The sequence below is a fragment of the Ambystoma mexicanum genome, chromosome 3p, assembly GCF_040938575.1.
Source record: "Ambystoma mexicanum isolate Mex_15411 chromosome 3p, UKY_AmexF1_1, whole genome shotgun sequence".
NCBI lineage: Eukaryota > Metazoa > Chordata > Amphibia > Caudata > Ambystomatidae > Ambystoma > Ambystoma mexicanum.
The window spans coordinates 858313477-858385565 of NC_090925.1; the positions used below are offsets into that span (position 1 = coordinate 858313477).

At 46.8% G+C, this 72089-nt stretch overlaps 1 long non-coding RNA gene across 1 annotated transcript; it reads right to left on the reverse strand.

The window, feature by feature from the left end:
* Nucleotides 1-13612: 13612 nt before the first annotated feature.
* Nucleotides 13613-42666, reverse strand: LOC138581006 (uncharacterized). Its single transcript, XR_011304402.1, has 2 exons — nt 42491-42666; nt 13613-14955 (listed from the first exon to the last, which is right to left on the reverse strand). It is a non-coding gene; the product is annotated as an uncharacterized lncRNA (long non-coding RNA).
* Between the last annotated feature and the right edge of the window lie 29423 nt (nt 42667-72089).

Sequence of the window (72089 nt, forward strand, 5' to 3'; positions counted from 1 at the left end):
TATAATTCTTGCTGAATATAATACAGCCTGACTATAAAGATATATATTTTTTTATCTCACACTCCTGTGTCTGACCATATGTGTTAGAAACAAATATATGTACAATGTATATAACGCAGTTTAAACAACTGTATTGGATTAATCCAAACATTTGAAAGTGTGCAGGGGACGGGAGGGTTCCCAAGTTGAATCCTCTTTCTGTTTAACATTTCAGGATAGATCTTATCCTCCAAGGGAACGTAGTCGGGACGCCGAGAGAGGGCATCGGCAATCAAGTTTTGCGATCCAGGAACATGTGAAATTTGAAATTGATATTGAGCAAAGAAGTAGGCCCATCGAGCTTGTCTACTGTTCCTGCACTCCATGGATTGTAGGACCTGAAGATTTCAGTGATCAGTACGGACTTGAACTGGATATTTAGCACCCAGGAGTAAATGTCTCCATTCAGTGAAGGCATGACGAATAGCCAATAACTCCTTCTCCAGAACTGAGTAGTGAGTCTCGCTGGTGGTCAGGGTCCGTGAGAGATAAGCAATGGGATGTTCCAACTTATCATCGGATTCTTGTTTTAAAACTGCTCCTATGGCGTAATTGGAGGCATCAGTTTCCACTAGAAAAGGACGATTTATGTCAGGTTGGGCCAGGATGGGAGCCTGAGTGAATTCTTCTTTCAAGCGTTGGAATGCCTTGTCTTGTGGTATAGACCAGTTAAATGGAACGTCTTTCTTCAGGAGATTAACAATGGGTTGAACAATCTCGGAAAAGGTGGGAATAAATTTCCGGTAGAAGTTGGCAAGCCCCAGGAAGGATTGGATTTGCTTAACAGATGTTGGGGCGGGCCAAGCCAGTTTGGCCTTCACCTTTGAAAGGTCCATACTAATTCCTTCTGAACTGAGGACAAATCCCAGATAGTGAACTGTTGTAACATGAAACAAACATTTTTCTGGTTTGGCTAAGAGTTGATTTTCACGGTGATGTTGAAGTACTGCTTTTACATGTTCTTCATGTTTCAAGGAGTCCTTGGAGAAGATCAATATGTCATCCAAGTAGACGATAACATTGAGAAATAACATGTCAGAGAACACCCTATCCATAAAACGCTGGAAGACTGCGGGAGCATTAGTCAGACCAAAGGGCATGACTAGGTATTCAAAGTGACCAAAGGGTGTTCTAAAGGCTGTTTTCCATTCGTCTCCTTCCCGGATACGGATCAAATGGTAAGCACCTCGGAGATCCAGTTTCGTGAATATCACTGCACCTCTCACAGCTTCAAGGATATCCGAGATAAGGGGTAGTGGGTATCTGTCTTTCAGGGTGTATTGATTTAGGCCCCGATAGTCCGGGCAAGGTCTGAGCTCTTTGGTATCCTTTTTTGGAACGAAGAACAATGAAGCACCAGCTGGTGATTTTGAAGGTCTTATGGTGCCGTTCTCAAGATTAGTTTCTAGGTATTCCCAGAGGGCTCTCTTTTCGGGTTCTGAAAGGATAGACATTCTGCCAAAGGGAATCACTGCTGAGGGTTCAGTATCTATGGCACAGTCTTCGGGTCTATGTGGAGGTAAGGCTTGAACAATGGCAGTAGAGAATACATCAGCATACCCGTGATAGATCTCTGGAACTTGTACAATATTGGAAACCATGAGTGGTGTCTCTGGACACCTTGGTAGACTTATAGGAGCTGTGACTGAGGTATCCAGGTTTAAACAATGGTTCATACAGAACTCTGAGCCCAGGAATAAGGATCCGGCCGTCCAGTTAATATATGGATTGTGCTTTTGTAACCAGGGCATGCCCAGAACCAAGGGGTAATGGGCTGATTTTATAATGTCAAACACAATCCTTTCTTGATGATGATTTATGGAAAGATGGATCTCCCTTGTTTGCAGACTTATGGGTCCTGAGGAAAGAGGTCTTCTGTCAATTGCTTCTACTGGCTGTGAAAAACTTCTTGCTTCATATGGAATGTTATGACTTCTGACACAATCTTGATCAATGAAGACTCCCATTGCTCCGCAATCCACCAAGGCCAGTATGGTGTAGACCTTGTCCTTGAATGGCGATATAAAGGCCTGTAATATCACCAATTTGTTTTGCCCAGGAGAGTTCAAGGATGGAATTGATGTGGAGCAAACATCGTTCTCCCGAAACCTTGCTCCATTTAGGATCGGGAGCTGGCGTTTCCCGAGCGTCGGGGAGGAGCCAGAGGACACTCTTTAACTAAATGTTTATCAGAGGCACAATACATGCATAAACCTGTGTGTATCCTTCTTAACCTTTCCTGCGGGGAAATTGGTCCACGAAAGGCTCCAAGTTGCATGGGTTCAGAATCAGTGCTCGGATTCTTGGCAGATTCGGTCCTTGTAGTATTCTCTGGGGAGTTTCTTTGAATTGAGACTTTATTCTTTTTCTTTTCGGCCTTTCTTTCTTGGATTCTGAAGTCTATTTGCATAGACAAGTCCAGGAGGGCCTGGAATGAACTAGGACGTGCCACTCTGGCTAATTCGTCCTTAATCTCTTCATTTAGACCTCTGCGGAACAAGGTAAAACTGGCTTCCAGGGGCCAGTCCGCCTCTTTGGCTAGCTGTTTGAATCTGGAAACATAAGTCAACATGTCTTGGGATCCTTGTTGGAAGCCAAGTAGCTTCTCTTGAGCACCGTGGACCAGCTCTGGACGTTCGAACATGGTCTTGAGTTCCGCGATGAACCCTTCATAATCATCCAGGAGAGCATCCCCTGAATTGAGTAAAGGAGTGGCCCATGTAAGGGCATTACCGGAAAGATGCGATATTATGAAGCCCACCTTAGCCCTAGGAGTTGAGAAATAGTAGAGCTTGAAGGTAAAATGTACCAAACAAGAATCCAGGAATCCACGTAAGGTCTTTGTTGAACCGTCATATTTATCAACCACTCCTCCCAATAATACACTGTCCTTGTTCGCGGAGTCACGTGACAAGAGAAGCTGTCTTAGCGCCGCATTCTCGGCTTTTAAATTCTGCATCTCTGTGGAAAGTTCTTGATTCCGCACATCAGGTCCTGAATAGCATACTCCATGGTAGAATCCGTATTGATCGTTTGGCGTCTCAAACTGTCGTAAATCTCCCCCCGTCTCACCTGTGATCGGGATCTCCCTTGTTCGGCCGCAGGACTCTTCCTGTGGATGGTTCGGGTCTTGAATAGGCTCGCCCGAGCCTCGTCAGGTTGCAGGATGCGTTCAGAGTTCCGGGAAGTTTGTGGTTCCAGGGTATCCAGGATTAGCGATGAACGAGTAAGTAGGGGGGGGAAATCCAGGAACAGGATAAAAGGCAAGGAAGGAAGTAAGAGGATCAAAGGAAACCAAAGTAGAGAGTAAGCACATGTCGGGTCACTACTGAAGATAGCGTTGAGACGCGCGGACCCGCAGGGGCGTGACCAATTTATAGTATGTGCCACGACGTGAAAGCTAGTGCACAGCACAGAGCTTGCAACGGCCATGTTGGGAGGAACAAGGAGTACAAGCCCTTCGTTATAATGACCATGAGGTCCAGAAGGGGCAATTTCGCCGGGTCATGACACTCATGGTGTTCAAGATCAAATTGTGGCTGTCGGAATCTGAACCAATAGAGGTATTGGCGATGTTGGATTGCGGAGCTGCAGGCAACTTCCTTGACGTTGAATGTGCTTGAGAACAACAAATCCCAGAACGACTCAAACCAAGGCCAATTCCTGTCGAAGGAGTGGATGGCCATCCTCTTTCTTTGGTCCCATTACTAAGGAATGCATTCTCTTAAGGATGCAATAGGGAAGACTTTAGGAACTCGTAGTTTTTGACTTCATTAGAGAGGTACACTTCCCAGTGGTTATTGGCATTCCATGGTTGAGGAAACACAACCCTCTCATTGATTGGGTATCCAACAGAGTAAGCTTCAACTCTTCCTACTGCCAAACCCACTGTATGGAAGAATCCTGTTGTAGGAATCAGTGGGAGGAATCATCGATACCCAGTAAGAAGAAGATTGTCTCCTCAGTTCCCATTCAGTATCAGGACTACACAGAGGTGTTCGAAGACATATTACCAAGATACTTACCACAGCACCGGGCAGAAGATTGTGCCATCGACTTGATCCCAGAAGCCCCAGTGCCTTATGGTCACATGTACCCTTTATCTTTGCCCGAAAGGAAAGCATTGAGAGAGTACCTAGATGCCAATTTACAGAACGGGCTTATCCAAGACTCTAGATCCTCATGTGGTGCATCCTTATTTTTCATCGCCAAGAAGGATTCCTCTGAATTGAGACCCTGTATCGACTACCGAGGTCTCAATCAGATCACCATTAAAGACAGGTATCCCATACCCTTGATCAGAGACATATTAGAGGCAGTACAAGGATCAAGAATTTTCACCAAACTAGACCTCCGAGGAGCCTACCATCTCTTGGATTCGCAAGGGCGATGAGTGGAAGATGGCTTTTAGAACACCCTTAGGACTTTTTGAATATAGGGTGATGCCGTTTGGGCTGGTCAACGCCCCAGACGTTTTTCAAAGGTTTATGGACAAGATATTTTCAGATCTACTATTTATTTCTGTAGTGGTATATTTGGATGACATCCTGGTCTTCTCTCACACACTACACGAACATCATAGACAAGTTAGAGAGGTATTACACAGGCTCCAGATAAACCAACTCCTAGTGAAACCCGAAAGGTGTACTTTTGAAGCTGAGTCTGTGTCGTACCTGGGTTTCTTCCTCTCCAAAGAGGGACTACAGATGGACCCCAGCAAGATCCAGGCAGTACTCAAATGGAAGGAACCACAACACATTAAAGACATGCAGAAATTCCTTGGATTAGCACATTTTTACAGACAATTCATCCCAACTTTCTCCATGCTGGTCCAACCCATCACAGCTCTTCTAAAGAAGGGGGTAGTATTTGCCTTTAATAAAGAACAGAAGGAAGCCTTTCATCAATTGAAGGAACGGTTTACATCTGCCCCAGTTCTTGTGCAACCACATCAGGACAAACCATTCATCCTCGAAAATTATGCCTCGGCAGGAGCGGTTGGGGCTGTTCTCCTGCAGAAGGCTGAAGACAGTTTGGAACATCCAAGACCCTGACAAGCAGTGAACAAAACTACTACGTCCTTGAAAAGGAACTGTTGGCCATTAAACTGGCTTGTCAGGAATGGCGACACCTCCTACAAGGAGCTAAACATAGCTTCCTTATACGTACAGACCACAGAAACCTCCGAGTACTGCAACAAATGGAGTGCACCAATGCTCGTCATGCCAGATGGGCATATTTGTTTTTGCAATTTGATTTCTGCATAACCTACATTCCTGGTACAGAAAACCAGGTTGCAGATGCCTTATCCAGATGTCAAGGTGAAGAGGCCGGCAAATATCAAGGTCATGACCTTGTGTTACCAGGGCTGCGAACCATTGCCACAGTAGCACCATTTTTACTGGATTTACTGGAGCAGTATGAGCAGAAAACTATGATTTCCGACTCAGTCTCATTGGGTAAAGACAGACTTTATTATCATAAGACCGCCCTATACATTACCTCTAAGATACTGCAAGATCAGATCCTCAATTGGCGTCACGATACGCCCTTGGCGGGACATCCTGGTAGAAGAAAGACACAGGAATTGATCTGCCGCAGATTCTGGTGGCCCACCATATCGCAGGATGTCAAGAACTATGTCTCCACTTGTCTGATCTGTGCCTGTAATAAATATGCCACAGGTAAGCCCTGCCCCTTGGTCTTCTTCATCAACCGTTGCTCCCTTGGCGCCCTTGGGAGCAGATTTCTACAGACTTCATTGTAGACTTGCCACTTTCGCATGGAATGAACACTGTAATGGTAACAGTGGATTCATTCAGTAATAGGGGCGCACTTCTCTGCTCTGTCGCATCTTCCTTCTGCCCCGGAGACAGCTGCCGTCTTTTTACGGGATATCATCCGTTTACATGGGCTACCCAGGACAATCATATCAGACAGAGGATCACAGTTTACCTCTAAATTCTGGTCAACTTTATGTCAACAGTTAGGGATCAACCGAGCCCTGTAATCGGGATACCATCCACAGAGTAATCACCAGACCGAAAGACTCAATGCCAGTCTTGAACAGTACCTTCGATATTTTTGTAGCAACAAGCAGGAAGAATGGGCCTCCTATCTCCCGCAGGCAGAATTTGCGTACAATAACTAAGAAGTGGGCAGATCGTTCCAGAAGAGCAGATCCAGCCTGGAAGTCTGGGCAATTGGTGTGGCTATAAACAGAATTTCTACCTAAATGGGTTCATGCAGGCAAGTTTACCCCTCGCTTTATGGGACCTTTCCCCATAGAATCCAAAATGAATCCTATAGCGTTTAAACTCACCCTGCCGCAAAGTCTGAGACGGATCCATCCAGTCTTCCATGCATCCTTATTGAAAGAACACAAGGAAGACCAATATCAACGAAATTCCCAAAGCCTAAGGCCCCTTGATCCTCCCTTACAAGAAGAGTATGAAGTTGCTTATCTCGTGGACTCTCGTTACAGAAGAGGAAGGGTGCAATATTTGGTACATTGGAAGGGATATTCTGCTGAAGAAAGGACATGGGAACCCAAGTGTCATATACACGCCCCCCGACTGATGAGAAGATCCAATCTTCTACACCCGGGGAAACCTGGGGGACCCCCAAGGGGAAGGGGGTATACTGTCAGGATTCATCGTCCGTGGAAGCTGTGGAATGCCTGGCGCATACAGAACTCCAAGGAATAGACTCCCCGGTCTAGTCCTCATCCAACATGGCGGCTGAGACTATAAAGGATAACCACACCCACGTTTCATGTCGTTGTATCTGTTGTTCGTGGTTATCTACTTCAGCGCTTCGATACTTCTCACGATACGCCTCACATTCTGCAGCCCTTTTGATTTCCCTGATCCTTCTAATTCCGGCCTTCCCGGTTGTTCCTTCTCACGACTTTCTATAGCTTGCTTTCCTGTTCTTCATACCTCTGGTTTCCTGTTCTTTTCTTTGCGTGACTCACTTCTGTCCTACTATCCTTTCCGCCTAATCTTCCCTTCTCAGTGCGGTCTCCTGCTACTCTGATCTTTCTCTAGCTCTCAACCTCCGCCCGCACCGTTCATTCGGTAGGTAGCATTCCTACTTTACTTTTCTTTCACACATCCTTTACTTACCAGTCACTCGCGGTGTTGCTCCTTCATCTCCGGTAAGTGAACTCCTCTTGTGGCGGCTTCCCGCATCTTCGCTGACTATATTTCACTTGCGGTGTTACTCCTTCATCTCCGGTAAGTGAACTCCTCTTGTGGCGGCTTTCCGCACCTCTGATGGCTATAATTCTTTCCTCTTCCAACTGCATTCTGGGATCTCTAGTTTCAGAGACCTCAACCCAGTACTCCTCATCTCCCTAGATGTCTGTTATCGGTACAGGGAAGTACTCTTCTGTCCTCTAACTCCATTCAGATAGTCTCATCATACAGACCGTTTCAAACAGAGAATCCATTTCCTCATCATCGGTTCTTGGTCCAGCTCATCCTCCAGTTCAGGACTCCTATAGACTTTATTGGTAACTGCAACTCATATTATCAAACCACAGGAGCAACAAATCGAGGAACCCACCTCTGACACTTCTTCCAGGGTTTTGTTATTGCCCAGAGGCTTTTTCCCTGTTCTTGGAGCCTAGCTCCCCGGGGTTCCCCTTAGACAGGTTCCTGTCCCTGTCAAGGTGGCCTCTGGGGAAGCTAGGCGCTACTTACACGACAAGAATAAGAAGAAGTCCAAGGAAGGTGTGCCCACCGAACTCAAGAAATCAAGGAAGAAGACTCTAACCGAGTCCAAGGACAGTTCGTCTGAAGGGCCAGGTGAGGAAGAGGGTAGTAAATTACTGCAATTGCCTGACAGTATTCTTCTCATCCTAATTGGTTGTCCAGGCGTTCAAAATTTTGAAAAGAAATTCCTTAATCTTCCCCTTCAAGATATGGCTGAAGTACGCCCTGTGGTAGTAATGGCCTGGTTTGTAATTCAATTAACTTTGTCAAATTTTCTTGGAGCCTATTTACTACCTGTATCTGATGGGCTGCTAATAGGGCAATGACGTTGGCTAAGACGGCCATTTCTTCTGGTGGGGTAAGGTTCCTTCTGTAGTATCTGAATTTGCAAAGAAACAGCTCTCAAATTCATCGGATAGGGTTTCAAAATCCTAGGAATCTTCCGAGTCTGAGTCTGTCGCAGAAGTAGGTTGGCGAAAATGTGTATTTAACCCTGAGGGTCCTGCGATGGATAAAGACTGGGTCCCAAAAAAAGAAGGCTTGGAAGGAGGTGGACTCAGAGCACTACGTCTGATAAAGGAAAACACAGGTCGAACTTTGAGGATTATTCGGTCCCAAGGCTGTATGTTATAATGGGAGAGAGGAAGTGTATCTAATAACACTTGTGTTTTACAGAATAGGTCTTGTTGACTAGGTGGAATACACAACTGAAAAAACAGCACCGCTTTCAGTGTGGATACGCGATCAGAATCTAGGAGAACAACTATTTTATTTTCCCCTTCCGGTGGTACTACGATTATTAGAATGGGTTTCAATTTTTATCTGTTGAATCACATCCCACGCCTGACGCCTTATGTAAGGAACTCATGGTGGCAACAGTAAAGACAGACCCAAGTGATCATAGTTCAAGGGTGTTCATTAAACTGTATATGCGGGTTGGAAAAATGCCTAATCTGAGCCTATATCTAAGATGGGAGCAAGCTACGACCATCAAATAATAATAATAAGGTTTTCCTAGTGGCATCTTGTCAAATAAAAGGGCCTATACTAAAAAAAAACTATTCCCAATCCTTACGCTAAACACAAACAAAGGGTGTCGGATAGGGTTCACAAGAAAGAAAGAAGTGTTCACAAATAATAAGTCAGGATGCGGCAGTCGGGTCTCCCTTCCACATGTTTTGAACGCAGGACAAGATAGGACTCTGGAGCACAGCACACGATCGAGCTTTCCCAGCATGAGCTAACAGTTCCATTCTCAGCTTGTCAGGGCCTTCAGTGGTTAAGTCTCTTTTCTACAAAAAAAGTCTCTTGCCTGAGGACCGGATGTCCTCAATAGAAATAATAAACAAATGTTACTTTCAGCTTGCACGTTGGGTGATGCCTTTTCACACTTGGATCCCCCTCGTTCGGGCTCAGATCTACAAGAAGTTTTCAATCAATATCAGGCCACTCTGTAATCAAGCTTCTCTCTTCCAAGGGTCTGATAAGCTCTCAAAATATTTATACAAAAAGTCAACACTGGTTCCAAAGTTCTTCTTTGATTGTCTTTACTTGCGTTCGGGTTATAGTTCTTCACCCCTGGGTTCCCCCTCGCTCGGGCTCAGATCCCTCTCGATTGTTAGCCTCCCTCAGCCGGGTTCACTATGGCTTTTAACACAATCTTCATCTTTAACATTCATAAACCTTAATGTCTTTTTAAACAGTTCACTGTGGACATCCCTCTGCCGGGTTCATGCTTGTCAACACACTGTTAATCGGGACTTCAGACTTCGCCCCTGGTCGGCATCACTCGTCGGGTTCACTCTTGCCAACTGTATGATGCAGGATTCGGTCCCCTTAGTTTTCACAATCATCTGTCGGTCAAAGGCTTTCGACTGTACAGAGGATTTTACTAGACCCCTGTATGACCACTTTGACCCCCTTCTCGCCTTTCTCCCAAGGCCTTCTGGTTATAGTAGTTCAACAACAGGGTAATCGTCCAGAGTTTCTCAAGTGGCACCCACATGGTGCTTGAATCTGCTATGCTGGCTTTCCCCTTTCGTATCAATAGTTCTTTGTACTTGCTTTAATCAGCCGATTGCTACTTACGTTCAACACAGTTTGGTTTTTTATCAGCTCTCCCCTCGACTCACCGGCTGTGATGAACTGCTTGGCTTTCTTGTCTGTGGAGTCAAGGCCTGTACCATTGGGCCACGCGTCTCTTTGGCTGTCAGCGGGGGAGGTGCCCGTGTACCGGTGGCATCAGCTGCAACACACGATGGCTATTGTTCGCGCTCTTATGATTCCTTCTCTGGAGGTTTCAAGGGCATCTGTCGATATGGGAAAGGTCACCTCTCTCCTTGGTATCCTCTTGATTTGCGCCATCTTTCTCCTCCTCTTGAATTGCTGTGCGGAGTTAGCTCTCTCACTGTGCGGTCTGCCTTTCTCGTATTTTGCGTTTGTGCACCACCTTTTATCCCTCTGGGGAAGGGAAAGGGTTGTCAGGTGTGTGTGATTCAGGTTAATTGCCTGACTTTGCCTGACCCTGGCATTGGGACATGTCAGGTAAATGACCTTGGTGTTTGTCCATCATCTCTCACGGTGTGTGAAAGTGTTCATGTCGGAAAGGGGGATAGAGTGTTCCTACGCGATAGGATTGGAAAAAGGTATAACAATAAGGGGGATACCGCATCTCACCCGTCGGTGCCCCACTTCCATTCCGCAAGGACCCCCCATCCAGGTGATCCTCCCTCACTAGTCCACCCGCCGGAACTGGATCCAATAGCGATGGCCGTGTCCTGGCCACCTAGATGACAAATCCCTGGGGATTAATAAGTGAGACACCTTCAGGTTTCTCACAATGTCCAAATTTCCCACATGCAAAGCACTGTACTCCGAAACGTGGAGTAATTCCCCTGTATCCCATTCCCCTTCCACGTGTGTAGTATCCTCTCCCATTCTGATACTTTCACATGTACCTATTTCCTTCTCCTGCCTGCATAACCCCTGGCTGCTGCATGTTTATGAATGCGGGTTACTGCTGCATCTGTACCGTTCCCCATTGCTGGGTGGGTAACACCTGAGTATAACCTCCTGGCTGCATTACCGTGGCCACTTGAAGCTGCCCTTGCTGAGCTTGTGGAACGACAACTGGCCCTGTGGGTACTGCTCCCTCCATGTGTATTTTTGCCCGTTTTTTATAGGCCAATTTGTTTTTCGCTTTGGTCGCATTATCAACTGTTTCCTTATCCTTCTCCTGCCTTTTTTTCAATAGTGTACAATTGACGCCTGTATCTCAGGCCACCCCTTTTCCTCAATTCCCACTATCTTTTGTAAAGAGACCTGCACATCCGCGGGTAGCCCCCTCACTAAGATGTGGTAAAACAAAGATATTTTTTTGTCCCATGACTGCTTATTTTCCTGTGTCCACATTCCCTGTATGGATCGTATGTATTCCGCATTATCCTCGGCAGGTTGCATTTTGCAAGCCAAGATGGACCCCATATCTAATGTGTCTGGATACAGCTCCCTTAGAGCTTTAAGGATGTTCCATCATGTATATTAGAGCTTAATTTTACCCCGGCATATCTGGCCTGTTGTCATACGTTATCACTTCTTCCCCCGACCAAGACTGCCAAAAAAACATTTTTGTCTCCTATGGCCAATGGGATTGCTGCTGTCTCTTTCTCAAAAACATAAATCCACTTGCTTGCCTCTGCCATGGTCTCGGGAGGATAGCTCAGTGGCAACGTGCTCGCCTTGGAAGCAAGACGGCACGGAGCAACACAGGTTCGATCCCCGGGTCCGCACTTAGAAACATCTGGGTAATAAGCGTGTTATAAATAACCTATCATTAATGAAGGTAAACTGTAAACTAAGTTGTCCCTGTCCATTGTCTTCTATGGTATGTAGTGAACCTAGCCCCTTGCTTTCTGTAAAAGGGGCATGGGCGTGCTCTGCGTTTATTGCCACGTTGTGCTCTCTTGGCTACTGCTATTCTAGTTTTCCTGCTCTGGAGCCTATTTCCCCAGTCAGCCAGTGATTCTTCTCTTTCGTCCTCTTCCCTCTCATCTCTTCTCCTTTCCCTTTTCCTGTCTGTCAGACTGTGTGTCTCTATGTCATCATTCCCAAGATTGCTGTCACTGCTGTCTTCTCAGTCTGATATAGTGGGCCCTTCGTCTGCCGTGTCAGTTCCACTATGCTGTGTCCTGTCTCCACTTGTCTATTTTAAACTTTATGCGTCCTGCTGTCCACCCCTGTTCGTTGACTCCCTTCTCGTATTCCTTTCCTTTTTCCTCCATTTCCCTTTCCATTGCTTTTTCTGCCTCCTTGAACACACTGTCAAGTTGTTGCTGCGCACTCTTTTTTATGTCATTTAAATATTTCCTCTTCCCTTTCTCGTCCTTCCCGATAATGCTCATAACACCCTCTTCTTTCTTTTTATCTGTTCCTTCCTTGTCCTGAGACACTCGTTTAGGATTTTTATACAATGCAGCTGGTTTTAATAATGGGTATATTGTATAGGGTGTGGCGGTGCACTTCCCTTCTCCTCCTCCTCTTTCCCTTTCTCTGTTTCCTGCACCTTTTCTTCGTACAATTTCCAAAGCCCCAGAATGCCCTGTCTCTTTTTAAGTTTTGTTCCTTTGTATGTAGCTGCCAAACAGGAATACATACTCTCTATAATGTCTTTATCAAATCCCCCCTCTCCAGCCATTCTTTATAACACTTCCCCACTGTGTTGTGCACCCACTCGAAATGGTACTTTGCTATTTTATCGCGGTATTCAGGCAATCTCTTACAAATGTGATTGAACGGAGCACCAATCCAGATGACATTGTCTCTGCCTTATTCCTTTGTATTTTAAATATTCTCCTCTTTCCTTCCCTTCCTTCTACTTATTATTTTAATCCCTTAAACTCTCACTCTTTTGTCAAACGGTACCACTCACTCAATTTTTATACTCATCACTTTGCTCCATCGCCCTAGTTTCCATTGCTCTGGCCTCCTCCACAGGCCTGCACTTTCACACCTTGCACTCAGTGCTTGCACACAATGGCCTTCTCCACAGGCCCGCCTTGTTATATCATATTAGTACAGAAATGGCCTTCTCCTCAGCCCTACCACCTTAACAACAAAGCCAGATATTAGTATGTTTGCTCAACTGTACCAACAACTTGCGCTACGTTGCTTTGCGCCATTTACAAGTTCATTTGGCTCTGGCTCTTCCGCCTTTTCCACAGCCACATAGAACGAACACCATGATCACTCTCCACGATACTAAAACAAAACTGATGCTACTCACAAACAGGTGCGTGCATATGCCCCAAATAAACTCTTCCCCAAGAAAAGAAAATGCAGCTATACCAATTGCCTGCACTACGCGCAACTCTTGTCTAACAAGGTCCGCCACTTACTACGCAACCCTCTGCTCTAGTGCAGATGTGCCACCGTCAATATGCTCCCTATCGGAACGGCAGACCTAATATCTAATACTACTACAACTGAGGGTGCATCGTATACACCATAAAAAGAGTCCCTCATGCCCCTAGCTCTTTCATGCAGGGGTACGCTCACGTGTCCTTTTAGGAGATTCTTCACTTCTTTCGACCTCAGAGTCGCCCTGCAATTTTGGTCAGAGTCAAGGCAGCGCCGGCCATGCAGACCTTTGGGAAGTGGCGTCCACGAACCTCTCTTAGCTCGAGCTCTTTGTATTGGCTAACGGACGCTGTTCCGCACGCCTCCGGGAGTACGGCTGGAATTCTCATGCCTCGGTCGTACAGAGACATCTTGCTGGGGCCTCCAAAAATGTATTGGGGGTCGCCTTGCAGAACTCACCAACAAATTACAAAAGTAGTAAAAAAAAGGAGTGTACGCCATTGCAAGAAGTAAGTTTGCAGTTTTATTCAGGGCCCCAGACGCAGATGGAACAGCAAATTCAAATAGATCGCGGAACAGAAATGCACGAAAAGGCACTGTCAAAGAAACGCCCCATAATTAGAAACTTTTATACAAAGCAAAATAATTAGCATTTGCAATCATGCGACACAAAAAAATCTCCCTTCACAAAAGGGATTGGACTTCACACTTCCTCATAGAAAAACATATATTGCAATAAACTATTGGGTCCACAAACCTTCCCACACAGCCCTCAATGATACCTTGTGATGTCGCAATCCACCCTAATTCCCACAGGAAAAATAATTAAGTCATTAAAACATTTGAGGCGACCAGTGGAACTTTAATAATCTGCCCTGGTTGCCTCATTGTGATTCTCATGAGAACGGCTGCCCACCATGATACCACCAGAGCCCTGAACCACAGACATATTGCTGCACAAATTTTGCATATCGGGGGACACTCTAACCCTTTTCCCATTGAAAACATTCTATGGGGAGATTTGAAACTGCTGTGGTTGTTGCCGGCTCCATTAGAAAATCCCATTTCATAAATGATTTTGAATTATAAAATGGTCATGTATTCATTATTCGCTGGCGGAACCTGTGAGCTCTAATCTCGAAAAATAACAACCATTGTGTACTTGTCTTAACACTGGCCTAGGATCGCAGACTCTGCACTACTTTACCAGCTGCAACAGCCTTTGCTATGGGCAAAATGCTTGCACACGTTTAAAGCAGAAGTAAGCTTTTAGGGCCTATTTACCACATTTCATTCTACCAATAAGCATGATTATACTTACCTGTACCCCAGCATTTGTGGATTCATTTTATTAAGCCTTTAATTTCACAAATGATATGATATGATAGGTTATTTATAATGCGCTTAATACCCAGAAGTTTCTAAACGCGGACTCAGGGATCGAACCTGTGTTGCTCTGTGTCGCGTTGCTTCCAAGGCGAGCACGTTGCCCCTGTGCTATCCTCCCGAGAATAAGAAAGAGCCCCCTGCCCTTTTAAAGTGCTACTCTCACAGCTGATAAGTGCATTCCTTCATACTGCGCTGAAGTTGCATTTTCATTACACTGCCCTCAGCCAGCACCTCTGACCTTGCCTCCTTTGCAGGTGGGTCAATTCGGAGACCCATGCACCTGTGTCCAGATGATGAATCAACACAGCGGTCCTTCTGTGTGGGGAGATGTGGTCCCCCCAGTCCTCCTCCTCCCAGTCCTCCTAGGTGGGTATGCTCTGGACAGGCAGGTGTTGTTCTCCCTCCTCTATGCTGTTGGAGCGTTCCGCAGGGGGCCCTTCCTCTGCATTCATAGCTGGGATGTGAAAAGAAAAGGAGACATGTCAGTCTATCACATGCTAATGATGCATGCAAATTAGTAACATTACTGTTGAGGCATGTTGCTATGTATTGGCATGCATCTGGCCCTCACTCATCTCACTCACTGTTGCACCATCAACCCACTGTTGTCGTCCATGTATGATTGACCCCGATGGACGTGCTAATGCTGCCATTGGCGATGAGTGGTGCATGTGAAGGCAATGCTAGTATGTGTCAGATATTTGTGTTGGTATGGTGGCAGCCCCATGAGTTTTTGCTTGGCTATGCATGTGGAAGAAGGTACGTTGCATGTGGTTGTCCTGTGTCCATGTGGTTTGATTTTGAATGGTTATTGAGCATGTTGGGCGTGGGTCCTGTGTGGCATGGAGGGATTGGTGGTGGGGCTCATGTCGGGGTCGTGTGGGATTTGTCCATTGTTCACAGTGCCGAGGTGGCACATATGGCGTCGTTGAATGGTCACTTTGGGTGTATGTGAGACGTCCATGTGACTGAGCTGTGTGTGGTTTTGTGGAGTAAGTGATGCATGTACTAGTGTTATCTTCCGTGAGGGATGACGAGCTGTGTGTGGAATGTGAATGTTGGTTCTGTGGGCATCTGCATCCAGGTCTGCATGTGGCCTTTGTGTTGTGGCATGCCCTTCGCTGCGTTGGACGTTGTGGTGCACTTGCAATGGGTATGTTCATGGCCTGTGAATGTTCATGTTGTGTTCCCTTGGAGACAGTTGCAATCATTGTTCAAGTGTTCCGTGGGTGGCCGAGACAGAGATGTGAGTGGCTGTGTAAAGGTGATGTACTTACCACAGAGGTCTGTGCCTGGCACTGTGGCTTGTAAGCCAGTGCACACCTCCTCTGGAATCAGGTCCAGTGCCTTCTCTTCCCTGGGCGTCAGTCACAACCCAGGTCTTGGTTGTTCTTCTCCGAGAGCTTGGGTGACCTTTATATAATAATATATTTTTATCTTGTTACCTTAATGTTATGATTTCTTGTGTTTGTAGTCTTAAGTTTTTTTTGGTTTAACCTTGACTCTTTTGTAAAATAAAGTTTTCAAATAGGTTCATGTTTTTTAAGGTTGTGTAATTGTTTGTAAAAATGGTTTAAAGTACTATTTCACTGTATTCCTTTTTTAATTGAAATATATACATTTGAATGTTTGTTGCAGTTGTGTTATTTTGATGTAGTTGTGTAAAACTCAAAATGTTTACATTTGCAAAAGATTTCATATCTTTTTTGTGATGGCCGTCACATCACCCCCTAAAACCGTCCCTTACCACCAATTTTAATAAGAACCATTGAAAGGAGTCCAATTGAAAATACCAAATTAACATTTTTAAAATTCCAATTATAGTTTATCTATGTATAACTAGCAAAAGTACCCATTCTAAGAACGGGTTCTGTAGACAGACATGATAACACTCTCCGTTGAATATCAATGATCCTGTAGGCTGCTGTTCCGATTCACTTATCACTTCATGTTTTTTGCACCCTGAAGTAAACTGCACTGAGAATGGGCTGTGTGGCTGGCTGACATACCCCTGAGCAGATTTTGAGGATGTGGGGTGGAGAAGAATCCTGCGGTTTCCTCACCAAAACCCTGTCTAAAGTCTCCTCCCGGGTGGCCAGGAGAGGGCAGACGCTTCCTGATCTGAACCCTGGAGGTGGGGTACTGTAGGAGGATAACCTGGGTGGTGACAGGGCCCAGGGTAGTGAGAAGAATCTGTGGGATAAGACACAGTATATGTCCTTTAAAAGGGATACTCTTACCACCATGCCAGAAGAGGTTATGGCCTATTGTCATTTTAATATTTCTCAACCTTCGGTTATAACTAAGATTGTAAAACCTGAGATTGTAACATCCATACAAAGAACTCATCTTTTCTATCCCTAACAACAAACATCCTCCTGAATACCAAAGGTATACTTCAGGAATATTGGAAACGTTGCCTTCTCTACACCTTCTTCCTCTAATGAGGTAAAAATCGACAATCCCTCTTTTGAAAATACTAAGGGAATTAAATCTACCCTCAAGTCTGCTGATTCTGTAAAAGTAGAAAAACTAAACTTCACTAAAGTAAACTACATGTTTCAGAATCCCATGGGGACTGAGGCATAGAAGAGAGTCGAAGAGGCATGTAGAAGTGAAGGTCAGGCAAACAGACTATGCCAGGGTCAGGCAATTGACAATAACAGACTGTACCTGACATTAATTGTCCCACCTAAGAAGCATCAAAGGTTGCAACAGGAGGGGGAAGCAGAATGGAGCTGGAGCAGGACACTGGTAGTAGTAGCAGAAGGAGAAGAGCTCGAGGCTGGCAGTTCATGATGAAGTCCGTTTACTTAAGGGACGCAAGGGCAAGAGGAAAGCAGATTTCACCTGCAAGTCCTGAGAGAGTCCTGTGTTCATAAAACCTGCTTTGTCGTGGCTGCAATGAGATAGACGTGCCAAGTATGAAAGTCTTCCCAGGTGAGACCAGTGGCTAGGACTGCAAAGCTGTGACCATGCTGAAAACTGAGGCCCATGTACAGAAGCAAGCCGAGGGACAGATGAGTGCAGGAGACTCTCCGTGGTTAAGGCCGGACCAAAGACACCTATGCTGCCGAGGGGTGTGGCTCTCAAGTAGTAGCAGAATCAAAAGAAGTCTGGAAGTGGAAGCAGCCTGTAAGCGTAGTGTTCTCAGAGCCGGTGAGTGAAGCTCTGTGTGTAGGTTCACTTAAAAAAAACCTTGCTGTTAACTGTTACCAGCTCTATAATAACTTGCTTAAGAGTGGAAGCGAGTAGAAGTTGTTTGTCACTGTGAAGAGTACTGAGAGCATCTGTTGCAAGTCGGAGTGCTTGCTTATAACAGAAAGTTGTCGGTTTCCATTGTTGAACTGTTTAAACGTTACAGGAGTGGTTGAGTGTCTCCAATTAAGAAGGGGGATGCTTTCCAAATCACTCAGAAACCTAAAGCTGTCTTTCACAAAGTGTTACAAGGTATATTCCATCAAAGAGAGGTAGCGTGTGAACAGCTGCGATTCCCGACTGGAGCCAGAGTATAACTCTGTGTTAATAAAGGGAAATACAATTCTTTGTGGGTCTTTAAAGCTAAAGAACCTCTTCAAAGAGTGGTTGTGCATACCTAAATCTGTTTCTATTTTGAAGATTGATCCTAGTAACATCCAAAACAAATCTTCTATAAATGTAGAAGTTGTTGAACTGAAAAAAGAGCAAGCATTGCCCAAGCCAGTAGGCAAATCCTTTCTATAGTGAAACCAGCCCTGTTCCGATCTATTCACCACATTCTAAGGTTGTTAAAGTTGTTGAAGGTCCAGTGCCCTCTGATACAAATGTGACATTGCTATCCAAAGCTGGAAGTGTGGCAATACATCTTCAGGATAGCTACTTGAACCATGAAGGTTTGAATGAAGCTGGGCAAGGGAGCTGGGTACTGCTGAGACTGTTGAAATTGAAAGAGGAGCAGTATGGAAGCAGAAGCAGGTTATATTGGCAGCAATAAGACAAACAGAAGAGGCAAAGAGGCTACCCTTTTCTTATGACCTAGGAATGTGCCCTGCCTACCTGTCGAAGTCGAAGAGTCTTGTCTTTAAAACACCTTACAATTCTAAAGTATCAAGTTAAAGTAGTGCTGTTAGAACTGAGGTTGTGTATAATTTGGTCAGAGCATCTTACCCTGAAGTTAGTTGAAGTAGTAGGCATACTGTGGAACAAATGAGCCAGAGTTCACGGTAACAGTACTAGAAGGGGGTTGTCAAGAGGAAAGCAACACCCTAAGAAGAAACATCCTGACAGTTATACCAAAAACATTGCAGAGGTCAGAAATACAAAGGAAGTTGTTGAAGCAGAAGCTGTTTCTTTATTCTTTGAACTGTGGCAAACCAATCCTGCAAGGATGTAATCCAGGATTACCCTTGGTGCTGTTTTCCTGGCTGGAATCGGAAGGGGAACATTTCAACAGAAAGCTGCAGAACTGTTACCCGTGGATTTTTGCTTGGTGAACATTTATTTCATTTGGAATTTACAAGAAATGGTTCAAGCCTTTAATTTTCTTTTTGAACATTTGGGAGAAATTGACTTTCGACAATCCTGGGGAAGGGATTTACCCAGGACAGGTGAAGATTATCCAAATCACTGGTTGTTGGTTATTCTTTTATTCATATTTTTTTGTTTAGTGTGAGGGACAGTTTTGTTGATTCTAGGAGAAACCCCTTAGACCTTAGTCTAGGAGGGAAGTCCCTGTTAGAGTAGACTAAGTGAGGATTCATTTTCACTGTTTACCTTTAATAACAAGTTTTATTTGGACAAAAACACAAGCAGTTGTCTGCCTCGCATTAATGACCTCTCACACATGGTGCCAGCAGTGGGATCAGAATCAGCTGATACAAACTGGGAATCCACAATGTATTTAGTAGATTCAGATCAAACTGAGGCAGATTCAGAGAGAAGTCGGTCTGAGCATATTCCTCCGAATCGTGCCACTTGTACTTCCCATTAAAACCCTGATTATAAACCTCGCTTATAAGGGAGGAAAGGAGTTCTCAATCCTTTTCCATCAAAGGAGTCGGGAAAATTAGAGAAGTCTGCTGCAATCAATGGCTAATTTTTCAAAGTCTCAAGCCAGGCTATTTTACCAAAAAGACAATGGGCCTCATTACGACCCTAGCGGTATGGAGTGAACGGCGCCGTAAAAGGTGCCGGCGCCGTTCACTCCCGTACCGCCGCATTACGAGTTCCCCTCGCGGGATACGGTAAGCACGCCTGGGAAAACCAGGCGTGCTTACTGGGTCCAGCGAGGGGAAGAGGGAGCAAACAACGGGCCATCTCGTAATGGCCCGTTGTTTGCTCCCTCTCCCATTCCCATTCAACCCTATGGTGGCTGAAATGGGAATGGGAAAGCACCGTGTCCGTGTCCTCGGAGGGAGGAATTACCGGGCCTTCCGAACTCGGAATGGCCCGGTAAGTCCTCATTCCGAGGACCCGGACCCCGACGCGATTTCGGCGGCAGCCATGCCGCCAATAGCGGCATGGTTACCGCCAAACTCGTAATGAGGGCCAATATGTGGAAGGGAAGGTGTACCATCTGTATTTCCCTCAAAATCAAATTATGCCTGGAAAGAACAAATTGCTACTAGAGGTAGAAGTTTCTATTTATATCTCTGCATACACTATACCTGAACAATTACCCAGATTTAAGATCTATCCCCTTATATCTAGTGGAAAATAATTGAAACGTATAGTTCTCAATTATTCAACCACTACAAATGAAATCCATTGAGGAGATAGGTTGGCCAGATTAATGTGTTATGTAGCTTGGGAATCATGGCATCAAGATAGAAATATACCTACCAATGCAGTAGTGCCCACAGAAAATCTTTTTCTATCTGTGAACTTTGTGACTTTGATTCTAGTTAGACTAAAATAGAAGCGCATCAGAATATCATGCTATATTGTATGGGAATAGAAAGCTTTTACCCTCACTTGAGCCCTTACATAAAACAAAGAGGGAGAAATCTCAGACTACTATGTTATATTGCTTTGAGAAAGAAGAGAGTTACACAGAACATGAGCCTCTTTCCCAAGTACCAGAAATCGACACCTGGAGTGTCAAGGAAAAACTAAACCCTGATCCTTTTGAAAAAACTATCAGATTTAGAGACAGACGATTGTTTGGGGGTTTCCTCTGCATCTATAACTAAAAATAATCCACTGCTAAGGAGGCAGGCACATCTCTTCTACACAGGCTTGCACATGGGCAATCAATAGACACGAGACAGATTTGCACATGCGGATGCCAAGCCATCTTCTGTTGTAGGTGCAGTGAATATGCATGTGGCACACACATCCAGAAAACGATACTCATCGCTGGCAGAGAAACAGAAGCACACTCTTGGGGTAGCATGCAATCCACGTCAGTTTGGGTGCGTTCACGGGTTCCCCACGTGTACCGGGAGTGCTGCATGCAGGGAGCTTGTTTTGTACAATGCACAGATATGATATGATAAGTTCTTATAACGCGCCTATACACAGGTGTTTCTAGGCGCGACAAAACAAGGGAGAGAGACAGAGGGAGGACATGGCAATCGATCTTACTAGGCCTTGTGTCACTCAGATTGTGCAAGTGCGACAACGCAAAGTGAATGTCACAAGTCTCTCCCCTTCTCACCTGCTTTTGTTGTTTGCTTGCAACCTTATGTGATGTCTTCTTTCTCACGGTCCGGGATTTGTACAAACCCGAGCGCTGGTCCTCGGATTCCAGCGTGAGGTTCGCTATCCAACTTCCGGGAACGTTCAGAGGTCCAGGGTGGATACCAGAAAGGAATGATGTTCGCACTCGGAGGCACTGAATGCCGTGACCCGAGCGTGGAAGAAAATCCAGAAAGATCGGAGGTAAGGTAGAGGAATGGAAGGAAGGAAGGGGGATTCAAGGAACCGGGAACCAGGAATCAGAAGAAAGCCCCGAGCGAACTCCGGCAACACACGTCCGACTACAGCAAGCAGTAGCGTTGAGACACGCAGAGCCACAGGGCGTGTCTGTTTTGTGGAGCGTAGAGACTGGCCAGCAGCATTCCGTTTCAAGCGGCCATGTTGGAAGGATCACTGTATTCAATCCCTTATGGGTCAGGGACCAGGAAGTCCAGAAGGGACGCAGACGAAGGTTCATGACAGTATGCCTCCTCTGAAGCCCAGCTCCTCCGGGCTTGCCCGGATGGATAAGATGGTATCTTCGAACCAGCCTGGGGGCATTCATGTTTGAGATGGGTTCCTAGGTGCGCTCACTGGGAGGATATCCTTTGCATTCGACCAAATACTGTAGTTGACCACGTCGGTACCTAGAGTCACAGATTCTGGAAACCTAGTATTCGAGTTGGTCATTGACAATCACTGGGGTAGATTTTGGAGCTGTTCAAGATGACTGAAGATATGGTTTTAACAGTGTGGTGTGGAAGACTGGATGGATCCTTTTCCATGATTCTGGTAGTTGGAGTCGAAAGGCCACTGGACTGACGATTTCTTGTATAGAAAAGGGCCCATAATACCTGGGAGCCAATTTATTTGGGAGCAGATGTCGAGGAAGGAGCTTCGAGGATAACCAGACTTTATAGCCTACTGAGTAGGAAGGTCCAGGTCTTCTTTTGGAATCAGCATAATGTTTAACATCTCTTCGGGCTTTTTCTAAGTGTTCCTTTGCTTCTTTGTGTACGGTAATAAGGGTTTCAATCCAGGAATCTAGCGCAGGAACTGGGGTAGGGTGTGGGAGAACAGAGGGTAGAACTGAAGGATAAATCCTTGACTACAGAGGAAAGGACTGGTTTTGATAGCTGAATGATCCCAATTGTTATAAGCAAATTCAGCCACAGGTATTAAGAGTGACCAATCATCTTGGACCTTGGTAGCGAAGAAACAAAGGTATTGTTCCAGAGTTTGGTTTACACGTTCCGTGGCTCCATTGGTCTGTGGGTGATAACCTGAAGACAAGGCACGTTGGATTCCCAGTATACGACATAATTGCTTCCAGAACTGAGGTATGTACTGGGGTTCTCGGTCTGAAATTTTCTTGGAGGGTAGCCCAAGAAGCCGGTATATGTGTTCCAGGAAGATTCCAGCAAGTTCAGATGAGGATGGCAGTTTGTATAGAGGTGTAAAAGGAGCCAGATGAGTAAACAAATCAATAGTAACCATGATAGTTGTGTAGCCCCTGGAAGATGGTAGTTCCACAATAAAATCTGTGGCGATGATTTCCCAGGGTCTTGTTTGTATTGCTGGTTGGAGCAGGAGACCTGCCGGTTTCTTATTATCATGTTTGTTCTGATTGCACACTACACATGTCTGGATATGGATCCTGATATCATCCTTCATCTTCGGCCACCAAAACTGTCTTTGTATTAGATGGAGGGTGTTGGTGATGCCACAGTGTCCTGAATGAAAGGTGTCATGACATAGGCTTGTGATCTTTTGTCTCAGTCCAGGAGTGGGAATGACCAACTGATTGTACTTGAATCTGTCCTTTGTTTTGAGATTCCATCGATTGTTTCTCTTAAACTCCTTCCAGGTTTCAGAGGATTGAGTTTGAATCTGAATATTCTCCAGGAGGGTAAGTGCTTGGGCAACAAATATTGTGTGGGGAAACATCTTTGGGAAGGTCCGATCTTCAAGGGGTTCGTAATCAGGACGCCTGGATAAGGCATCGGCTATTATGTTGTGCGTTTCAGGGACATGATGGATTTGAAACTGGTATTGAGCAAAAAAGAAGGCCCAACGGGTTTGACAACTGTTTCTACATTCTAGAGATTGTAGGACTTGAAGATTCCGATGGTCCGTGCGAACTTGCACTGGGTGTTTGGCTCCCAGGAGGAGAATGACGCCAGTCAGTGAAGGCTTGACGGATGGCTAGTAATTCCTTTTCCAGAACGGAGTAATGAGTTTCACTGGGAGTCAAGGTGCGAGAAAAATAGGTGATGGGGTGTTCTAACTTGTCACCCAATTCTTGTTTTAGGACTGCCCTAATGGCGTAGTTAGAAGCATCAGTTTCAACAAGAAAGGGTCGATCAATGTCGGGTTGAGCTAGGATGAGGGCTTGTGTGAACTCCGACTTCAACCGTTGGAACGCCGTATCTTGGGCTGAGGTCCACAGGAAGGGGGTGTCATTCTTTAACAATGTAACAATAGGATGCACAATCTCTGAAAAAGTTGGTATACATTTCTGATAGAAATTAGCAAGCCCCAGGAAGGATTGAATTTGTTTTACAGAAGTTGGAATGGGCCAGGATAAAATGGAGTCTACCTTCGAGGAGTCCATTCCAATTCCCTTTGGGCTGAGAAAGAATCCGAGGTAGTGAACAGTTGATACATGGAAAAGGCACTTCTCGGGCTTGGCCAGGAGCTTATGTTCACGTAGATGTTGTAAGACTGCCTTCACATGCTCTTCATGTTTTAGATGGTCCTTGGAGTATATCAGTATGTCGTCCAGATATACAATGAGAAGATGAAAAGCATATCAGAGAACACTCAGTCCATAAAACGTTGGAAGACCGCTGGGGCATTAGCAAGTTCAAAGGGCATAACCAGGTATTCAAAATGGCCAAAGGGGGTTCTAAAGGGTGTTTTCCATTCGTCACCTTCCTTTATACGAATAAGATGGTAGGCACCCCTTAGGTCTAGTTTTGTGAAGTCTACGGCACCTCTGACTGCTTCCAGGATATCCGAGATGAGAGGCAATGGGTAGCGGTCCTTGAGAGTGCACTGGTTAAGGCCATGGTAATCTAGACATGGTCTGAGCTCCTTGGTGTCTTTCTTGGGAACAAAAAACAACAAAGCACCCGCTGGGGATTTAGATGGTCGTATGGTGCCATTTTTCAGATTAGTATCCAGGCATTCCCAGAGGGCCCTTTTTTCAGGTTCTGATAAAATAAACATCCTCCCGAAAGGAATCACTGCTGAAGGTTCAGTATCGATGGCGCAATCCTCTGGTCTGTGAGGAGGGAGAGCTTGAACTATAGCGGTCAAAAATACATCAGTGAAGGCCTGGTAGGCCCTGGGAATCCGGATGATGTTAGAGACGGTGACTGGATTTTGCTGACTCTCTTGCGAGTCTTCAGAAGACTTTGGCAAGGAATCTAGGGATAAGCAGTGAGACATGCAGTGTTCAGAACCAAGGAGCCTGCTGCCCAATTGATGTAGGGGTTAAGATTATTTTGTCCAGGAGAGTTCAAGGATGGAATTGATGTGGAGCAAACATCTCTCTCCCGAAACTGTGCCCCTTCTAGGATCGGGAGCTAGCGTTTCCCGAACGCCATGGAGGAGCAATAGGGCATTCTCTCACGAGGTGTTTATCGGAGACGCAATACATGCACAGACCAGTGTGAATCCGTCGCATCCTTTCTTGTGGGGTAATAGATCCACGGAAGGCCCCCAGTTGCATGGGTTCTGGGTCCGGGGTTGGAGAAACTGTGGGCTCAGGTCTAGACGGGTGTTCTGTGGCAGCCTTTTGGAAAGCAGATTTAGACTTCTTTTTCTCCGCTCTTCTTTCTTGAATTCGGAAGTCTATTTGCAAGGAAAGGTCCACGAGAGCCTGGAAGGAGCTTGGGCGAGCTACCCTAGCTACCTCATCCTTTATTTCTTCATTCCAACCTCTTCGGAAGAGGGTGAAGCTGGCTTCTTGAGACCAATCTGCTTTGTTCACGAGTTGTTTAAAACGGGTCACATAGGTGAGCATATCCTGGGATCCTTGTTGAAATTCGAGTAGTCGTTCTTGAGCACTGTACACCTGTTCTGGGCGATCAAACATGGCCTTTAGAGCTTCCACAAACCCATCATAATCATCCAAGAGGGTGTCGCCCGAATTGACTAGGGGGGTTGCCCACATCAAGGCATTTCCAGTGAGGTGTGAGATCATAAAGCCCACCTTTGCTCTATGAGTGGAAAGGTAGTAGGGCTTGAAGGTGAAGTGCACTAAACATGAATCAAGGAAAGCACGGAGAGTCTTTGAAGAACCATCATATTTGTCCACTACTCCTCCCAATAACACGTTTTCCTTAGTTGCAGAGTCACGTGACAAAACTAGCTGTTTTAATGCAGCATTCTCAGCCTTAAGGTTCTGTACCTCCGTGGTTAGTTCCTGCATGCCTCGCATGAGGTCTTGAACAGCGGCTTGCATCTCTGTATCTGTATCGGTTTTTTTAGGCGTCTCAATCGGTCACAAGTCTCTCCCCTTCTCACCTGCTTTTGTTGTTTGCTTGCGAACTTCTGTGATGTCTTCTTTCTCACGGTCCGGGATTTGTACAAACCTGAGCGCTGGTCCTCGGATTCCAGCGTGAGGTTCTCTATCCAACTTCCAGGAACGTTCAGAAGTCCAGGGTGGATACCAGGAAGGAATGATGTTTGCACTCGGAGGTACAGAACAGTATGTGACCCGAGCGTGTAAGAAAATCCAGGAAGATCGGAGGTAAGGTAGAGGAATGGAAGGAAGGAAGGGGGATTCAAGGAACCAGGAACCAGAAGAGAGCCCCGAGCGAACTCTGGCAACACACGTCCGACTACAGCAAGCGGTAGCATTGAGAAGTGCAGAGCCGCGGGGGCGTGTTTGTTTTGTAGAGCGTACAGCGTGGAGCGTAGAGACTGGGCAGCAGCATTCCGTTTCAAGCAGCCATGTTGGAAGGATCACTGTATTCAATCCCCTATGGGCCAGGGACCAGGAAGTCCAGAAGGGACGCAGACGACGGTTCATGACAGTGAAGGGGGAAGGGAGAGGGAGGGGAAGTACAATCAGGGCATCATCGCTCTGAGTAAGTGCAACCAGGGCAGCACGGCTCTGGGTAAGTGCAAGAAGGTAGGGGGCTTTAGTGGTTACTGATACAGCCCCTAAGTGTGTGGTAGGCCCCGAGGCAGTGCAGGGGAGACTGATTATGGAGGAGCAAGGTACCCAGTGAGACTCTGAGGGTACCATGCAACCAGTCGATGCAGCAGACAGGCAAGTCAGCAGGGGAGGGAGAGAGAGAAAGCAGAGGAGAAAAGGAAGGTCTTGAGCTGCTTCTGGAACTTCAGGTGGTCCGGCTCAAGTTTGAGAGAGGTAGGGAGGCCATTCAAGAGGGAGGGACCTGCAAAGGAGAGAGATCTACCCCCCACTCTCTACCTGGAGAAGCGTCTGACCCTCAGAGAGATGGAGGTAGCTGAGCGAAGGGCTTGAGAGTGAACTTATTATGGAAGAGAGAGTTGGATGTAGTGCGGGCTCCGGCCCCAGCAAGCCTTGTGGATGATATAGAGGGTCTTGAACTGGATCCTTGCAGCCACTGGGATCCAGTGGAGAGATTTCAGGGCTGGAGAGATATGGTCCCTGGGTTTGATGCCAAGGATAAGCCTTGCAGTCCTGTTCTGGATTAGTTGCAGAGGGCAGACAGTAGAAGAAGGCAGATTGAGAAAGAAGCTGTTGTCTAGAGAGAACCAGGGCTCTGGAGACAGTGAGCTTCTAGGGGAAAGTGAGAAATGGAAGAATACCTCTGAGGAGGTGCAGTTGGTAGTGGGCCTTCTTGGTAAGGGCCGTGATGTGAGGAGAGAAGGAGAGAGTGGAGTCGAAGATGACACCAAGGTTTTTTGTCTCAAAGGAAAGCAAAGGAAGAGGGCCCAAAAAGAGTGGCCAGCGTGACAGAGGAAAAGCAGGAGCAGGGGTCCCAATGAGAAGGATCTCTGTCTTACTGGCATTAAGGCAGAGATTGTTGGAGGCGCACCAATCGTGAATTATGGATAGACAGTCAGGAATGTGCAAGAGAGGAGAGGAGGCTGAGGAGAACCTGAAAGAAAGCTGAGTGTCATCCGCATAACACTGAAGGTTAGAGAAGGTGGAGATCAGGTGGGCCCAAGGGCCAAGTAGACATTGACAAACCAGGGTGAGGGGATAGAGCCCTGAGGAACACCACATGTAGAGATGTTGTGGAGCGAAAGGGCCCAAGTTGGACCTGGGACGGTCGGTCCAGGAGCAAGGAGGTCAACCACTCCAGAGCTTGATACGTGATGCCCAGGTTCTCACAGAGTCAATTGATCAGGATGGCGTGATTGACTTCAAGAGTCAAGATTAGAGAGATCTTGACAGGTGTTCAGAAGAGCAGTTTCCACGCCTCTGGCTGCTCTGAAGCCATGCTGATGGTCATGGAGACAACCAACAGATTCAGTGTCGAGAGTAAGTTGGGAGATGACTAGCTTTTCGAGGAGTTTGCCCAGGAAAGGAGTGATAGAAATCAGGTGATAGTTTGCCTGATAGGTAGGATCGGCAGAAGGCTTTTTAAGGAGGGGCACCACAAGAGAGTGCTTCAGGGGAGACAGGAAAGATCCAGTGGCGAGAGAGTGATTGCAGAAATCGACTAAGGCTGGAGTAAGGGTGCCAATGTGGTCCTTAATGGTTCTGGAGGAGCAGGGAAGCACCTCTTTGGTAGACACTTTCATAGATCTGACTAGTGTAGAAACATTGGCAGGTTTTGTCAGGGAGAAGGAGGAGAAGAGGAAGAGGTGGCCACAGGAGGGACGAGAGAGGTAGAGGGAGAGGAAGAGGAGAGCGAGGACAAGATGTCCTGAGATTTAATGGTGAAGTGAGAAGCCAGAGCCGTACAAGGGGCCTGGGAAGGAACAGGAGAGGTGGAGACTGCAGAAGGATTGGTCATCTCCTTGCAGATTTTAAAGAGTTTATCTATGTTGTTAGAGGCCGCAGAGACACAGGCTTGGATGTGGACTCTCTTCTTGGACAGGACAGAGTCTGCATTGCCTTTGGAGCAGGCAGCAGGCCAGTTTGTCAGAGGATGTGGCCGAAGCCCTCCACTTCCTCTCAGCCACACTGCACTTGAGTTTCAGGTCGGTGAGGTTGGAGTCGTACCAAGAATTGCACTTGGAGGTAGGCTTCAGACGGATTCTTATGACAGGGGCAAGGATGTCCAGAGTGTTGGAGATAGAGATGCAGGCTAGCAAGGGCAGTGTCAGAGTGAGAGTCTGCCACAGGAGTAGGAGGAGCAGAGAAAGTAGAGGCAAAGGCAACCACTGACAAACGCTTCATATGCTGAATGAGAGAGGTAGCTGGCAGTGCTGGGGTGGGCTTTGCCTGAGGGACGGAGAGTTTCAGGTGAGGGGGAAGCAGAAAGTGGTCAGTCCAAGAGAGAGGAGTGATGAGGGGGTTAGAGAGGGGGATGTCTGAGGAGATGAGAATATGTTGGACCTGAGGGAAGAATGGAGAGAGAGAGAGTGTCACAGAAGTTGTGGACGAGCACAGAGGAGGGATTAGAAGCATCCAGGTAGATGTTTAGGTCTCGGAGGAGGAGAAGGTGAGAGGTAGAGGCAAGGAGAGGAGAGGTCAGCCCATTCTGAGAGGTAAAGGTTAACTTTGCCAGGTGGCTTGTAGATGGCGGCCACAGTCACTGAGAGGCCAGGAGAGAGAGAGAGCATGCAAACCATGAATTCAAAGGAGGAGAAGGCCTGCGTAGGAATGACCCAATCTGGAAAAGATCAGAGCTACTCCACCTCTGGGTCGGTTGGTTCTAGGCTCAGAGAGGATCTTGTAGCCGTCAGAGAGGAGTATCAAAACTTGTGACAGAGCTGGCCGTGAACCATGTCGCTATGAGAGCGAGGACATCCACGTCAAGCTCTTTGAGGGGGTGGCAGATGTCAGAGGAGTGTTTGACAGCAGAGCGAGAGTATAAAGTAGCGACGTGGAGCAGATTGCCACATTTGAAAGACTTCCGTGGTGGGGTACAGACATGAGGTCCACTCAGCGGAGGTGGTAGAGGGGCCCGAGAGTGGGCAGCAGTGGTAGCGGAAGGTGGCTTAGTAGCCAGAGAGAAGGAGGAGGGTGCCAGAAAGGTAGAGGAAGGGGGAGGTAGCAGAGGAGCCAGAGAGGTGTTAGTAGGTGTTATTAGGATTAGCGAGAGAAGGAAGGAAGTTGATAAGATGCAGGAGACGCCTATCGAAAGGGAGGAGATTGGGCTGAGGGCCCTGGATCAAGATGGTGCCATTCAGATAGACATTCATGATGGTCTTGGAGGAGTGGAAGGAGGCCAAGAGGACCTCCACCGAGTGCCACCATTAATGAGTAAGGAAGAGATAGGAGAGAGAGCCGAGACCATATGTGGGGTCCATAGGTCTGGAGAGGGAAGAACAAAGAGGATGTCATTGAGAGTCTGTCTGGAGGAGCCCAGGATATCCCTCTTGAACTTTTTCATCCCAGATTTAGTGATAGGGATAGGATGGAAGATAGAATAGCAGGGAGAGACAGCGAGCACCATAGAGGGTGCGAGGAGGAAAGTTGGAAGAAAGGTGAGGGGGAGGGCACATAAGGGAAAACAACAAGACACAATCAGGTGGCACACTATCAGGGCTAACAAGACAACAGCAAGGCAATAGAGAATGGCAAGAGAGGAGACACAGAGCACACAACAATAGCAACAGTAGACTCAATGGAGTGGTAAACTAGAGGGAACCTAGAGGTAGGAAAGAGCAAGAGCAAACAACAGAGCACAGTAAACCAACAGTAGAGTAAGAGCCTAGGAGGTGCAGGTGGAAAAAGACCATGTATTACAGCAGTAACAACAGCAAACTCAGTGTAGTGGGAACCTAAAGGTAAGAAAGAGCAAGAGCAAACAACAGAGCATAGTAAACCAACAGTAGAGTAGGAACCTAGGGGGGGGGACAGATAAAGAACAGCAGTTAATTGCGGGGAGAGAGCAGACTTCAAAGCACAAAAAACACTGAGTATGGCAAACCACAGGGGGTGGGGGCTAAAGATTGTGCAGAGACAGAGTACCTAGATGTACGGGCAGGATCTGGCTGTTTAGCAGGGAGCGGTAGTGGCTGCTCTCACTGTACAGACTTTTCTTACCTTATGGTCGCTGCTGGTCAATGGCTGCACAGCGTACTCACACTCTGCGCCGCACCCTTTTGTCGCCAAACACCTGCGTCGCACAACACTGCACCCTTAGCCAACACAGGCTTTGCCACAGAGGGTCCGGTCCTAGCTTCTTAAAGGACATGCTGCGTGGGGGTAGCGCAACATGCTATATTCGATCGGCCAGCATCTCCTGAGGTCCTGCGTCGCACAACACCGTGCCCTTAGCCAACGCAGGCTTTGCCACAGAGGTCCTCGCTTCTTAAAGAATGGTGGTGTTCACATGCACATGGGCACGCGAGGCAGCATTGGCATGTTCTTGTGCCACCTGCATATGCTGCTTTTACTTAGAATCAGTGGTTTGAATAGCATGCATTGAACTAACAGGACAGTGCCATGTAGGGTGCGACCTGTGCACATGCTGGGTGGGGTCAGCTTGACCCTGTCAGGACAGTGCCATGTAGGGTGCGACCTGTGCACATGCTGGGTGGGGTCAGCTTGACCCTGTCATTCAGGAATATGCTGCATTGTACATACAACTAAGTCACTTGTGTTTTAGGCTGTAACTTGTATATGATGGTGGGCCACTAGCATGTATCTGCATGTGCCATGTGTACCTATGAGGTGTTACACCAAGCGTTACCGGTCATTGAAAAGTGGTGTGCAGCAGACATGGTTCACTGGTGCAGATGCCTGCCGTTTTTGGCATCACATCGGGGGTTAATGGGGGCAGGGTGACTGTCAGTGGTGGCTGGGTTTTTTGACTCTGATTGTGCTTAGCACATCTTTGTGTTACTTTGACGCTATATGTTTTACATGTGTGCATTTTTTATATTCCAGGACCTGCATCTCCATGTATGCACACGCAAAATGTTAAATATGACTGTTGACTGTATGTAGTGCTACCTTGCATGTGGCATCCTTGCCTGAGATGACCGTAGGTGAACGTAGGATTCTGTTTAGTCACTCCTGCATGTGACATGGCACTTGTTCTGCCTATGTGTGTGAGCCATGTGTGAGCATGTGGGTGTTTGGTATACTGATGTGGCTACACACAGAGATGGGACTGGAATACTGCACAGCATTCAATGTCACAAGACTGATGCGTTGAATGGACACATGTTATCTGCAATAATAACAAGTACATGGACCATTGGGTTGGTACAGTTTGGTGTGGTAGTGATGTGCAATGAGAAATGTACGTGTGTGGATGTGGCAACTTGTTCACATGTTCACAATGTGTCTCAGCCTAGGACACAGGACTCACGACAGACACGTATTAGTGATGATGATTTATTTTATTCAGTGGAGTACAAAGAATGTATTTGTGCAAGTGTGTGTGGTGCTGTACAAGTTGCAGTGGGGGATGTGCAGGGATGTGTCTGATGGTGCTGTGCTCTGGGGTGTGTGGGTATCAAGATTTGGTGGTATTGGGGCAGTAGGTGGCTGTGTACGAGAGGAATAATGTGAGTCTGAGGTGGGAGTCGGTCCTGCTTCCAGGGTCTCCCATGTCGCCATTTGGCCTGTGGCTCAGCCTGGGATGCCAGGGAGGCCATCTGTCCTCCACTCCAATGGCGTTGCTGCCTCCAGACTGAGTGGCACTGTGGTGAGTGGTTGGCAAGCGGGCAGGCTGTGCAGACGAGGCAGGGTGCAGTCACCTGCAAAGTCCTGTTTACCATCTCAGGTGGTTTCGTCAGCATGCCATGCTTCACCATCAGCGCATCAAATCTGCCTGGCAATTCCTGGTCTGCCTCAGTCGCGGTCCCCATGGTGTTGCCCAGCCCAAATATTTATTGCTGCATGTCCATGCCAGTGTTCTTAATGGCATTGAGCCGGCTGAACACGCTTGCAAGTTCCCCAGTTATGATGCGCCCTACATCGCTCACTGCCTCGAACACCATCTGCTGCTGCTCCAGGAAAACGCAGAGCCACTCAAGTTGCTGTACCCGATTGCCCCACAGCTGCAGCAGTGGTTGTGCAGCCTGAAGGTGGGGTCTGTGGGCAGCAACTCCGGTGCTTCACGAGTGAGGCACCATCTTGGGAGTGCTGGTGCAGGGACCTGAGGTTTGTGCAATCTCTGCTGCTGGTGTGTTCATTGTATTCCTCCAGCGGCGGGAGAGGCATGCTGCCCTTGGCCAGCACCTCTGACCTTGCCTCCTTTGCAGGTGGGGCTAATCAGAGGCCCATGCACCTGTGTCTAGATGATGAATCAGGACACTAGTCCTTTTGTGTCGGTGAGATGTGGTCCCCCCCCAGTCCTCGTCCTCCTGGCCCTCCTTGTGGGAATGCACACAACCCATAATATAATTTTTAATTTTGCTTCTTGCTGTACAAAACATATAAACAGTAAACCAGGTTTTTACTAATTTAAAATATTTAAAAGTGTCAACATAAATAAAACTAAATAAAAGTCAAACACGTATATTTTGTAATATTAATAATATGCACATCTACTTTTTCATACGTCCTCAATTTCTGGTAGTTTTTGTAAAGATACCCAGAAAAAAATGAAAACTAAAGAAGTACATAAAAGTATTTGTATTATAACTTGAAGAATATTTCATTGGTATTTTTCTAAAAACTCTTATGAATAAAGTGTAATTGGAATTTTTATAATGTCAAATCTGGTATTTTTAATTGGACTCTATCAAAGATTCATATTAAAATTGGAGGTGAGCAACTTTTTTAAGGGGTGATGCTGAGGCCGTCACAAAAATTATAGATCCATTTTCTGAAATATTAATTACAAAAGTTTATGCAACAACATTTTTTTTATTTTTTTTATTAACATTTATTGGTTTTACTCATGAAAACCTTAGGCTAAAAAACAACAAATTATTTTAAATTTAACCAAAGAAAAAGAAGATAATAGAAAAAGAGGTGTTAAAAGAATAAGAGTAATCTGTTAAAAATGTTTAGAAGAAGAAAGGAAAACTTGCACTTAGGGAGCCAGAAAAGACAAAAAGACATTATATAAGTATAGTCCATCATTTCTCGAAGGTTATTCACTTCTCTTCCAGTTACTATCATTTCGTTTAAGTCACCAAATACTTATTTCAGGAAGCCAAGAGTGCTAAGAATCAGGGAGTTACTCTCCTCCTGTAAGATAGCATCCCACCATTGGATTAGAGATCTGGTGGAGTGTTGCTTGATAAATTTGCCAAACCAGTTATTCCTTTGACTGATTAGGGAGAAATAATACAAGATTATATGCTGCAAGGTTTCTTTCCGGCATTTACACCGCCTACATACTAAGTCTCTCTGCTCTTTCTGTTTTCTTGCTTCCAACACCTCTTTGGTCTGTACCAGGTTCATCTGCTGTCTCAAGAAATAATTTGTATACGAGCTGCAGGTGAATTCTTTAAAGTATTGCTGTGGGTTTCCCCTGGCTCTGTAGTTCGGTGCCTTATTACCATAGAGTTTTAATGTTTGGACATTCTCTTTCGTATAAATCCAATCTAGGTCAAGAAGGTGTCTTTTTTTACTTTAGCAGGATTTAAAATGCGAGATTTCTTCTGAATAGCCTTTTTCCACCAGAATATTCAAGCATTTTTTCTTTCAAGATGTTAACTGTGGGTCCGAATTTGCTCGTAGTGTCTTGTTAGTACTTCAAAACCCCCCTCCCGTTCATTCAATAAACATTTACGGAAGAAGGCCAATGTCTTCCATTGTACAATGGCCCAGAGTGAACTCAAGCCCAATTCTCTGCATATTAGATCAAATGGAATACAGGACCCGAGAGCCAAAATCTTTCTCCAATATAAGCCTTCCAGCTTTAGCCAAAGGTCCTTGGGAAGTAATGGTGAAGATTCTGAGCCATATGTTATGATAGGTACTACCTTCATGTCGTAAAACTGGATGGCTGTTTGTAACGTGACCTTGCAGAATCTGTTAGCAATGATTCGACCCTGTGAAGTAAGATTAGTCATCTTTGTTCTCAATCTAGACATCCTGCAGTGCTTCAACCATGCTGTTGTTTGTACAGACACCCAGATACACCAAGTTTGTAACTTCTGCAATTTTTCTCCCTTCAAGAACCAAGATAGTTTCCCCCGATGGTTTATGGGAAATTTTCCCAGAAAATGTCAAGATCTTCGATTTTGTGACATTGACCCTCAGGTTGTTTACATCCAAGTATATCTTTAAGGCGTCCAGCTGTCTTTGTAATCCTACTTGTGTTTGGTCAAGCAAAATAAGATCGTTCGCATACAGCAGGCAGCCCACTGCTATTCCTACAATTCTTGGAGGAAACATTCTGGTCTTATCGAACGCTAGAGGTAGAACCGAGATGAATTAATTCAACAATGTCAGAGCTAATCTACATCCCTGTTTTACACCGGATGTTGTTACTATTGGGTCTGTGAGAATGCCTCTTTTATCGAGTCTAACACTCATAATGGTATTCATATGCAAGACCATTGCAGCTTCTCTTAGATCTTCAGGACAGTTCCATTTCCTCAACTTGTCCCATAATTTAGATCTATCAATCACATCAAACTCTTGAGCGAGATCTATTGACGCCAGATGTACTTTCCTTTTCGGTTGTGCTTTTACATTTGCTTTGATGTGATTTATCAGGAACAAGTTGAGGAGAGTTCCTATTCCAGTCTCAAAGCCTGCTAGCCATTTGTCAAATGGCCGGCGTTCGTACTCCAGATATTAAAGGCTTTGAGGAGCAAGGTGCCGAAAATCTTACCCACAACATCAAGAAGGGCGCTAGGTCTGCAGTTAGATGGTTCGGTCCTATCGCCCTTCTTGAATATGGGGACGACAATTGAAGTACACCATGATGCTGGTATTATCTTTGTTCTCTTTATTTCGGTAAACATGGTGTACATGATCTGCGTCCATCCATCGGGGTCCTCTTTTAGTTCATAGTTGGACATACAGTCAGGCCCCGGAGCCCTCGAGTTACTAGATGATATTATCAGTGCCCTGATGTCAGATCTTTTCGTCGAAAAAAGGACCAGGCAGTTTTAGATAAGTAGGGCCGGTCTCCCAAATTAATTTCAGACTTAAACAGGATCTCAAAGTGTTTCCTCCAATCTGCTGCTGATACACCGTTCAACATTAAGGAGTTTTGTGGTGCATTCAAGGTGTTCAGTATCTTCCAAATGCCCTTTGTGTTTTGTACAGAGATTAAACTTAGCATTTTCTTAACGTCTCTTTGATGTAAGAGCTATTTTTGGTTCTTTAACCAGTTTTTATATTGTTGTTTCAATTTCTTAAGAAGTGTTGGATTCCGTTCTTTCTTGGCTCTATTCAAGTTGATCTTCAAGGCCTTTTTTTCCGTATTATATCTGTATCAAATACATGCTTTCGTTTAAAACCTTGTTTAGCGGAATCCCTAGACACCTCATTAAAAGCCTCCAGACTACGTGACTCTTGGGCTTCAATGTCAAGTTTATTCTCAGCTGCAAGTCTGTTGTGGCGCGATTGTACATACCTATTCGTCCATGTTTCATTATGGCTCTGATACAACCAGTTCCCAATACAGATGGTCAAGATTTCATGATCGCTCTTGTCCGAAGTCTTAATACGGAAATCTATCAGGTTCACAAACAGTTTCTCAGAAGCGAACACGTAATCAAGTATTTGTTGATCTACACCTCTTTTGCAGGTGGATTTGGCTGGAATATCCTCCTGTACATTACCATTTGCCATGTGGATGTTCCTCTCTTCCATCTCGTTTCGCCATATAATTCCTCTAGCCACCTGGGGGGTGGAGGATATAGAACCACTAGCTATAATGTTGGCTTTCTAGTCGAAACAGTGGATGTCAAGATCCACACATATCAAAATTTCAAAGTTGTTTATTATTCCCCCTACGTTGTCAATGAGATTTATTACTGTACTGATGTAGTCTTCCTCCTTACTACACACCAGGTTCCAATAGAGATTCATTAATAAAATGTTTCTCAGAGGAGCGTTACTTTTTAAACCATTTGTAATTAAAAGGGCCTGGATCCAGGGAGAGGGATGGAATTCTTTGAATACTTTACATTTTAGAGTATTTTTTAAGGCAATCAAGAGTCCTGCCGTAGGTCGTCCCTTTTTTCCTTTTACGGCCGGGTTGATGTAAATTTCATATCCGTCAAGTAAGGGAGCTTCGGATAACCAAGTCTCTTGAAGATATATTATTTCGTAAGCGTCAAGTTGCAAGTCGTTGACACAAAATAGATGGGAAAAACCCTGAGTGTTACAAGAGGCAAGTCTAACTTTTTTTCCTCGTCCAGCTCCTTGGGTCGATGTATGGATACGGAATGCTATAAGGTCCGATTACCTCCGGCCAGTGTTCTGGCTATCAAGGACCAGTTTTCGATTTCTTCTAGATTGGACCCTTTTGTTGTCCAATGTTCTTTTAAAGTTTCTTCTAGGAGAGGGTTGCCCCAGGTCACCACCCCCCTAACCTCCTAGCAATGGTCATCCTTTTGCGAATATTTCCTCAAGTTTTTAGAAGAATTTGACTTTCAACATTGTCTCTCATTTTTTCTGTCATCTTCATCATATTCAAACAACTCGAATCCCATAGTTACCAGTTTGTCTCTTACTTACACAATTCTGACCTTTTCCCCCTTTAGAGGCAACATAGATGATAGCTTTATCCAGTCTCTCCTCCTCAGGGAATTCAATTAAATGGAAGTCACTAGAGTTAAGAGATCTCAATTTTGGGAAGCAATCTAACAGACGTAGTATGTTGGCACAATTTAATACCAACTCGTCCTGTCTTCTGTGTATATTCTCTAGCAGAAGACGATGGATTATATCGTCTTTTAGTTTGGCTTCTACAAATTCCTTATAAGAGGGTCTAGCGTTTCTGCTAGACATCTTTTCTTCCCTTCTTTTGGTCGTGTGCCGTTTATCGATACTTGTCCTTTTCTCATCCATTGTTAGAAACATGGGTTCATTTCTTTTTATACAAGCCTTTGTTTTAAGAGGCACAAATCATGACAGTGGTTCATCTTGTTCGTTATCGTTATTACCAACTCAGTCAGGTTAGGTGTATCATCATTCTCAGCCTTGGCCCCCACTCTGTGGAACTCTCTTCCACCCCACATTCGACTCACCGAAGACCTCATGTCTTTCCGCAAATTACTGAAAACGTGGCTCTTCCCTTAAAAAATCGACTCTTAGCACAAACAGACTAAACAACCACAATAAACAGAAACCCAAGATTGTTGAACAAAGATAACAATCCAGCATAGAGACCCGATCGAAGAAACGGAAAACTAGAATGACCAGTGTAAATAAAACGGATAAACTGAGGAGAACGAATGAAGTGGATGAAATGGATGAAGTGAATGGAATGGATGGAACAGGTGAAGTGGATGGAACGGGTGAAGTGGATGGAACAGATGGCACGGAAGAAGTTGATGGAACGGATGGCACGGAAGAAGTGGATGGAACGGATGAAGTGGATGGAAAGGATTAAATGGATGGAACGGATGAAATGAATGGAACAGATGAAGTGGATGGATCGGAAGAAGTGGATGGAAAGGAAGAAGTGGATGGAAAGGAAGATGTGGATGGAACGGAAGATGTGGATGGAACAGAAGAAGTCAATGGAAATTAAATATAAAGAAAGGATGAAGTAGACGATACAGAAAAGTGGATCAAACGTGTGGAAAGAATGGAGTGGATGAATAAAGTGGATAAAGGAATGAAATGGTTGGAAAGGGTGAATGAATTGAGCGGAGGGAGTATATGAAATGGATGGAGTGGATAGAACGGATGGAACGGATAGAGCAGATGGAACGGACTGAATGAATGTTATGGGTAGAGTGAATGAAACGGATGGATTGGAGAGCTGATTGGACTGAGTCTACTGGTCAGAACGAACGGATGGAATGGATGGAGCAGACGGAGCGGATGGAGCAGATGAAACAGATGGAACGGAGTGGACGTACCAGCTGAATTGGATGGAACAGAGTGCTAGCTAGAGTGGATGTACTGACCGGAACGGATGGAACCGATGGAGCGAATGGAGCAGACGAAACAGATGGAATGGAGTAGACGTACTGTTTGGAATAAATGGAACGGATGGTATAGATGGAACAAAAGGAATAGATGGGACAAATGGAAGTTGGAACAGATGGAGCAGATGGGAACGGAAGAAATGGATGAAGTAGATGGACCGGATGACGTGGATAGAACGGATGCAGCAGATAAAACGGATGGAATGGATAAATCACGTAGAGTGGATGGAAGGGATGGAGTGGATGGAACAGATGGAGTGGATGAACGGATGGAGTGGATGAACGGATGGAGTGGATAGAACAGATGGACTAGATGGAACAGACAGAGTGGATGGAATGGATGGGAATGGATGGAACGGATGGGTGGATAGAACAGATGGAGTACATGGAATAGACGGAGTGGATGGAACAGACGTAGATGGTAGGGATGGAACGGATAGACCGGATGAGTAGACTGAGCGGATGAGACGAACAAGCAGATTGAACTGATGGAAAGATGAGTAGATTGAATAAATGGAACAGATGAAAAGGATGGAGTGGATGAAAAGGATGGAGTGGATGAAACGGATACAGTAGACACAACAGATGGAGTCGATGAAACAAATGGAATGGATGGAACAGGTGGAATGGGTGGAACAGGTGGAGTGGATGGAACAGGTGGAGTGGATGGAACAGGTGGAGTGGATGGAACAGATGGGGTGGATGGGACAGATGGAGTGGATGGAACAGATGGAGTGGATGGAACGGACAGAACAGATTGAGTGGACGGAACAGATGGAGTGGGTTGAACATACAGAGCGGATCGAATGAATAGGAAGGATGGAACGAATAGAACACATTAAACGGATGGGAAAGATGAAATGGGTCTATGGAATGGATGGAGCAGATCATGTGGATGAAGGGTTGAGTGGATGGAATGGATGAAAGGATTAGTAGATTAAATGGATGTAACAGACAAAATGGATGAAAAGACGAAGTGGAATGAATGGACAGAGTAAATAAAATGGATAGAATAGATGGTACATATGGAGTGCCTGATTTCAAGCGCTTTACCGATGACCACCATATCACACTACCATGCTTACTCTCTCCTATACACCACCACTCAACTAGAACACAGCGATACTATGACACATTCGGTATAGCTGTTCTCATATTAAGACCCGCCACATACTCCTCATCACCCTAATTAAACAAAGCTAGCTGAGCACACACCGCTAGCTTAAGCGTCTCCTCAGGCCTAACATAGCCAGAAATCAGCCTGGGTGTCCACCCTCCAGAATGAACACATACAACTGACCTCCCCATCACCACACCTACCGCTAAGAAGCAGCTATCATGCAACTGCCACACCGGCTGCACACATATCCGGTGCACCCACGCACCTTATGACTCTCTCTCTCTCTCTCTCTACTGACTTCAACTATGGTTCCCGAGGGCGTTCAACCTACCAGAGCTTTGAGATCATACCAATGATACATAAGGTGCTATATAAATGCCAAGTAACATAACATAACATTGTACATCTTATTCAATTTTTTCCTTTTTTTAGGAGACGTCTCTGGGGGTTGTTTATTTTTAGAGGTACAAACTTTGTGAGGTGTTCTTCATCTTCTGTGTCTGTCTCTTGTACTTCTCGGTATCTTGTCAATGCCCGGGGTTGAGTTTTATGTACCAACCACTTGCTTTTTGTAACCTTAGGGGATTTAAAAGTAACTGATCTTATTGCGGGGGGAGATTTAAGGACCACTCTCTGTTTTTTTATTCGGAAACCACTCTTTCGGGCAGACCTTTGTGCTTAGCCGTTGTGGGGAATTTATCGGTTTTACTCCTTGACCTTCTCTTTCCACCACTTCCCTTATAGTTTGTTTCTCGTTACTGGAGACGTCTTCCCGATCTAAGGTGACCTGTATATGGACTGTCTCTTCCAATATACACTCACTCCCTTCTTCATCCGAGTCTTCGTCTCCCGTTATTGAGTATGTTGAAAGATATTCAATAGCCTCCTCACAATCCTCCACATTATTCTCCTTCGATATTTCCTTTGGGATACTATGACCCATACCCGAAGCGCCTAGCTGTAAGTTCTTTCTTGGGGACGGGACTTTTGCAGTGGAGGCACTATCATCAGTGTTTATTATGTCCTTTCTCAACTGTTTTTCACAAAATATAAGCGTTTCTTGTTAAACTTGATTCTATTCAGTGACTCAAAAATGGTGGATTGTTTTTTTTCAAGTTTTTTTTTGTTTTGTCAGTCTGGCTTTTAACAGCTGTCTTTTTGTGTTAGGGGAATTCAATTTGCGCTCCACTTCGCTTAATTTTCAGAAGATATTGTATTTCCTTTTCTTTGGAGGACCATGATCTAATTCCTGTGCGTTTTCTGCTGGTAGATTTGTCATTTTTTTACTATTATGCATCTGTTGAAGCTGAGGCTCTTCAACATATTCTACTTCTTCATCCGAACAAACAAATGTTATTTCTTCATGATTTGTCACTATTGGGCGATTGGCTGCTCCTGTTCTTATCCCAGAGGAGTTGCAACCAGTACTCTCTTTTGTTATGCCTTGCAACCTCTCTTGATGGCTGTTTTTGGGTCCTCTTTTGCTTTTGTATGTAGGTCTGAGTTACTTGTTGTTTTGGCATCTGCGACTACCAGGACCCGGGACTCGATTGTCTCAGTGGCTACATCCTTCATCTCCAACGTGACCATATCAGAGACCCTAGCTATTTGGTCCAGTTTCTCAGGTTTAGATTTTCTTTTATTTTTGTCTTGAATAGCGGAATCAATTATATTTTGTAAGATGTTAGAAATGCAGGATTGCAGAGCAGTTACAAAACCTTGGATGAATAGGAGTTTTGAATGTAACATTGCAATTAATGTTGACTGATCCCTAACTTGATCTTTCAAGGATTCGTGGAGTTTCATGTAGGGTGTATCAAGGTAAGAGTGGTAATTAACTCTGTGTTTATTGTAGATGACTTTTTGTTGGATGCGGATTCCGTGTCAGTCGACTCCATGTTGGGCTGTTGTTCTTCATCCACAATAAGTGATTCGTCTTGGTTTTTACTTAAGGAGCTGCGTGCATTTTTTCCTTCTATAGTTTGCGCACGCATTATGTTACTACGAGAATTACAAGGCTGTTTTAACAACGGAGACTGTGTTTTTATCTTTACGTAGGCCACAGCTTCAGTCATAGTGGCCCTGGTCTCCAAGGTGTTTTCCAATAGCTTCTGTGTTTTTAGTGACCTCTAACTGGTCTTTAAGGGATTGGACCTTTAAAAGGCCAGATTTGGTTTGTCACGTTGATCTTGTTTTTGGAAGAAGAATCTCTGTTTAGACACCAACGCATCCGATGTTAACGTTGTTTGTTTCCATTGAGATTGGGTCACTTTTTTTATCAGTTGATCTGTACTGCGGTTGTTCTTCCCAAAAGTATATACTGTGGAAGTAGAGGGCTCTGAAAAAGATAGACATAGCTCGTCTGAGGGGCAGCCCAGGCCAGAGAGCCTCAAATCTTCTTTAGTTCTTTCCTTAAAAAGGGTTGATACATTAGTGTTCACAAACTGAGTACTTTTTTCTTATTCAAAAGGCGTCTTATCCGGAATATCAACTGGGGAAGGGCTCACTGCATCAGAGATTTGTTCCTTTTGTAGAATGTTTTCACTGAAAATCATTAAAGCCCCCATTACCACTTTGATGTTAATCGGGCAAACGGCTGCGCCCGCACCACTCCCACGTCTTTACTGTGATTTTCCATTATTCCCTCTAAGTGAGCAATATCTCTGGTGTCAAAGTCAGAACTCTCATTGTTCCGAGTTGGATCATTTGAGCCTTGTCTATCTCTACCCAATAGCAGTTCACTTTCATCTTTTTGTTGTGCCGATTCATCCACCATTTTTTATAGTAGTGTAATGTTCCCAACGTGAGCTTATGTGAGTATATTAGAATCAGATGTTGCGATGCTTGAAAAAACAAAATGCTTGGACTCAGCCCACTTCGAGCTGCAATGTACAATGTTTTTTTTTACAAGTACAAGTTATGATATCCCCGCCAACAAACTGTCATCAAACTGTCATCAGAGAGTAATCAGCGGATCAAAGGGGTGACCCACCCCGACAGTCTCCGGATCACAATCACTTCCTTATAACACTGCCTTTTTTGTACAGCACTCGTTGCTGCTTACCTTAGTGAAGAGTGTTAAGGAGAGGCATGGTACATGCGAGCCAGGAACCTCAGTACCTGCACCAGCTCCGAACCCCAATTTCCGAGGTACCGTAGTACACAGTAGTACGCCACGGGTGGTGAGAAGCACCAGGACCAGCTCCACTCCAGCGGGATAGGAGAAAGATTAGAGGAAAGAACCTTGCAATGTAAAAGAACTTGTCAAGCCGCATTGCCTGAACTGAGAGGAACGAACAGCTGCTTCCGACACGACGAGAAGACTATTGGCACTAATTACACCAGCAAATACTTAGTTATGCAACTATATAAAAAAACACAATTGGAACAAAACATCACATATTTCAATTAAATGTATTTTAGCACATAATTTGAAAACAAATAGTGATTTAAAACATGTTTCTTACAAGTTCACAACATATATTATTTTAATATTAACACCATGTAAGCCTTGTTTTACATCCTTCCTCAATTTCTGTTGATTTTGGTAACGACACAACATAACATGTATCAAGCACATACAAGTATTATTGTAGCTTGAAGCACCTTTAATTGGTATTTTTTCTAAAAGTCATTATCCATAAATAAAGAGTAATTGGAATTTTTAAAATTTCAAATTTGGTCTTTTCAATTGGACTCTTTTTCAAAGGTTCTTAATAAAATTGGAGGTAAGGGATGGCTTTAAGGGGCGATTTCGAGGGTGTCACAAAAATTAAATGTCCATTTTCACAAATATAAATAATTTCAATTTTACACAGCTACATAAAAACACAATTATAACTAAAAATCATATATTTCAATTAAATACATTATAACAATCATTTTCAAAATAAAATTTTAACATTTTACATTCAAGTTCACAGCATATATTATTTTAATATTAATAACATGTAAGTTTGCTTTTACATACTTCCTCAATTTCTACCATTTTTAGTAATTATACCCAGAAAGGAGTACATAAAAATATTCATCTTGTAACTTAAAGAACCTTTAATTGGTATTTTTATCAAAGCTATCCGCACCAGATTTTGCATAGTTGCTTGTTAGGACTCTCCGACATTACATGACATGTGGACACCCCACCTCTTTCCCCCAATTTCAGCACCTTCACACATGAGACTGTTGCCTGAAATCAGCGAAACCTCAATGTGGTTGTAGAAGGACCGGTCCCGACATGAGGAACATAACTCAAGGTCACCACGTTTCAAGGCCCTAGGATGCATGGTTTCCGAGATATGTGCATTTACCGCAATGTACTGCACGACGCTGGAGTGAGGCGACAGGTGGGGACAGAGCACAGAGGATCCCAGTATGCAGCAGCGCACATGCTCTCACTCCCCTATGAGGGGTCAGTAATGTGAGGACAACTGCTTATGGTTTTCTCCAAATTAAACATTTTACTAAAGGTAAAAAGTGCAAATTAATCCTTGCTAAGTCTACTCTAACAGGGAGTTCCCTATCTAGTTTAAGGTCCAAGGGGTTTCTCCTAGCACCACTAAACAACAACAAATTCAAAGTAAAACAAACAATATAAATAAATAAATAACCAACGACCAGCGATTTGGATGATCTTCACCTGTCCTGGATAGGTCCCTTGCCCAGGATTGCTCAAAGTCAATTTCTCCAGAATGTTCAAAAAAGAAAAGTAAAGTCTGGAACCAGTTATTTTGAGTTCCAAATGAAATAAAAGTTCGCCAAAAAAAAAATCCACTGGTAACAGTTCTGCAGCTTTCTGTTGAAAAGCTCCTCTTCCAATTCCAGCCAAGAAAACAGCACCATGGGTAATCCTGGATAACGTCCTTCCAGGATTGGTTTGCCACAGTTCAACGAATAAAGAAACAACTTCAGCTTCAACAACTTCTTTTGTATTTCAGACCTCTGCAATGTTTTGGTATAATTGTCAGGATGTTTCTTATTACCTCTTGACAACCCCCTTCTACTACTGTTACTGTGGAAACAGGATCCTTTGTTCTACAGTATGCTTACTACTTCAACCAACTTCAGGGTAAAATGCTCTGACAGTAGTATACACAACCGCAGTCAAGGCATAAATTAGTTTTCAAAAATTGATTAGCAGAGATTGCTAATACATTTTTTCTTGATTAGCAAACAAACCCATTTGATTAGCAATTTTGTACTAATGTTTTTAATGCCACCAGAAGATACTTGTACCCAAGTTATAAAATGAGCAACAGTACAGAGGTTTTGTATACCGCTGAAGTAAGACACTAGTGTGAAGTCAGGCCTTGCAAATTCTTTTTGTAAAATGGTGCACGTCACTGCAAACCCACTTTAGTTTGGCACACTGCTGCCACCCAGAGACCAGCCATGCACAGTGAAACTTGTATTTGACATTTTATTGCAAAGTAAACTTTAAATAAAAGATTCCAACCGCCCCTGGAAATGGCCCTTCTTAAAATCTACTCGATTAAGCGAGTGGGTGAAAATACTTTGCGAGCCCTGGATGAGTGTCTGTGAAAAGGTTAACTGAATGAACGGACACACATAAATAGATATGATAAAATAGCTCTTAAAACAGTTTGGCCTGCTCGCAATACTGCAGGTGCAAATATATAATGCAATCATAATCATAGAGCAAAGTGAGCTCTGCAGGCCAACTACAGTGTACAGTTTTGCAGTAGGTATGTAGATGTACAGTCTGGATTAAACTATTGATCGCTACTTTAAGTAAATATCAAGTTGGCTTTGTGTATCCATTATGTAGACGACTAAGAGTGGATGGAATAGCAGGCAGAGAACTGGGCAAACTAGACAGAATATTGTAGTTTGCTGCCACCTCACTTTCAGGCTAGCAGGTATAAACCAACATGGCAATATAGGATGTCGAGGAGTATGGCATCAGATGATTGGTGGAGACAAGTTGAAAGCATTTGCGTCATTTACATTTTCAAAGGTGTCCACTCGTCAATATGATGCAGCTTCCCCAACAAAATGAAATCTAGTCGACACTGAGATTTTGATACACTTCACTGTAAAGCATGGAGACAATGTAATGTTTTACAGTAGCAATACTGTAATTAAGCATTATGTAACCGATTACATTTTTAGAAAAGGAATTGAAAGCCTTTTTAAAAATAAAAAAAATAACTAGCACATACTGGTCTTTGGCAGACAGGATACATTTAGTTTAATAACAGTATAATCATCATTATTTCTGTTTTGCAATTATGTGAAAAATAAAAATAAAATGTGTAGCACTTCCACAAAGGCCTTTTTTGCACACGAGTGAAGGGGATTACTGCTGCACTCTCTCTCCATTAGCCCCTTTGAACTTGCAGTGAACAGAGAAACAAGGGTAAAGAGAGCTCTGAAGGCAAGAGAGGAATGCAAGGTCAGCTGTGCTTTCATTGAACAGGGTAACTTAAATAGCTAGCTTTGCTACACAAGTGACAATTTAATTAGCAAACCTACAGAATTGCATAGCAAATTGCTCCGCGACACTGCTTATTTTATGCCTTGACAGTTCTTGAAGCTCTACTTAAACTTGATACTTTGGAATTGTAAGGCGTTTTAAAGACAAGACTCTTTGACCCCCACAGATAGGCAGGGCACTCTTCTTTCCTAGGTCATAAGAAAAGGGCAGCCTCCTTGCCTCTTGGGTCTGTCTTATTTCCACCAATATAACCTGCCTCGGCTTCCAGGCTGCTCCTCTTTCAGCTTCAACAGTCTCAGCAGTAGAGATTGTTGACTTAAATCTTCTTACAAGCACCCAGAACCCTTCCCCAGCCTCATTCACACCTTCATGGTTCCAATAGCTATCCTGAAGCTGTATAGCCACACTTCCAGCTTTGGATAGCAATGTCACACTTGCATCAGAGGACACTGGACCTGCAACAACTTTAACAACCTCAGGATGCGGGTGAATAGATCTCAACAGGGCTGGTTTCACTATAGCAGGGATTCCCCTACTGGCCTGGGCAATGCTTGTTCGTTTTTCGTCAGTTCAACAACTTCTACATTTATAGAAGACTTGTTCTGGATGTTACAAGGATTAATCTTCAAAACAGAGACAGACTTAGGTATACGCGACCCATCTTTGAAGAGTATCCTTTGTATTCCCCTTTATTAACACAGAGTTATACTCTGGCTCCTATCAGGAATCACAATTGTTCACACGTGACCTCTCTTTGATCTAATATACCTTGCAACACTTTGTGAAAGTCAGCTTTAGGTTTATGAGTGATTTGGAAAGCGTTCCCCTTCTTAATTAGTGACACGTGACCACCCCAGTAAGGTTTAAACAGTTGACCAATTGGATATGACTGCTTTCTGACGACAGGAGCACTCCGACTACCATTAGAAGTGGTCGAAATAAAAATTAATTGTTTGCATTCACATTCACAAACAACTTTTACTCGCTTCCACTCTTACGCAAGTTATTATAGAGCTGGTAACAGTTACCAGCAAGGTTTTAAGCTTCACTTACCAGTTCCAGGAACACTACGCATGTGGGCTGCTTCCACTTCCAACTTCTTTTGATTCTGCTACTACTTCAAGCACTCTTGGGACTCACATCACTCTGCAGCACATGTGTCTTTGGTATGGCCTTAACCACAGAGAGTCTCCTGCACTCTTCTGCTCCTCGGCTTGCTTCTGTACACAAGCCTCAGGTTGCAGCACGGTCACGGCTCTGTAATCACAGCCACTCGCTGCACCTGGGAAGACTTTCCACTTCGGCACGTGTCTCTCAGTGCAGCCACAGCAAAGCAGGGTTTGTGAACACAGGATTCTTAGGACTTGCAGGTGAAATCTGCTTTCCTCTTGCCCCAGCATCGCTTAAGTGAACACACTTCGTCAGGAACTGCCAGCCTCATGCTCTTCTCCTTCTGCTACTACACTAGCCTTCCAGCTTCTACTCCAGTTTCTTTCTACTTCCCTCTCCGGCTGCAGCCTTTTATGCTTCTTAGGTGGGGCAATTCATTTCAGGTGCGGTCCCTTATTGTTAATTGCCTGACCCTGGCAAAGGCTGTTTGCCTGACCGTCACTTCTACATGCCTTTTCGGCCCTCTTCTTCATCTCAGTTCGCATTGGGATTCTAAGACATGTAGTTTACTTACACCACCCACAGGATTGCGATCAGGAAGCGTCTGCCCTCTCCTGGCCACCGTGGAGGAGACTTTAGGCAGGGTTTTGGTGAGGGATCTGCAGGATTCTTCAACCCCTTTCACCCTTCACAACGTCTGCTCCACACATCAAGCGATAAGCAAATCGGAACAGCGACCTACAAGATCATTGATTTTCAAATAAGAGTGCTAGAATGTATGTTTACAGAACCTGTTCGTAGAAAGGGTACTTTTGCTAGTTATACATATATAAAGTGTAATTGAAATTTTAAAAAATGTATTTTCAATTGGACTCTTTTCAAAGGTTCTTATTAAAATTGGAGGTAAGGGACCGCTTTAGGGGGTGATGTGACGGCCATCAAAAAAACTATATTTAATTTTCCGCAAATGTAAACATTTTACTACATCAAACTATCACAATTGCAGCAAACATTGAAATTTGTATATTTCAATTACAAAAGGAATACAATGAAATACTACTTAAAAACATTTTACAAACAATTACACAACCTTAAAAAAACATGAAATTTTTTCAAAACTTTATTTTACAAAAGAGTTAAGATTAAACCAACAAAAACTTGAAGACTACAAACAAAAGAAATCATTACATTAAGGTAACGACACAAAAATATATTATCAATACATTTAAAAAGGTCGTCCAAGCTCTCGGAGTAGAACCACTAGGATCCGGGTTGCGACTGACACCCAGGGAAGAGAAGACACTGGGCCCGATACCAAAGGAGCTATGCACTGGTTTACGAGGCACAATACCAAACACAGACCTCGGTGGTAAGTACATCACCTTTGCGCAGCCACTCACATCTTTGTCTCCGCCACCCAGGAAACACTTGGACAATGATTGCAACTGTCTCCAAGGGAACACAACTTGAACGCACACAGGCCATGAACCATACCCATTTCAAGTGCACTACAACGTCCAATGCAGCGAAGGGCATGCTACAGCACAAACGCCACATACAGACCTGGATGCAGATGCCCACAGAACAAACATTCACATTCCACACACAGCTCGACATCCCACACAGAAGATAAAACTGGTACATGCATCACTGAAACCACAAAACCACACACAGCTTAGTCACATGGACGTCTTACATACACCCAAAGCGACCATTCAACCATGCCACATGTGCCTCTCCGCACTGCGAACAATGGACAAATCTCACACCACCCCAACATGAGCCTCACCACCAATCACTCCATGCCACATATGACTCACGCCTGACATGCTCAATAACCGTCCAACATCAAACCACATGGACACAGGACAACCAAATGAAATGCACCTTCTTCCACATGTATAGCCAAGCAATGACTCATGGGGCTACCACCATACCAACACAACCATCTGACACATGCCAACAATGCCTTTACATGCACCGCTCATCGCCAATGGCAGCATCAGCACGTCAATCGGGGTCAATCATACATGAATGACAACAGTGGGTTGATGGTGCAATGGGAAGATGCGTGAGGGCCAGATGGACGCCAACAGATAGCGACATGCCTCAACAGTAATGTTACTAATTTGCTTGCATCATTAGCATGTGACAGATTGACATGTCTCCTTATTTTCCACATCCTAGCTATGACTGCGTAGGAAGGGGGCCCTGCGGAACGCTCCAAAAGCAGTGAGGAGGGAGAACAACACCTGCCTGTCCAAAGAATACCCATAATACATATCAAAAATGTACAAAGAATAAAGTATTACAATGTCATTTTTGAGTGGTGTCTTTGCCACAGGAGTGCCTGTGTATCTCTTTGATTGTTGACAAGTTCTGTACTGTATGTTTTATAGTCCTTGTAGCCAGGGAATTAGCCAGAGTACCTGAAATTTTCTTTAAAATCAAACTTACCTATTTAATCATTAGAAATAATTAATGTTATAAATTACTCTAGTAGTGCAGCCCCACTCTCTGCTGCTTCTTCTGTGCCCTCATGAGGGTTTCCCAGAGCCTTGGACTCATGGACTGTTGTCTTCTCCTGAAGGCTGGTGTTTCACTTCTATTGGGACATCAATGATGAGGGTTTTCCTTCCTACAGGGGTTTCCCTCCCGGCCTCTGAAAGTCTGTTGGTATTTAGACTGTTCAAATTGCCTGATAACATTATGGCTGTCACCAGGGATCGACCCTTCCTCTTTGACAGATCCTCCATAAGGTCGAATAAGTACTTCGGTATGGTCTGAATCTGAAACAAGTGACAGATTGTGATGCCAGAAGACAACAGTGACTATGGACCAAGTGCAGCAACTGGTGGCCGCTGTGCAGGCTCTTACTGTGGAAGGGCAAACTCTGAAAGCTGAAAATGCTGCCCTCTGGGAACTTGCAACTACCCGAGATGCTTTGCATGTAGAATACCATGGGGCCCTTAGCTCCTGGGAAATGAGGGCTCCCCAAAGAAACTCATGGAATTTCTGGAATCTTGCACAATCCAGTTTACTTTTCAAGCCAACCGGTTTCCAACAGGCTGCTCCAAAGTGGGCTATCTTAAATCTAACATTTGCATGGGTAACGCCCTTTGGTGACTAGTAATAGCCTATTGCTCAAGAACTACTGAGGATTCATCAATCAATTACAGACAATGTTTGGATGTCCATATGCCCCCCAAAAACCATTGTTAGACAATCAACAAGAATCCATGGATGCAATGTCCTATGTTACACTCAGGGCACAAAATTAAGATTGGATAAGCAGGAGCTAAAAGCAGCTCTTGGGTATCAAGCATCAATCAGTGACCAGGAGCTAGCACTGTGAAACAAGCAACTAATACATAGCGTTCTACAAATCCAACTGCTACAAAAAATGTAAACATATCATTTAGTGCATTGTTTATAACCCATTATGCTTTAACTGTCGTATAGATGTGTCCTATTGTTTATTCATATATTGTCCCAAATTCACAGCGTTAAATTTGCATATGTTTGTTTGCCATCGGTTGGCATGGGGAGCCAAACGTAGCTATAGAATGCTGTTGGGTGCCAAGCTAACCAGGCTCTTCTAGGCTACAAAAAGGAGCGAAATAACTCCCAGCTCCCCTAAATTTAAAACCATATACACTGTTTAAAAAGGTGGCTGCAGGAACGCTTGGCCTGAAAAAGCACAGATAACCCTATTTAGAAGAGGGTTAAAAGAGGAGCTCAAAACTCAGTTGCTAATAGTTCCTCGTCCTCTCTCAAACTCATTACACAATTGGTACAATTGGAATTTCACCTCTACGGAAGTCAGACGGAACGCAAGAATTATGGATACCCAATACACAGAGAAGTTCCCCTAAAAAAACAGAAGAGCCAGAATCTATGCAACTAGGGGCCATATGGGATTGAAACCTCAGTTGGGCGAACTCAAGCTGTCACACCCCTCTCCAATTATTATTAATACTGAGTTCTCAAGTGTTGCGTGTCCATGCATGAGAATGCCCTCCATTTCTGTTTTGCTTTGAATTCTGGAACTTGTCTTCCTAAATTTCAAATGTGAAAAAAATACATGTCCCAGAATCCAAAGGGGGAAAAAAAAAGACTGGATGGCCCTCTCACACATGGCCATGAAAAACGTGAGACTTCTGAAAATAATCTGGGGTTGAGACTTTACAAAATAAATTGGGGACCGGAGGGGGACATCCCAGGCATTGAACGCAAATGGAAAGAAATTCAAATGTTTCTCTTTAGGATGCCTTTTGCATCTAGGAGTGCACCTCGATTGCTGTTCCACTGTGGATGACTGGTGAACAATTTCCTAAGGTACGGCGGCTGGGCATTGTAAGCAACGGATTTTCTCTTTGTTTGGAATCCCCCTGGTTGAAATGTGTTCTTGTTCTTTTGTTGCAGGGTATTTATTCACCTCGAACGTTCAGGGCCGTTTTTTTTTCATAAACAATGACTATGTGGCTTGGACTCCACCGGCCCCCGCAAAAACATTTCAAACCAACGGGCGTGTGCATCTGCACGCGCACATCCAGGAGTGCACCGCGAGTGCTGTTCCGCTGTGGAGGGCTGTTGACCAATTTCCTAAGGTACGGCGACTGGGCGTCACAGGAAACAGATTTTCTATTCGTTTGGATTCCCCCTGGTTGAAATGTTTTGTTGTTCTTTTATTGTAGTATATTTATTCACTTTGGACGCTCTGGACACTGTTTTTTTAATAAACCTTTACTAAGTGGCTTTGACTCTGCCCAACCCCGCAAAAACATTTAAAAACAGCAGGCGCACAAATCCAGGAGTGCACCTTGAGTGCTGTTCCGCTGTTAAGCGGAAAAACCTTGCATCGGAATCTCGATTTGTGTAAGTTGTTAACTCTGCAGAGGTGGGGGGGATCTTAACGGTCTGCGGATCCAGTTTTCTAGGCCTTGTCTCTCTTATAGCAGCAAGGGGAAAGAAAGAAAGCAATAACCCTTTTCCTTTTCTTGTTGCCTGTATTGGTAAACATTTCTGCTCGCTCACCATCTTTCCCCTGCTTTTTTCCCGATGGGTACGCTAATATGTCATATGGGTACACTCTAAAATCAGCAATGCCGCAGAAAGAGCAGACAGGCACTAGAGGGGCACGCAAGGGGGTTACCCAGGAGGGAAGGACAAGGGGGATAAGGAAACAATCAATTTCTCACTTAAGCCCAGGGCTTTCTGAGGTCTAAATCACTGTCCTCAGACATTAAAAGTTACTTGCTGAAGGGGGGGGGGGGGAGAAAGGAGGCCTCCTCCCCTAAGCGCACCAAATATACCTCCCTTAACCCCACACGCTTGATCCTAAGTTTGAGAGAAGGGGGGAACAAGAGGTCCTATAACTAAACTTTGATGAAATCCCTGATTCCGCCTAGGTGGAGGAAGGCAGGCAGATGGAACCAGGGGAGAATGTTACTACAAATTGTGGGGATATAATACCGGGCATAAGAGTGACCGAAGCAGTGAGAGAAGACATTGAAAGACAAGTCCAGCTCCCCCTCTCTACGGAAGCTCAGGTTCATTTTGAAGATAGTATAGACTGACAGACTCTTTACTCCCGAGCCCTACAAGGCTGCGCTAATACAGCAAGGGAGGAGAGGAGTCATGAGAAAATATTAATTACCCAGGGCTATCATTTGGGTCCCCCGATTAGAGAGACTCCTTCTTTGGCTCTTTTCCATAGTGAGCCTCTTCTGGTATAGGAAACTCAACCTTTGGAAGGCTTATTGACTCATCCTGTAAACCTTTTAGGTTTGCCTATTCTATACCCAGAATCCTTAAATTCCACACTAACTCTTCATCAAGCTCAGCAATATCTTTTGCTAAACCAACCCCGAGACGGTTATTTGTTCTGAATCCACTAGGTACCCCATTATTGGAAATAACATTAACAGTGACGAATAATGGGATTGTAGCCCTGACAAAATAATTTGAAAATATAGAAGAAAAGAAATAAAGAAAATCGAATAACCAAAGCTTAGTACTGACATACATTTTCGATCAAATTGAGCTAAATGAAAAGACCTGGCCACTCAGGAAGTCATCCCTGTTTTTGGGAATGAATGACCACCATGAAAGAAATGGATCTATATCTATATCAAATAATTCTACATCCAATGTGTTTCAGACCAAATCCGTCATTGAGGTTGACATAGAAGCAGAACATAGGATTCTTACCCTATCTCAAGATTTTAATATTGCTGAGACAAATCAGAATTCATCACATCAGGAAGTAGTACAAGGCTTTGTTACGGACGTGGTGGATGTACATAAGCCCTTGTTCGACATATTTAAAATGCAAAAAGGGCAGAGAAAGCCAAGAAAAGGGCCAATCAGGAAAAAAAATCCAAAAATAGATCAGCCTTCCCTAATAAAATCATCTATTTACGGCTCCAGAAAGTTCCTAGGAGCATTGACTACCCCTCCTCACAATTAGGGAGTCTCTAAAAGGGTCAAGAAGCCCAATAAAAAATGAAAGGACATGTAAAAAATAAACAGATCCCGTTGAAAATCAGTTCCGAGGGCCCGGTCTCTATTCTGGAGCCCTTAATGACCCAGAACAAAGTAACTGAGATCTCACCCCAAGAGGGGGATCTTCTAAATCTTACAACTTATTCAATTACAAGTCAGCTATCACATTCTAATTCTCCCATGACCGTTCAGAATGAATCTGTGATAATGTCGGGACAGATAGTGAGTAGAGTGGGCCGATTACAGAATGAACTGACACCCCACATGGAAACTTTTTGCACTCTGGAACAAAGAAGGCTTTATATATTGCGAGATAGGGGAGACGAAGTACAATTTGTAACACATGATAACCATAAGGGATGTGTTACCCAGAGGCAATAAAATATAGAAAGGCAAATTAGAAGAGACTCTTTGAATGAGGGTGGGAGAGAGCAGCAAGATTATAGAGAAAGAAGGTCCCTCTTTCCCTCCTCAAAGAAACCGAAAGGGACTGGCCACTCTTGTGGGTCAAAAATGGACTAAAATCATTACTTATCCCGTACCCAAATAGAACTACAATTCTAATTTTAATAGAGAGTGTTCTGGGTCTAAAGACCATCCAGTTCAGGGATATTGATCAAGTCAAATGTCTGGACCACTATTTGTTTGATAAAGTTAGATTAGTTGTTCCCTCACAACTGGTTAGGGGAACCCTATGGATATCTAAAGACCATTTCAAAAAGCGTGGTTTCAGATAAGATTAGGGCACTCTACATCATAGTCCAAGAATCTCATACTTGCATTGGCCATTATCTCCAATTGCGCAGAAATCCACCACTTTTGAGCCCCTACGAATTTCCTGTCAAGGTGAGCTGGTGAGGGAAGTGGCTTTTCTAAAACCTCAACAGATTGAGGAGGAACCAGATTGGTCATGGCTACAAGGTGCCCTAAAGGGGGGGACAGAAGGATTCTGCAAAATTAAGGAGCTGAGGATGGCTTCATGGAACACTATAGGTTTAAGGCACTTACTGACCCAAAAATAAATACATTGTCAATGTATGAAATTGTGTTATTACAGGAAACATGGCTTACTGCCCCACCTAATTGGGAGGCATACGTCGTCTGTTGGACCTCAGCCATTAAAGCTCTTAAAGAGAGACCATCGGCCGGCCTGTTAAAGGGATGCAAATTGGACACAGGTCTAACATTAAAATATTGGGCCTCTCCGAACCCATTCATCCAATTGACTAAACTCCTGTCCCCTATGAGAAAGGAACTCCCACTAAAGCTTTGTGCTATTCTAAATCTTTATTGGAATCCTCAAGCTATTACTGATGATAATGTCATCCGCGCTGTGGAAGCAATGTTGGATCTTTGCATGAATGATGGCACGATTGCCACAATGCTGATTGTTGGGGATTCAAATATTATGTGTTTACATGTTAAAGATTCCTTGTTAAGCCTTAGAGCTCAGCGGTGGTTGCAATTAATGGATGATAGAGATTTTGTAATGCTGAATAGGGCCCTTAAAGGGGACATCCCCCCACAGCCAACATCGAGGGGTCTCTCCCAGGTAGCTATAATAGAGTATATATATTTGTGTCTAGATGTGCTTTTAATGAGATGACAGAATTCAAGGTCCTACCCCAGCAGAGCAGTGATCACAATATTCTGGCACCAACCTGGGTACCACCATTGTCCCCTCATCGGGGTAATCATTATTATCCCCATAAACTAGAGCTCGAAGGGGGGTAGAAACAGGTTAAAATGGACTGAACCAAGAACAAGGTTGGAAAATCTAAGAAGGTGCCTAGAGAAGGGGTATCAAAGGGACCGTGGGGGGGGGGGAATTCTGTCCCCCTTTCAAAACATAAACATTTTTGATCAGGAGGAATAAAAAATGAAAACTCATTGCAGAAAAGAACAAAAAAGCACTGCTTAGTGGGGACTCTAAGGGGGTAATTCATAGAATTCAGCGCACAACATGCGCACGCGGCTGGCGCACAGTGTGCGCGTGCGAATCCCTGCGCCAGCCGCGTGCGCCAAAATACATTTCCGCGCACAGCGTATTCATGGATTCCAGCCACCAAAACCAGATGTGGCGCAGCGACCCTGCAGGAGCGCCAGTTACGCCCCCAAGAACGCCCCTTGCGCAGGGAAAAGCCATCAAAATCCCCAATCCAGCGCAAAGGGCTGCGCTAACCCTGTACCAGCACGGCAAGCGGGGTACGTGTATCACTGGGGTGCACGGAAAGTTCCTCACGTGAATTCAGCAGGGTACGTGTATGTCAGGGGTGCGCGGGAAGTTTCATACGCGATTTCAGCTGGGTACGTGTATATCAGGGGTGCGCTGGAAGTTCCACACGCGAATGTCCTGGGTACGTGTATTTCGGGGTTCGCGGGAAGTTACACACGTGAATTCAGCAGGGTACGTGTATTTCAGGGGTGCGCGGGAAGTTTCACACGCGATTTCAGCTGGGTACGTGTATATCAGGGGTGTGCTGGAAGTTCCACACGCGAATGTCCTGGGTACTTGTATTTCGGGGTGCGCGGGAAGTTGCACACGTGAATTCAGCAGGGTACGTGTATTTCAGGGGTGTGCGGAAAGTTCTACACGCGATTCCATCAGGGTACGTGTATATCAGGGGTGCGCTGGAAGTTCCACACGCGAATGTCCTGGGTACGTGTATTTCGGGGTGCGCGGAAAGTTACACACCTGAATTCAGCAGGGTACGTGTATTACTGGGGTGCGCGGGAAGTTTCACATGCGATTTCAGCTGGGTACGTGTATATCAGGGGTGCGCTGGAAGTTCCACACGCGAATGTCCTGGGTTCGTGTATTTCAGGGTGCGCGGGAAGTTACACACGTGAATTCAGCAGGGTACGTGTATTTCAGGGGTCCGCGGAAAGTTCTACACGCGATTCCATCAGGGTACGTGTATATCAGGGGTGCGCTGGAAGTTTCACACGCAAATGTCCTGGGTACGTGTATTTCGGGGTGCGCGGAAAGTTACACACGTGAATTCAGCAGGGTACGTGTATTTCAGGGGTGCGCGGGAAGTTTCACATGCGATTTCAGCTGGGTACATGTATTCCAGTGGTGCGCTGGAAGGACCACACGCGAATGTCCTGGGTACGTGTATTTTGGGGTGCGCAGGAAGTTTCACACGCGATATCAGCAGGGTACGTGTATTTCAGGGGTTTCGTGGAGTACTACACGTGAATTGGCCGTGTGGGTCCTCCCAGGTGTTCGCTCCACAACCTCCACGACCCCTGCAGGCAGCCCACACCATGGGGGACTACCCTGCACCCCCACTCATGTCCCCCTGCACCCCCACCCCCCAGCACTGTGGGGCACCCTCCACCAGGCCCCCAACTCATGTCCCCCTGCACCCCCACCCCCCAGCAGTGCAGGGCACCCTCCACCAGGCCCCCAACTCATGTCCCCCTGCACCCCCACCCCCCAGCACTGTGGGGCACCCTCCACCAGGCCCCCACACATGGCCCCCTGCACCCCCACCCCCCAGCAGTGCAGGACACCCTCCACCAGGCCCCCAACTCATGTCCCCCTGCACCCCCACCCCCCAGCACTGTGGGGCACCTGCCAGCAGGCCCCCACTCGTGTCCAACTCATGTCCCCCTGCACCCCCACCCCCCAGCACTGTGGGGCACCCTCCACCAGGCTCCCAACTCATGTCCCCCTACACCCCCACCCCCCAGCACTGTGGGGCACCTGCCAGCAGGCCCCCACTCATGTCCAACTCATGTCCCCCTGCAGCCCCACCCCCCAGCACTATGGGGCACATGCCAGCAGGTCCCCACTCATGTCCAACTCATGTCCCCCTGCACCCCCACCCCCCAGCACTGTGGGGCACCCTCCACCAGGCCCCCACACATGGCCCCCTGCACCCCCACCCCCCAGCAGTGCAGGACACCCTCCACCAGGCCCCCAACTCATGTCCCCCTGCACCCCCACCCCCCAGCACTGTGGGGCACCTGCCAGCAGGCCCCCACTCGTGTCCAACTCATGTCCCCCTGCACCCCCACCCCCCAGCACTGTGGGGCACCCTCCACCAGGCTCCCAACTCATGTCCCCCTACACCCCCACCCCCCAGCACTGTGGGGCACCTGCCAGCAGGCCCCCACTCATGTCCAACTCATGTCCCCCTGCAGCCCCACCCCCCAGCACTATGGGGCACCCTCCACCAGGCCCCCACACATGTCCCCCAGCCAACATGTCATCACAATCTAGATCCCTGGCCCTTATGGTCAGCCTCCAAATACCAAACACCCACCCGAGTATTGCATCCACCCACTTAGAAATGGCAATAACATGATAGAACCCCAATTGCAAGTTTGGAAATGAACACATGTCCCTCACAAACACCCAATGGGTGTCAGTGAATCTCAAAACCCATATCATGATATGCATGAAACCAATGAGATGATACTACACATTGAAGTTTGAACAAAAAATATGTATTAAAAGAAACATAAATTGAATCAAAAATAAACAAACAAAAATGGGAATTAAAAAAAATAAAAACCAGCATGTCCGTGAAATAATGCAAAACCACTAATCATAATCCAAAGGAAAGGTGTCCAAAGTCACAGTCCACATAAGTAAATCCAATGGAAAATTAAAATTGAAAACCATTGCTCCATGGGTAAATCGTAAAAGAAAATGAACATCCAACAGTCAACTATATACAGATAAACAATCCCGGGTCCATGATCCCAACAGAAGAAATGAAACCTATCTAATAACACTACCTAATAAAAAAAACTATATACAAAAATGTGGCCCATTGTCCAAAAGGTCCAAAAAAAATGCAAAACCAAAGGAAACCTAACACTAACTACAGAACTATTTACAAGGGCAGCGGGCTAGTCCGACGGCTCACTTTTGGATGTCCCGGGGCAGGGCATCATCGAACTCCTGCTCAATGTCCCGGAGGCGGTCCTCCTCCATGGCCCCGAGGGTCCGCAGGGCCGTCGACGTTTCCACCTCCAACCCCCTGTGGATTGCCTCGAGGCACTCGGCCCGCCTCAGGGCCCTACGCATGGAGTTCTCCGCCCTGACCATCGTGAGCCGTGCCTCTTCCGCCCGCTGCCGCTCCGCATCTATGGCGTGGCCCAACCGCTGCCACACGGAAGACACTTCCCGTCCTGGGTCCTCCTGCCCTCCGGCCGATGCCTGCCCTTCCGATGTCGAAGGCCCCGTGCCATCATGGCTCCCACCACGTTGCTGCTGCTGCTGTGCCTCTGCCCGTGCACTGCCTCCTGCTGCCTGCACATCCTCCGCTGGCTGGGGTGCAGTCGTTGATGTGGCCACCTCTGCTGGACGTCCGACTCCCGACTGTGGCAGGGATGCCTCCTCCACCAGCCTGGCCGCACCGTCAGAGGCAGCTCCACAGGGCACCCAGGCGACTGATGGGTGGGAAGATGGCACGGAGGACGACTGGCGCAGGGCGGAGGACCTCGGCGGCGGCCTGTGCTGCCTCCTGTCCCTGGTCCTGCACTGCACCACTAGCACCAGTGGAATCCCCACCTCCAAACCCCGTCTCTGTTGCTTGCACGGCCTCCTCCTCCACCAAACCCCCCACCAACCTGGATGACTCCGTGCCATCTTCCCCCGTTGGGCCCTGTGGGGTCCCAGCTGCCCCTTCTGCTGCCGAGGAGTCCAACTCCAACCTCCCATCTCTTGGACCTCCCCCCGGCAGCTGCAGTCTGGGACGCGGCACCAGACTCCTCACTCCCCGACGAGATCACAACCTGGGAGGGGAGACGGGCCTTGCGTCTCCGGCTGGTGGTGCGATCCCCGCCTCTGTGCTCCACAGCACCTTCTCCGCCCTCTTCATCAGTTGACGCTGCAGACAGGGAGAAATAAAACACAGGCATCAGGGCACTGTACAATGGACACACACACACACACACATGACAGTTGTACATGAGTGGCATTGGCAAACCTCAGACGTGCCATCACAATCCCCAACACACATGTCATTTCAACTTGCACACATGAGCCATACCACAGCCATATCGCAACTGCCAGCACCATCCATACACATACAACAGCATGAGCAGGCAAAGGTGAGCCAGACATCACATGCAACACAGGGAGTGCACTACACATGTACACACACCACCACACTTGCATGCATGTGTACACCTCTGCCAACTGTCGCAGTGTTCAGATGGGCATCCATGTCACATCTGCCAATCAGGCCTCCACATCCCGCTGTCACATGCATCCATGTTTCATCACTGTTGCACCCTTGTCAACTACACACACATGCACATGTACACAGTGCTGATACATGCAGCTGAAAACAACATACATGCATCACGAACATGCCTACTTACATACACATTCATCCAAACATGTGTGCCCACACAACTGCATTTGGCATGCAAGCCTACACACACAAGCACCATCCATGTCTCACACATGACAGCCCTCGCATGTGTTAGCCTCACGGCCCTGTACACCCCCACCCATACTCGGCCCCATACAAACGGATGTGCAACCTGCACACTACTGAAACATCACCACACGCACAGCTTACAATCAGGATGCATGTACACTTACCGCTCGACTCCAGACGGGTCTGCCTCTCAAGGACCTGGACGTGGAGCGCTGGGGATATGCGTTCCAGGACCCTCATCTGATCTTCCGACAAGTGGCCCCGGCACCCCTTAGCATCCGCTGCCTTCAAGAGGCGCCGGGCCTTGTTGAGGGTCCTGGACCTGAAGTCCTCCCAGCGCTTCTTGACATGTTGGAAGTCGCGGACTGCCACCCCCTCCGTGTTGATGGCAGTCACGATGTCCGTCCAGATCCGAGTCCGTCCTTCCTTGTCGGCGCGGGAACTTCCGAAGAGGGCATCATACTGCCCCAGGACTTGCTCCACCAGGACACCAACTTCCCTGGCACTGAAGCTGGTGCCCCTCTGCCTCTCTGGCCGGGGGTTGTCAGTGGTGCCAGATGTTGCAGTGCCCGACATGACAACCCCAGAGGCAGGAGTGGGTGGGCAACTGGGTCCTGGGGCTGGGCTGTGAGGCGATGGAATCCCAGTCGGGAGTCTTCAGTTCCAGCAGGGGTGGTCACAGCAACAGCACCCCTGGCTGATGTGCAGGCAGCAAATGGCAGGGCACGTGGGCAGCAGGCGGTCAGGCAGCAGCAGATGGCAGGTGGGAGCATGCTCGGGGCTCTGGGGGGCAGTAATCCGGCCTTCTGGGCAGGAGCGTGGTCTTCCATGTGCTTATGCGTGGCCAGCTTGATACGGAGTGATTTGGCACGTGAAAATTCTGCACGTCAGCGTGTAATTCGAGGAAAGGCCCTTAGCGCGTAAGCGCGTCTGCACGCATATGCAATTTCATTGGACAGAAGGCCCTTCAAGCGCAAGCGCCTCTGTGACGTGGCGCGCGCAGGCGTGCATGGGCGTTTCAGCGCACGTGAAAAACTGCACGTCCGCGTGTAATCCGAGGAAAGGGCCCATGCGCGTAAGTGACGTGACGCGCGCGTGCGTTTCACTCAGCACGGGTTAAAGGTGAGCGTGGCCAGCAGTTTGCTGTATGTGCCTTTCGTGGAGACCGACGTGTGTTGCTGCTTCCTGTTGTTTTGCGCGCCATCACAACTTCACAGCTATCAATGACGTATCTCTTCTTTTGGCGGGGTATTGGCTACACGTGTTTTTCTGCATCGCGCTAGTCAGACGGTGAGTCGCACACGCTATTTTTCCCACTGCGGGTGCCCCTGTGTATCGCACCCATTTTCGATGTCATAGTAGCCTGCGTGTCCCACGCGTACGCGTTATTCGTGTTACTGGGTGCCACCGCGTACTGCGGGAGGTTGAATCCACGCACGTAGGCTGCAGGGTTGCGTGCACGGTTTTACTGCAGTTTTGGGGTGCCTGAGCGTTGCGTGACCCGTCACTATATCACCGGGGTCACATACAGCCTTGCAGGTGCAGGGGGGCTGTTAACATCTTGCTTCCCACCCCCTTCACCCCAATTGCCCAGGTCAATTGTGGTGTACACCTCCCATTGGCACTACTCCATCTGTGCCGGCACTACTACATCTGTGCCATGGTTGGGAGGACACCAAAAGGTGAGGGGCGCCTCAGCTGGGCGTACTCCTCGTGGCGGGCGTGGTCGGGGATGTGGCCGTGGTGACCAGGGAGTAGGGGGGACTCCAGGGTGTCCAGGGCGGCCACAGAGGGGGAAGAGGCAGGGGTGCGCCACTTGAGCACAATGTTGTGCCATGTGTCGGTGCAGTCATGCCACCACCCCCTGTGGTTCCGGGGGATGCAGCTTCTGCATCTGGCACTGGCGCCCGTGTGACCCGGCAGTCCGTTCCATCGACTGCCACGGGCCCAAGGGTAGTGATAGCTGCAGGTGCAGCTGTGGACACCGCCACCCAGGCTCAGGGTCTGCCAGTGCAGGCTGCGTTGGCACTTGAGGAGCCCTTGGTAGATTTCCAACAGGCCAGGAGGGAAACCATAGGGGCAGGCCGAGCTGCTCAGACCAAGACACGTGTCCCTGGGGCAGTTATGTCATCTGCTGCCCCGAACAGCCGGGTGTTGGCAAGTGCAGGGGCAGATGCACCCAACAACACCCCGGTTGTGAGTCTGCCAACCAGGACCGTTGCGGTCAATGACCCTGCCACAGCTGATGTTGCTGCGCAGGGTCCAATAGAGGGCATCCAGCTGCCACTGACACAAGTCAGGCCTTTGGTCGTCCCTCCACCTGCCACTCCCTTGGCTCAATCCACCGAACCCACTAGCCATACTGGTCAGGGCGGCATTAGCCAGCCAGGGTCTGCGCCACAGTCCAAGAGGAGGAAGGTTGCACCTGCAGCACAGGCTGGGACCCCACACACAGCCACGACCTCCTGCACGTCGAGGAAGAAGCCTTTCTGCAAGCAGGAACTGGACTTCCTCGTGGGCTACTTGCGGGGCCACAGCCGTGACATGCTAGTGGGTGCCAATAGTCAGACTACGGCTGCCCAACGTGACACCCACTGGAAGCATGTTGCGGAACATGTCAGTTCATTCGGCCATGAGGTGCGCACGGCGCAAGAGTGCAAAAAGCGTTGGAATGACATCAAACGCAGCACTAAGGCTAAGCATGCCTCTAATTACAACTTGACTCTGGTGACTGCGGTGGGCCTGCACCAGAGGAGGAAGAGCTCACTCCGCATGAGGCACTCGTGGCAGAGTTCATACCACCTGAATTGGTCGAAGGAGTGGGAGAGATGCTGGACTTTGATGCCCAGTCCAGTGAGTGTTGATGCGTGTTTGTTGAGGACGTGTGTGTTTCACTTGTGGGATGTGTTGTGCATGATTGCCACTACATGTGACGTGTACATGGTTCTGATGTGTAAGTAATGCAATGCTTCCGTGATGCATGTCTCCTCTACCTGCATGCGGGGACTCCATGTAGGTATGCTCCCTTGCCCCTCCTCCGCCACTCTGCAGCCCAGTTCCACCTTTGCACTGGTCTGCTTCAATCTTGCCAATGTGTACTTTCCTGTTCATGCGTCCTGTGTAGATGCTAACTTGCAGCGTAGAATCTGCCAGACATATGCCGTGTGGTACAGCCTTAGTACTTGATGCAGGGTATCTCACTTGTACTGTGCATAGGTCAGATGTCCCGCAGGGACATGAGTGCCCATTCATGCTCCATGTGCATTGCACGCATGCCCCTATGTGTCCTTGACTGGATGATCACTTTAATACAAGTCCTGGGTGACATACATTGCATGGCATCTCATCAGCCTTCCCATGTCAACTGTGGCTCAGTACTACGTTGCACACATGTTTAGGGTCTGACAATCTGTGTGGCTCACGGGCCTCAGCCTGTTCAATGGCCAATGACTCTGTCCAACTGTTGTTGTGTCTTCTTCACACATGGGCGGCCTCCAGAGTTTTCATCATGTGTCCTGCTTACTGTCCCATCATCATTTGCAGTGTTGTCACTTGAATCACATTAAGCTGTTGATGCCAGTCAACACTGCCTGTCAATACACAGGTGTATGGTCAGCCTTTTGATACCATTCTAGGCATCCCTGCTTTTGTACTGGGGTGGAGGGGTGCTTGGCTTCTAGATATGGTACACATTGAATGCACAATGCACGTGATGCCGGAATTTGACCTTGCACTGCCTTCACATTTCCTGGCACACACCATGGAGTCCTTGTACATGTAGGTAGTGAGTGGCGTACACATTTTCTGCACTGCATAGACCCACTTCCATGGAAACTGCCACCTTTCAACAGGTCTGATCACAGAAGCAATTCAAAGTTGACCCAGCATGCATGCCAGGTTATATGTTGTGTGTCACATGTCTGCCTGATGCGTTTGTTGTCGGTGTGTGTGTGTTGTGTGCTTCTGACATGTGTAGTGACCTTTTTTCTCTCTATTTTTCAGGTGATGACGCAATGGAGGCGGAGGATGGTGTTGTCATGCCAGACACAGGGTTGTTACCACTACATCAACACGGCACAAGTGGGGGTCATGGGGTGGTAGGCCACGAAAACCCCCAAGTGCTACAGTCCATCTTGTCTCTGGCTGCCTATGAGTCCAGCCTTGATGACGACTCTGACGTCCATGTTGAGTTGGATGAGCATCAAGTCCATGTGTCAGGGGTGAGTGATTCTGATGTGGACACTCCTCTGTCTGCGACACCTGCACTGAGGGATCAGACAGTCTTGGTTCCTCCGCCCGTGGTAGATTGGGACGCAGGGTCACCCTCCACACCAGCCACTGATGTGCCTGGGACATCACGTCGACGGGGGCATGTAGTCGTGCAGCCGCGGGTGGTGCCAACACAGCAAGGACCCCCGGTCCTTGGGTCCCGCAGGGGTCAAGCCCGGCAATGTGGTCGCCGCGCGCAACCGCGGTATACTGAGTGGGAGCAAGACATGACTGCCAATTCAGAACGGCAGGGGGCAGCAATGGAGAACATCGCTGAGAGCATGGAGCGTGTGGCCCGATCTGTGCTCCCCACTGCTAGGCAGGTGCTTCTCCAGCAGCAGGCGGCACGGTCCACGGCCCGCTCGCTCAGGCTGGGCATGGCGGCCTCAGACAGGGCACGCCAGGATGAAATGTCGTCTCTGCGTCAAGCAATTGCTGCTCACGCATAGGCGCACATGGATGCCCTGAGGGAGGAGTATGCTTCCCTCAAATCCACTCTGGGTGTCCTTATGATGTCCCAGAGGCAGCGGGCAGAGGAGAGGTTTGCACAGCTTGAGCGTACCATCTCGGCTGAGCTACAGGCTTGCCGGGAGGTGCAGCAGTTGTCCAGCCAGGCCTTGCAGGAGGAACTCCGTGTTACACGTGCTACCTTGCAAGAGGAAGCACGTGTATCACGTGAGATTCTGCATGCAGACCTATGTCACATCGCCACACAGAACCAGGCTCACCCGTCTGGCAGACTTGCTGCCGACGAGGGGCAAGCTGCGGCTAGGCGTGGCCAGGCTACTGTGCCACGTCCTCCTTTCCAGGATGAGCCAGACTCGGACGACCATCTATCTCCCACATAGGTCGGGCTGTGCAGGCGTTGAGCCCATGGAGGGTTTTTTTTGGCTCAGCATCATCGCATGTGGGTGTTCAGTAGCACCCTGTACCTCCCCCCTCCTGGGTGCCTCCCCTCCCCCCGGGTCGTATGTGGCCATTTTTGATTTTTCTTTTAGTTTAGTTAGTTAAGTTTCTGTTTGATAGTTAGTTTAATTAGGTAATGTAGGTTTTTCATAGTTAGTGTAATTAGTTAATATAGTTTAAAATTGCTCGTCTATTGTGCTTTCATGTGACGGTGCGGTGCTTTGTGGCTTTTGAAGGCATCCACTGTCTGTTCCAGCTGGGCCCTTCAGGCTTGTCTTGTGTATGTGTTTGCTGCTTGGGGTCCTTGACTCCCATATGCCACTCCTGCCTCCCTTATCCATGGGCTCGCAAGGATGGTTCAGTGTGACAACCTATTACACAAGGGCTTTGGACTGTCATATCTGTGGCATGTCTGGTGCTGTGTGACTTGTGTTGACACCCCTAGTGGGGATGATTGCGGTGTTATTGTCCACTGTTCAGCTTTTGCTAGATGGGGTGTTTCATGATAAATGTGTACATTCATTGCTATGCATTGTGTAGTATGTTTCTTATCTTTACTGTACACGCGCTTGTTGCAATTCATGCCGTAGATAGTGTGTTCCACACTTTTGATGTGACAGACGGACTGATGGTGTGATTTCTGATGTAAGTCTCTGAAATGGTCCAGTAATGAGATGCCTGAAGAGACACACACAGATGACTTTAAAGCATTAATCATGTGTTTTATGCCCTTTCTGCACAGGGATGAGCCTCCAGAGCACCTTTGCCAGCAGACATGACCCGTTGGACGTCTGAATTCTGGACACGTTTGTTGGTGCCCACATGCACATGTGTGCACAAGCAGAGGCACAGAGATTGCAGACCTACATCCTAGAACTGCTGACGTGTTCCAAGGAACTCCAGGCAAGGTGAGCAGCACAGGGGGGCCACAACACAGCAAAGCATGCACCAGGCGAGTTGCACATGCTTAGACACAGCACTGAGGGTGAGCTTGGACGAATATTGGTGTTGAAGCACACAATGCAGCTCAGATGTGTTGGTGGACTGCTGGCTGTTGATTGTGAGGTTGTCTGGGACACCTGCAGGGGCAGTGGCACATACCCTCCGGTACACCAAGGTCCATTGAGGCACTTGTATCAACCATGTAGCCTTCCGAGACATGGAAAGAGGCAGCTCACAGGGACATACAGCAAGGGACATACTCGGGTGCAGTGCATTTCATTTCCATGTACATTTTGATACATGCCCTACCAACTTTGTTTTGGTCATGGTGGAACACGACTTGTTCTGAAGTCATGCCTTGCTATATGGGTCTGTCTGCTTACCCGGGGAACATTGCATGTTGTGTGAATTGTGACACTTTGGTGTTCCATTTGCCACGCACCCACCGGCGGCTGACTTACTGCATTGACTGTGTATGACCCATCACAGGGGTAATGTTATATATGGGTACGAAGCATCTACACCAGATTGTCTGTTTGTAGAGTAGTTTGTTGCTATGGGGCATGTGTGGTGGTGTGTTTTTGTGTAATGGGCACGTACAGATTATTGACTGTGGCTCTCTTTGCAGCATTGCAGTGCTCCTGTAACCGGACCTGAGAGTGCGCAGGCAGGAGGCCAGCACTCAAAACCAGAGCTAAGTGTCTTGTTGTTTTTCTTTCAAACTGCTCTGCATAGGCTTGCTGGGGGGTGCACTAATGCATGGATGAATGTGTAATTCAATTTGGTATTTTTTTTCCCCTAATCACCCGAAGTCCTATCCAATTTTGAACCCTGTACCCTCTACCCAGTGTTCCTGCTTCCCGTACCTATCCAAGCAACGTTCCCTAACCCTCTTTCCCCGCTGGGGTTGCGGATGCCTGTGTAAGCCCCAAACTTGCAGGCGCCAAAACCCTAGAGGGGGTGGTTGGTTCGTGCCACTCCTAAGCCTGGACTACAGAAGGCCATGACAATGATGTCCAAGTTTGTTCGGATTGTGTATGTGTTCATGCAGGTAGTACATTTTCATGCATTCCCTACTTTCATGTGTCATTCCTCCTCCCCTCTCCTGCCACTCATTCCAGTTATCCAGTGTGCCAACACCTGTCCCGACTGCATATCTCTGACCCTCCTTCCCCACCAGGGTCTCAGAGGCTTGTGTGAGTTTGACCTTGCAGGCACCCGGGACACGGTGGGGGTGGTTGTTTCGTGACACTCCCGCGCCTGTACACGGGACCTGTGACAGTACACATCTGTTCATGGTGCATCATTCTATGTTATGTACCACACATGGTTCACATCCTGTTGTGACATTGTTTTACTGTGCTACCTTGGTTGTTACATCATTGTGGCAGTACTTGGCCTTTGTGAGGTACTGCTACGTCAAGTCATCTACTGGAGGGTGTTCTGGTTTGTTTTTCTGGCTTGGATTTTGTGATTTTGCAAATGAGGGTGGACTCTGAGGGTGCAGGCACCTTTTTACACACAAGGTGGGAGATGGTGACGAAGGGGAAGGGTGATCCTGTGGCCAGGTGAAATTGAGGGTTGAAGGCTCCATGACCCAGGTGCAGTTGTTCAGTGGGTCATGGTCATTTGTGAGGGAGGGGGGGTTTGTTGTTGATAGTTGCCTTGCCCTGCAGTGTGAAGGGAAACCTGACATTGTAATGGTGGTATCCTATGTACATGTTGTGTTCTGCTGATCAATGCCTGTTCATGTTTTGTTTTTACCTTTCAGGTTTGAGGGGATAGTTGTGGTTTGACATGCTGGGGTGTACACATGGTGAATGTTCACATGTGATGTGTAGAGGACACTGATGGTCACTTGATTGCACATGCATATGTTGAGTGCATGTCCTTACTGACCCACACACTTGCACTATGATGCACTACATGTACAACCACCCTTGCATATCCACGTGTACACTGTTTGCCTTCTGCTGCCCACTGTGTCCCTGCAGCACATGTTCTGTGACCAATTATGGATCCTGTACATGCCTAATTTGCTTTTTGATGTGGTCTGTCGCTTAGATGTGATGCTCAGGGTGTGCATCACACACAATGGCTGTTCACTGTGCTGTGCGCTGAGCAGTGTGTTGCAGGAGTTGGACACAGCACACAGAAGCTGCAGTGTTGATTTTGCAATGCACAATGTACATGTAGACAGGCATTCATTGTTATGTTACGTCTACAACTCTTGTAATGCATTTGGAAATGACTTATTTTGGGTGGGAGGTTGTTGGTCAGTCATTTCATCTGATTCCATGTCAGGCATCATTTTCTGATTTTTTGACATGGCAATGTGTACCTTATTGGTACTGTGTTGGTATATAGGTATTGCTTCCCATGTCATGTTGTGGTTTGGGAGGGTTTGAGTGACATCACATTGATGGCCATGGCCTGTTTTGCAGGTGTGTGTGATTCACACATTGCATGTCAGGGTCATCCGCTTCTCAAAGCAACTAGCTGGGGGTAGATCCCTCTCCGTGGCATGGGCCTCCCTCTGGAACAGCCTTCCTGCCTCACTGGAACTTGAGGAGTACCATCTCCGGTTCCGGAAGCACCTCAAGACCTTCCTCTTTGCTTCTGCTTTCTCTCTGCCTCTCCCTTGCAAAATTCTTCACTGGAACTGTACTGGATCTGCAACTGGGCCACTCTCACCAACCTCGGTCCCTGGCCCAGCCACTCTCCACTTGCACTGCCTCCCGGGCAACCCCTGCACTGCGGGACTGTCTCTCTATCCCTACAGCCCACCTTCCCAGCACTTGCCTGAACTTACCTTTGCAGTTGCCACCAGCTGGCCTACTTATTTGTTTTTTAGTCTACTTACCCTGTACTGCACTCCCCCCCCTCCCCTTCCCCTTGCACTTTTCCCTTCCCCCTACCCCTGCAATTGCACAATCTAAATGACACCTGGCCTAGTAGTATCGTTGTCTGTCTTCCCTTGTTCCCCCCTCCCTGCCTCATCGCACCTTGAAATACTTGTGTATAGGCACGTTACAAATGCCATATCATGTCATGTCATATGTGTGCCTTTTGGTCACACAGGATAGCTTGTGTTTAAGTAGCTAGGGGTGCAGACAATGTGGCACTTCCATGGCAACTATCTCAGGGTGGTAGGGTTGTGACAGTTGACTGTCTCTTTGTCATCATCGATTGTCACCTGGTATGTGCCAGGCCTGTGTGCACTCCGCAGGGGTGGGAGTTTAGGTGAAAAATGTGGCCACAAGCTGGGTCCGGGCTTCCTCGCCACGTGCCCTGTCCCCTCCCATGGGCAGCGCCTGTGCCATTGGTTGGGGATGTGGTGGCACCACCATGTCCACTGGTACGCCCTGCCGTGTTGCAACATTGTGCAGGACACATGCTGCCACAATGATCCTGCACACTACTGGGGGTGCATAGAGTAGCTGCCCGCCAGAGCGGTCAAGGGAGCGGAAACGTGACTTGAGCACTCCGAATGTGCGCTCCACTATGGCCCTGGTTGCAATATGGGCGGCGTTGTATCTTACCTGGGGTGGTGTGGTGGGGTTCCAGATTGGCGTCATCATGTGGTTGCTCAGAGGGTAGGCACTGTCCCCTGGGGAGGTGTAAATGGTTGTGATTATTGGGGTTTGTGTATTTGAGTGTGACATGCATGCATGTGCAAGGGCATTTGTACTCACCTAGGAGCCATGTGTCGCCATGCTGCCCAGCTTCCAGGGCCTGGCTCAGGGCGGACATTCTGTATATGAAACTGTCATGGGTGGAGCCAGGGTAGTTTGCATATACAGAGGTGATGATTCCCTTTGCATCGCATACCACCTGTACATTGATGGAATGCCAGTGCTTGTGGTTTCGGTAGATGTGCTCAGTGGCCCTAGGTGGACGTAGGGCCACATGGGTGCAATCTATGGCACCGAGCACTTTGGGGAAGTGTGCCACCCTGAAAAAATCCAGGACAATGGCCTGCCTTTCTGCGGGTGTTCTGGGCATGTATATGTGCCTGCGGACTGAGGGCCGCGCTGTCATGATTGCCAGTACCTGGTGTAGGCAGCGTGACTGCGTGGCCTGTGAGACCCCCCCACTATGGCAGTAGTCGGCTGAAATGACCCAGTGGCTAAAAAATTCAGGACATTGAGCACCTTCTCCAAGGGGCTCAATGCTTGGGAGCAAAGGGTGGGGGATGTAAGGTCATCTTCCCACTCCCTGACCAGGTCTAGGATGATATGGGGTGGAAGCCTATACCTGCCGTAGACCTGGTCATCAGGCATCCCAAAAAGGCTTGTCCGTGGTGCGAAAATGCGTGCCCTAGCTATTCTCCTGCGGTGTCCCACGATCAGTGCTGCGACAAATGGGGCATTCATAGTAGCTGTATATACGTGTTTGTTGTTTGCGCGCACTTTTATACTGTGCGCGGGGACGCTTCCGCCTGCCTTCGTGTGGCGGACGCGTTGACGCCTGTGTGCGTCTTTTGCCGTGCGCGGGGTCCCCGTATTCGAATCCATGAATACGGGTTGTTCGCGTGCGTGTGGGCGTTCCGTGTAGTTCCCTGCAGTACTTCCCCAGTTACGCCTTCTTTTTCACGCGTTATTCCCCATTCCGCGTGTTACGCCCACTGTTCCGCACACTTTGGTTGTGTGCGCCGCGCTATGTGCGCTTCTGCTGTGCGCGTAGCGCACGCCGCGTGTCCGCGTGCGCCATGGCAGGATTTGGCGCACGGACAGTGGGAAACACGCGCAGCGTCTTCCTTGAATCACACGCATGCGCTGGGTTTCTCACGCTTGCGCCACCTTGCGCCTGCTTGCGCTGGGATTTTCGGCGCACGTTTGCTCCATGAATCGACCCCTAAATCTAAAGTGTGCTTGTTAAAAACAATAAAGCAGAAATACAAGACTTGCTGCAGAATGCGCAAAGCAAAAATGTTCCAAATGAATGGAGAGGCGATGCTTCAAGCGATTGCCTCTAGAACAAGTGTCCAAATCTGGTGGCTGTTAAACATTGTCTGCAATGATCATGGCCTAAAACAAGGCTATATCTTAGCCCCAGCACATTTTAATTTTTGTATAAAAGATTTAGGGAGGGGGCGTGGCTTGGCAGCCATGGACTAGGATGCTCTTCTTGTGAGCTCCTGTGATCCGAAAATTGATCCGGACGTGTGCACGTATTTCTAACCTTAATTCCAGCAAGAAAATATGACCAAAGCAACGGGAATATAAGAGGACTCCAACGCATGTTGCCACGAGCAGATCAAATGGACAGAACGGAAGATATGGAACTTTGATGTTCACAAAGGGCACTACGGAGCTGGCAGCAAAATGGCGGCTGTCCCTGGACAAAGGAGCCTTTTGATGGCAGGACTGTGATCGAAGCAAATGCTGGAGAGGATGGAAGAGCCGGCACTCCTCGCAGGCACTGACAATAGCTAATCAGCATAGAATGTTGTGCAACTCGGTGGAATCTAGTCGCTCGCACTGGTGCGCCCGCAGAACCGCAGCTCAAGGAGATTGCCCTAGGGGCACCTGTTACGGCAGCAAGGACGACAGCGCTGCAGCGCTGCGGAAGCCAGAGGACCTGGCAGTGAGGACACGCAACGCCCACAGGCTGGAACGACCTTAGCTGTTCCAATCGGGGCTAGATGACGCCTCTGCAGCCTCAGAACAATGGGTGACCGCGCACAACACGACAGGCACCCTGGATACAGGAGCATCAAAGCGTGTCTGCAACAAAAGGAGAAGCGAGCGGTGAAAAGGCCGGACGGGACCCCGTTGGTCCGTATTGCATAGCAAGATGTGAGGAAACGTGGTCATAGATGCTGGTGACGAACACTAGACAAAGGCAAGATACTAAATAGGCAGACACAACTGTGGCAGTGGAGATGCACGGCGGAACACTGGCACAAACCCCCCCCCCCTGTGAGTTAATGGGCATAACACAAAGAGTGCGGTGAGCCGACAAAGCGGCTCATGGTGGAATTGTGTTGAGGTGAGGTGCACCGGGTGTGAGTGACATCACGGGGGAGGCGGATAGTGGCAGTAAAGCCCAGATAGGGGCGGCCA